Genomic DNA, 72089 nt, shown 5'->3' with positions numbered 1-72089 from the left:
TTTTAGCTGAGGACATGGCATGTACACACTGAACTAGCTGGAGAAGCTTGCATGCTCGGACACCCAGCAGAGAAGCCTTGCCGGGCTGGATGATCTCAAACCGCAAAGTGGCCTTGACGGCCCTGTTGGCTACCTGCAGGTGACAGGACCCTAGCGCCGTGATGGCATTCCCATTGTAGTCGAGCAACTGGCAGGCCGGTGGAAGAATGGTAGGCTGCCTCTGGATGCAAGGCAGATCTGCTTTGGATATCAGGTTAGCCGAAGCACCGGTGTGCAGCTTGAACCAGATTCTCCAATTGTTAACCTGTACTGTGGCACACCACTCATCTGCACAATCCATTTTGAGGATGGGCGTGTGTGTTGGTGAATGTGAGGAGGCCTTGTTATGCATGGTGATGATGCCCACTCGATATGGGGATTCGGGGCAGTCGTCCTCTGGATCGGTGATGGGACCTGGTTCCAAGTCCAGCAGCCCTTGCTGCACACTTCAAACTCGTTTTTGTTGGAACTGGTACCGCTGGCCCCCTGTCAGAGGTGCATATTCGTGCATAAGCCTACTCGTGCATAAGCCTACTCGTGACAATAAGCGATTTTAATTTTTTCATTCATTTCATTTCATTTTCATATCTACACAAAGCTGTATAATGGCCAAGCTTCTTGCCTCTCGCAGGACATTGCCGCTTTAAATGGGCGGTGCTGCAGTTGGGGCACATCATTAAATCGATGTTGTGATGCTCGGCGCGTCGTCGCGCCTGCGCAGTATGGTCAGCCGCCGCTTGCACATGCGCAGTGTAGTCTTCGGCCGCTTCGTTTTCGTGGGACCCCTGGAAAAGTGCGCAAAATGGCCGCCTTCATCGATGCTCAGGCCCCGCATTCGGGCGATGACCTGTACACTTTCAGCCTCGTGGGAGGCGAGTTGGTCCTGCTCTGCCGAATAGCGACTTTTCGCCATTTCGTGGACTTTGCATGTCTCGATGGCCACTGGCAGGGTCATATTTTTTATTTCTAGGAGCTACTCCCGCAGGGCGTCAGAATGGATGCCTAACACATTCTGATCCCTGATAAGGGAGTCAGCGGTGTCTCCGTAGTTGCAGGACTGCGCCAGAATGCGAAGCTGAGTAAGAAAAGACTGAAAAGGCTCTTCCTTACCCTGAAGGCGCTGCTGGAATACATAACACTCTAAGCTGCTTGTCGTAACCTCACAGTGACTGTTGAATCTGGCGAGGACGGTCTGGAACTTGGCCTTGTCCTCACCGTTGGCAACAATGAGCGAATTGAAGATTTGGATGGCCTGGTCCCCCGCAGTAGACAGCAGCAGGGCAATTTTTTGAGCATCGGAGGCACTTTTGAGGTCTGAGGCCTCAAGGTATAGGCTGATTTTCTGCTTGAAGACCCGTCAATTGGTGCCAAGGTTCCCGGAAATCCGTAGCTGCGGAGGTGCCTGGATCTTTTCCATGCCACTGGAAGGTAGTTGCTGGACTTCAGTGAATTTTCGAAGATAAATTACTTAGAGGCAGTCGCCACCTCTGGTATCATGTTGTGTTGTTCACCCTGGGGTAACACGGATTGCACACAATGCAATTTACTGATCAAGTATACAACAAATGGTTGGTTCAATATGAGATTTATTGAACTCTAGTAATGAAACACACAGCTGCCTGTGGGTTGACTCTCTGCTACCCTAAGTAAACTAGAGTTGACTATCTAGACCAGGCTAGCTCTGATCCACGTGTAGGAGGTGTTGAATGATTTATACACCCTGAATATTACTATAGCTATCACCAGTGGAAAGAGGCAGAGTGCTGATGCCTCGTGTGTTTTATAGGTGTAATCCCCCTCTGGTGTCCTGTCTTGTGATTGGTCGTGTTCTGTTCTGTATATAGATTAGCTCACCTGTGTGTCTGTCACTGCCTGCTTTTACCTCATGATGTGCATGGGTGCATATTTATAACTTTTAAAAAACTTAAAAAAAAAAAAAATTTAGAGTACCCAATTATTTTTTCCAATTAAGGGGCAATTTAGAGTGTTCAATCTACCTACCCTGCACATCTTTGGGTTGTGGGGGTGAAACCCACGCAGACATGGGGAGAATGTGCAAACTCCACACGGACAGTGACCCAGGGCCGGGATTCGAACCCGGGTCCTCAGCGCCGTAGGCAGCAATGCTAACCACTGTGCCACCGTGCTGCCCTTGGGTGCATATTTATGACAGATATAGTTGTTTTGTTACCTTAGCTATTTCAATTCTACTGTCCCATACTTTTGAGTTTTAATATGATGAAGTATGTTGTAGCACAAGAACTTGTGTATTGGGAAAATGTTCAGACATGCTCGTCCTTTGCTTGGCATACTTTAAAACAGGGTTTCAAATCCACTTTTGGTGAAAACTGAGCCTATCTGAGGAATTTCCTGTGAAAGTGTAAGCAATTTTACTCAAAGGAAAACTATAGGCATCTCCTTCCTTCAGGGCTGACATGTGAGCAGGGTTCAATTTCAACAATCTTTCACAGACTGAACGAGTATGTTTCTGGGGTCAGAGAGTTTTAACACTGTACTGGGAGATAATTTGGAAGGATTATACATATTTAGAATTTTTAAGATCGATTGGCTGGATTTTATGCCCTCCCCCGGCTGTGTTCTCAGTGGTGGGGGTATGCCTAGAATATGCTGGGTAGGTAGCGCACTGCCTTTTCACCCACCCCTGACCCAGTCCCCATTATATAAGGTTGTGGGTAAGGTGCCTACTAGCTGGCACCTCACCACCCCCCAGTCTACACTCCCACAGTCCTATTGATGCATTGATGCCCTGAAGTCCTGAAGTGGCTAATTAATGGCTACGTAAGGAACTCAATCCACTTTCAGTGTCATAATATCTTGAGCAATGGAAGGCGGGTGAGTGCAGAAGGCCGTTTAATTCACCAAAGTTGAAAAAAAAAGCAGGAAGGAAGAGGGATGCAACCTCATAAGATCATAACCCAACTTCGTGACTCTCTGTCCGGCCTTCACCACACTCCGCCACTCCCTCTCCCCACCCCCCACCCCCCCCCCCGCCCCCGTGCGGCCATTGTCCTTAAGCTCTCAGATCACTTCCTGCCCTAAAAGGTCCGATTTACCTGCCGCTTGTGCTTATGATACTTTATGGGACTGCTTGCAACCCTAGCAGTGCCCACTACTGAGCTTTGTGCTGCTGGGACTGCTAGAGTTGCTGGCAAATCTATGAGGCCGAAGTCCAACCCTCAGCTTGTTTAGGCTGTCAGCAGTGTGTTATCGCTATGGGACGGCCTTGTTTAAAGTCAGTCATTTTGCAATCGGCTTTTTTCCCGGGGTGGAGGGTTGCAATATACCCCACAACTCGACCCCTCTAGTAAAATTTATCCCCATGAATGAGAATGACCGTATTAATCTATTGCTCAAAATTAACATTAACAAAGCAAACATCGACAAAAAAAATACAAACAGTATAAAATTAACTTTCTCAGAAATCTGCAATGGGCAATAAAGTATTTTACATGATGGAAAGATGAGCAGCTGGATTCTCCGTTTCAGAGACAAAGGGCGGGATTCTCCCATTCCCGGCGGCATGGGGGGTCTCGGCGGGACGGAGTGACGTGATCCACTTCGGCGTCAGGCCGCCCTAAAGGTGTGGAATCCTCCGCACCTTTGGCGCTGCGGCAGCCGGGGCCGAAGGGACTCCACCGGCCCACGCAGGTCTGCGCATGCGCTGGTGCGTCAGCGGCTGCTGACGTCATCCCCACGCATGCGCAGGGGGGGGGGGGGGTTTCACCTTCTCACCGGCCATCGTGGAGGCCTACACGGCCGGCGCCTAGGAAAAGAGTCCCCCCACGGCACAGACCCGCCCGTGGATTGGTAGCCCCGATCGCGGGCCAGGCCACCGTGGAGGCACCCCCCGGGGCTAGATCGCCCCGCACCCCCCAGGACCCTGGAGCCCGCCCGCATCGCCATGTCCCACCAGTCAGGGACCGAGTCCAATTTATGCCGGCGAGACCTGCATAGAACGAGCGGGACTTTGGCCCATCGCGGGCCGGAGAATCGCCGGAGGGCCGCTGCGGCGCTGGAGAATTCGGCGGCCGACAGGGGCGGGATTCACACTGCCCCCTGGCGATTCTACAACATGGCGGGGGTCGGAGAATCCCGCCCGAAGTGTTCATACCGGGGCAGGATTTGTGGAGTTTTACGACAGCAAAGCTGACGCCACGTCTGGACCGATTCCACTACTCTTAAGGGGCTAGCATCGGTGCCACGTGGAATACAATCGATTCCAATGAGAAGCAGTGCCAGATTCGGCGAGTTCATGATTGACACTTAGGAAGCTGACAAGCTGCAGTCGCATAAACACACTTCACTCCCCACACACACCATCCCAGCCAACAAGATGGTGTAAGATGTGCAGCACCAAGGTTCACAGATGCTGAGCTGGAGACCCTCCAGGACGCGGTGGAGGAGACATAGGCACCCTGCACCCTGGCCAGGGAAGGAGGCTGCCAGCTGCCACCCTTTGCCATGCCTGGGCGCAGGAGGGCAGCCAGGTGGCGCAGTGGATAGCATTGATGCCTCACGGCGAGGTTCTAGGTTCGATCCCGGCTTTGGGTCACTATCCGCGTGGAATTTGCACATTTTCCCCGTGTTTGCCTGGATTTCACCCCCACAACCCAAAGATGTGCAGGGTAGGTGGATTGGCCACACTAAATTGCCCCTTAATTGGAAAAATAATGAATGAAATGAAAATGAAAATTGCCACGAGTAGGCTTCAATGAAGTTACTGTGAAAAGCCCCTAGTCGCCACATTCCGGCGCCTGTCCGGGGAGGCTGGTACGGGAATTGAACTGTGCTGCTGGCCTGCTTGGTCTGCTTTCAAAGCCAACGATTAGCCCTGTGAGCTAAACCAGCCCTTCGCTGGTTTTGGATACTCTAAAATTAAAAACAGAAAATGCCTGGGTGCAGGTGGCAGAGGCGATCAGCCCCACAAGCAACACCATCTGGACCAGCTGCAGTGCAGGAAGAAACTGCACAACCTCCTCAGACAGGCCAGGGTGAGCAGGCAGCTCTGTGCCCCTGGCACCAACCAATATCCCACACACCCGTGACCCCCCCCCCCCCCCCCCCAACCAAGAGAGCGGCCAAACCCCCATCCTGCACCTCATGCCGGCACCCATACCGAACGCCATGGCAAGGTGCCCTGACCACTGAGGCCACCAGTTACCCACCTGCGCTGCACACGTCGGACTGTCGTTTTCCCCTCCCCCTCCCCCCCCCGGGAAGGCCACCAATAATGGCAGCACAGTGGTTAGCCTCACAGCTCCAGGGACCCAGGTTCGATTCCCGGCTTGGGTCACTGTCTGTGCGGAGTCTGCATGTTCTCCCCGTGTCTGCGTGGGTTTCCTCCGGGTGCTCCGGTTTCCTCCCACAAGACCTGAAAGACGTGCTGTTAGGTGAATTGGACATTCTGAATTCTCCCTCAGTGCACCCGAACAGGCACCGGAATGTGGTGACTAGGGGCTTTTCACAGTAACTTCATTGCAGTGTTCATGTAAGCCCATTTGTGACATTAAAGATTATTATTATTAATTGCCAGGAGCGGGAGAAGACTGGAGGGCAGCCCATCACTGTTTCTGAGCAGAGGACCCTGTACCTGGTTGGTGGGTCAGAGGAAAGGGAGGTCGCCGCGTTGGAGGTCGGCCACAGGGAAGGAAGTGAGACCCCGCTGAGTTGTGGTTCCCCGTGACACATCTGTCACCACCCCCCAAACACCACGCCCACACCATCTTCACTCCCACATCACCCCCATCCTCATCCTCACCCCCACACCACCCTCATCCCCACACCCTCACCTCCCACTACCCTCATTCCCACCCTCACTCCCACACCACCCTCACCACCGCTCCGCTGTTCAATCATGGCTGATATTTTTCTCATCCCCATTCACCTGCCTTCTCCCAATAACCCCTGATCCCCTTATTAATCAAGAACCTATCTATCTCTGTCTTAAAGACACTTAATGATTTAATCTTCACAGCCTTCTGCGGCAATGAGTTCCACAGATTTACCACCCTCTGGCTGAAGAAACTCCTCCTTATCTCTGTTTTAAAGGATCATCCCTTTAGCCTGAGATTGTGTCCTCTGGTTCTAGTTTTTCCGACAAGTGGAAACATCCTCTTCACGTCCACTCTATCCAGGCCTTGCAGTATCCTGTAAGATTGAATAAGATTCCCCCCTCATCCTTCTAAACTCCAAGAAATACAGCGGCGTGCAGAGGGGGGGCGACGGATGCCCGGGGCCAACGCACCATCGCCACCCCCCTCTGCATGCCGCTGCCCCCTACCCCAACCCCCCCTCACCACCCCTACCCCCCTCCAATGCCGCTACCCCTCCAACGCCCCACCCCCTCACCACCCCTACACCCCTCCAACACCCCTACCCCCTCCAACGCCCCTACCACCACTCACCACCCCTACCCCCCTTCAACGCCCCTACCCCCCTCACCACCCCTACCCCCCTCACCACCCCTACCCCCTCCAACGCCCCTACCCCCCTCACCACTCCTACCCCCCTCCCCACCACTCCTACCCCCTCCAACGCTGCCCCCCCTCTCTCAATGCCGGTAACCCCACCTCCTCTCAACGGCGGTACCCCCCCTCCTCTCAACGCCGGTACCCCCCCCTCTCTCCTTTCAAAACGCCGGTACCCCCCCCTCTCCTCTCAATGCCGGTACCCCCCCCCTCTCCTCTCAATGCCGGTAACCCCCCCCTCTCCTCTCAACGCCGGTACCCCCCCCCCCCCCCCCCTCTCCTCTCAACGCCGGTACCCCCCTCTCCTCTCAATGCCGGTACCCCCCCCTCTCCTCTCAATGCCGGTAACCCCCCCCCCCCTCTCCTCTCAACGCCGGTAACCCCCCCCCCTCTCCTCTCAACGCCGGTACCCCCCCCCCCCCTCTCCTCTCAACGCCGGTACCCCCCCCCCCCCTCTCCTCTCAACGCCGGTACCCCCCCCTCTCCTCTCAATGCCGGTACCCCCCCCCTCTCCTCTCAACGCCGGTACCCCCCCCCCCTCTCCTCTCAACGCCGGTACTCCCCCCTCTCCTCTCAACGCCGGCACCCGTCCCCTCTCTCTCTCTCAGCGCGCCACTTCCGCAGTGGGTGAAACTGACGCGTATAGCGTCAGTCCGCTGCTGGCCCTTTCGGAAACGGAGATTTAGGGCCTAAAAGTAGGCTGCGACGTCGGAGTCACCGGCGCCGCTTTTGCCCACCGGAAATGGGCGTCACGTAGGTCCGCGGTGAATTTCGCCCCATGCCTGCCACTTTGGATTGCATTGGTCTGGTTAACACTCTTTCCAAATCACCCCCAGCTGAACATATGTATGCGACAAGAGAGAAAGTTTTGCAGAAAAGGCTCTACCTACTGAGGATCTTCAGGAAGCACTTCTACTTCCAACTCAACAAGGAGCAATGTATGTGTCAATGATTCACCACAGAGCTCTGTCATCTCCTTCAACACGACCTGCAGCTGCACAGCATGGTGAAGACAGCACTGTCATTGACTGCCAAGGCTGCTGTTGCCCTCAAACACTGCATTGTCTTCTGTCATACCAAAGAGATGGAAAATGAATGACTATATGGCTTTGCTCGGTAACAGATGCCCAGTGGTGTAGAGAGCAATTAACATCACACAACATGGCTTTTTGGACTTCACAGGGACAACAAGAGCTACCAGTCCATCAAGGTGCAGTTGATGTGCAATCATGCTCAAATATGGCATTCCATGTTGGTCAACAAGTTTTACTTGATAAGGACTATACTGCTGGGTTATGGAGAAAAATCTGGGGTGTGAAATAAAATTGCTCAGTTCTTTCAAAGAAATGGCACATGCATGATTGGCCAAATAGCCTCCTTTCTGTAGCATAGATTCTAGAATCATAGAGTCACAGAATTTACAGTGCAGGAGGAGACCATTCGGCCCATTGGATCCGCTCCGGCCCATAGAAAGAGCACTGCATTTAAGCCCACACTTCCAACCTATCCCCGTAATCCAGTAACCCCATGCAACCTTTGTGGACACTAAGGGCAATTTATCATGGCCAATCGACCTAACATGCACATCTTTGGACTTTGGGGGGAAAACGGAGCACCTGGGCGAAACCCACGAAGACACGGGGGGAACATGCAGGTTCTGCACAGACAGTGACCCAAGTCGGGAATCGGACCTGGGACCCTGGAGCTGTGAAGCAACTGTGCTAACCACTGTGCTACCGTGCTGCCCCCATTTAGAATTCTATGATTCTAAATTTCCTAATAGTCACACACCATTGCCAGAATATTATATCCTCCAAATATGAGGGATGACACGCAGAGGGGACACAGAATTGGCCGCTATGACAGTGACACCATGCCTGTTGCCTACACATCCCCACCTTCTGCCATTGCTGCGATTTTATCACCGGCAAGGGAGATATTGGGCAGCCGGCTGCTCACATTTGGACCAATTGAGGTCCTTGAGTTTTCAGTTAAGAAACACCTCAAGGCCTCCTCCTGCCACCACTGTGATTTTACTTGCGGTAGTGGAGGTCTGCGCCAATTGTGAAACCTTGGCCAGGCAAGGGAGAAGCCTCCTTTCTGGCCCACACATCAGATCCCCCACCACCCCCATCCCTCCAGGGAACTCTTCCCCCACCACTGTGTTTCACCTCCATCCACCTGAAAATCCCTTACTGGCTCCATTGCTCCATCCCTGCCTACGATCCAGTTGTGGCCTCCACTCCTGTCAAGACAAGGGCTGGTTATTGGGGGACGGCATGGCGGCAGAGTGGTTAGCACTGCTGCCTCACGGCGCCGAGAAACTGGGTTCGATCTCGGCCTCAGATCATTGCCCGAGTGGAGTTTTCACATTCTCCCCATGTCTGTATGGGTCTTGTGACATTATGATAAATGTACAGACCTGTAAGGGTTAATGATATGTCCAAAGCAACAACTAGAGGGAGCTAGATGCAGAACTATATAAAGTATTGATGCTAAGCCTTCTGGGAGAATGTTAAGGAGAAGGCTAGAAGACAGACTGTTAGAAAGATAGTGTGAGTGAGAACAGATCATAGTTATTGTATTAGTGTAGAGATTAGTAGGAGATGAAGGTAGATTGTATGTTTATTATCAACTGTTTAGGAGTAAGTGTCAAATCCAATTAAGTAGTGCAAATAAACATTTAACTTTGTTTAATATAAAAGCCAGTTGTGGTCTCTGTGAACACTACGCCAACCATCCTCGGATCAGAACCACAAAGAACACCACAGGTCTCACCCCCACAGCCTAAAGATGTGCAGCTTAGGTGGATTGGCCATGCTAAATTGCCCTTAATTGGAAAAAAAATAATTGGGTACTCTAAATTCATGAAAAAAAAAGCTGATCATTGGGTTGGTCGGTAGCTCTCAGAGGTAGGATGTCCTCCCTGATGCAAGCATCAAGCAAATCAGCAGCCCAACAGCTTTTAAATAGCTTTGGGATGACCTAGTTGATGGGGGAGGGGGGGTGCTTTATTTTGGAGTAAGAGGATGGGGTGCAGTTAAACTTCAGCCCACTGGTTCAAATAGTATTTCATCATTCATAATTGTGAAATCTGACTGGTTAAGGAGACACGCAGTTGTAAATACGTTCTGATGAAAGGCCATCTTAACCTAAAATGTTAACTCTGGGATGAATTTTCTCGCAAGGTGAGAAGTCCCACTGCCTGAAGCTGAAAGCAGCAACTAAACATGCGCTACTGGGTGGTGGAAGCACCTTTTTCTGGTAGAGGCTGCCCGCGGCCACTATCCAACTGGTAATATCCAATATCCCATCAAGACTCTTTTCACTGCCATTTTACCAGGCCAATCACTTTCTACAGAGACGCCAGATGAAAAATGAAAAAAAATGAAAATTGCTTATTGTCACGAGTAGGCTTCAATGAAGTTACTGTGAAAAGCCCCTAGTCGCCACATTCCAGTGCCTGTCCAGGGAGGCTGGTATGGGAATCGAACCGTGCTGCTGGCCTGCTTGGTCTGCTTTAAAAGCCAGTGATTTAGCCTTGTGAGCCGAACCAGCCCCTGGTTGATTGATTGGACTTTACTTAGCAAATTGAACCTTCTCATTCTTCTTCAACAGGGATGTAACATTTGCAACCCTCCAGTCCCCTGTCACCACTCCCATAACCAAGGAATTAACTCCCAAAACCGCTTCAAAAGTAATTCCTTGGCTCAAGAGCACTTTGGGTCATTCTGAGGTTTCATAGAAGTGGAAGTATTTCTTATTTTTTTGTATCTGGACTGGGTGATTCACTGATGTTGAATGATGCTGTTACACTCGCCAACTTCCTTCAATGTACTTTTATTCTCCTCTCCACAGCGAGTTGATAACATTCAGCCTCTATTTCTCTCTGTAAGTGCTGCCTGCCCTGCTGAGTATTCATTTTTCCATTCTGATGTCAAATTTCCAGCATTTTGCTTTTGAACTCAATTCCTTGTGCTGTTCACACAGTTCCAGTATTCCCTGTAGATGGCACTGTGTAGAAATGGCTCCCTCATGATCACAATCTAAAAGAAAAGGCTTATAAAAATGCAAAGAACAGTAGAGATCCTGTGGATGGGGAGTTAAATAAACAACAGCAAAGGGGTACAAAGAAAATGATGCGAATCACAGCAAGGAAACATGATTAACAAAACTTGGAAGGGACAATACTAAAGGAAGTTACAAATAATAATAATAACCTTTATTCGTGAAACAACTAGTTTTCTATTAACACTGCAATGAAGTTACTGTGAAAATCCCCAAGTCGCCATACATCGGCGCCTGTTTGGGTACATTGAGGGAGAATTCAGAATGTCCAATTCACCCAACAAGCACGTCTTTTGGGACTCGTGGGAGGAAACTGGAGCATCCGGAGGAAACCTACGCAGACTCAGGGAGAACGTGCAGACTCCGCACAGACAGTGACCCAAGCCGAGAATCAAATCCGGGTCCCTGGCACTGTGAAGCAACAGTGCTAACCACTGCGCTGCTGTACTGCCCTAACGTTGGGTGAAGGAAGATGACTAGGGACAAAGAGGGCCCCTTAAGACAGGTACAAGTGATACTGAAATTCTCCAAATGAGAATCAATTTTGTCCATGACAATGTTCTCTGGTAAACTTTCTACAGAGATGCTAAATTGATTGGACTGTACTTACCAAATTTAAACTTTTCATTTTTCTCCAACAGTGATGTAACATTTGCAACCGTCCAGTCCCCTGTCACCACTCCAATAACCAAGGAACATTACACTTCAGAAGTACTTCCTTGGCTGTAGAGCACTTCTGGTCATTCTGAGGTTTCATATAAGTGGAAGTATTTATATTTTCTGTATCTGGACTGGGTGATTCATTGGTCCTCCCCATCCCCCCCCCCCCTCCCCCAGCCTCCCATGAGAACACCATGGGGGAGAGCTCCGAGGATGCCATGATAGATGTGTCACAGCTGTCATCCCCATCCTCCATCAGCCCAGGGACATGCACTTCGGTGGGCAATGGTAGTGGTCAGGCCTCTGGGGCACATTCTGGTGAGCACCATATAGTTTCAGATGCACATCAGGTGGAGGGTGGAATGCCCAAGTGCAGTCGGAGGTCTGCTGGATCCCAGGACCCAGCTGTGTCTCAGTCAGATGCTGAGCCTCTGGAACAGGTTTACCCAGAGTTGATGCAGACATTGGGGTGTGGCCATGATATTCAGAGAGGGATGTCAGCAACACTCCAGCATGTCCATAGCCGATTGGAGGAGTCCCAGAGGCTACGGGTGCCATCAATGCGTGACACCTGAGCCTACATGGTGGCAGTGGAGAGCCTGGTGCACATCGCCAGCAGCATGAGTGTCCAAGGCATGCCTCAGTCAGTGACGGCCATGGCTCAGGGCCTCGACAGAATGTCCAACTCACTGGGGGATGTTTCCCAGTACCAGGCTGATCTTGATAAGGTTCTGCAGGACATGTCTCAGTCTCAGATGGGAATAGCCGAGGCACTGCAGAGCTTGTCCCAGTCGCAGATCGGCATTGCTGAGGCACTGTAGAGCATAGCCCAATCACTGAGGAACATCGCCAAGGGCACGACACCATGATGCAGATATTGGGGAGCCATCAGGGCTGGCAGAGCCAGATGACACAGGGGCAGCCAGGGCTCAGTCCAGCTTTCCCTCCTTCCCGAGCTGAACCCCACGACCCTGTGGACACTGACTGAGAGGAGGGGGAGCTGGTTGCCAACCCGGACGAGTCCTATGGAGTGGCAACGGTGCCACCAGCTCCCCAAGTTCAATCCTGCTGACAACGTTGCATCTCGCAGTCAGCACCCGGAACAGGATGACACTGCTGTGAATGTGCTACAGTCAAGTGCACCAGGGCCCTCCGGCCATGGTATGTGGAAAGCAGCAGGCTGCCTCCACCCCTGATGTGCATCATAGGGAAACACCTAGACGCAGCAGTAGAGCAAAGAAGGCATGTCGAGGATCACTGAGAGGGCACTGGGGGAGGGGATAAGGGGGTAGGTAATTAGGGGATGGGTAATGGGTGGAGGGTGAGGGGATGGTGGGGAGAGTGGGTTGGCACCATCGGGAGAGTGGGGCAATGGTGGACACTTATGTATGATTCATTAAAGAATCTTCACCACAACCAATATGACTCCTCTGGCACTTTCTTCCACAATGCGAGCCTACCCCCAAATCCTTGGCTCCAACCCAGACATGGGGTCCTGGAGCCCCCCTCTCCCCCCTCCCGGATACACCATATGCAAGTGAAGGGTGTGCGTGAGCACTCAGCAGACAGGCAGGGGTCAGATTATGGTGTAGAATGAGAAGCTCCAGCGCTCAACTCTCTGTGGGTTATCATCAACCTCCAGCCCTCGACAGTGACCCACTGACAGTGGCGACACAGTCCCAGTACCTTGGATTGGTGTAACACAAACCTTGGGAGGGTGGGAAATGGGGAAAGGGGGGATGGCGGGATGGGGAGGGGTTGCGATGGAAGACTAGGCCACGTCCTACATGAAGTGGGCAACAATGAGGGCTTCCCTGGCCCCCCAGGCTTTCCAGACCCTTGCAGCTGCTCACTGTCCTCCAGTCTCTGGCTGGTCCTCCGGTTTAATCCTGGAATCGTCCTCCAGCCCCTGCTGGTCTGGTGCCTTCTCCTTAGCCTCATCCTCATCCTTAGAGGTGACCAAATGTTCTTTCTCCCCCACCTCCTGCACATCGCGCTGCTGCAGTGCCAGTTTGTGGAGGACAAAAGACCACCACAAAGCGGGCGACCCTCGGGGTTGGGGGGGGGGGGGGATGTACTGCAGGGCACCACCGGAGCAGTCGAGGCATCAGAACTGCATTTTGAGCAGTGCAATGCTCTGCTCAATTATAGCCCGGGCGACCGCCTGGGCCTCGTCTTATTGGGTCTCCGCATCAGCCACCGGACTCCATACTGGCGTCATTAGCTTGGTCCTCAGCGGATACCTCTTATCCCTAAAGAGACAACCGGCCATCCTGGGGTGGTCCTTGAAGAAGCCGGAGATATCTGACTGCCCCAGGATGTAGCTGTAGTGCACACTCTCTGTGAAGTGTGCACACATGTGCATGATCTTAAGGTCGTGGTCACACACAAACTCAATATTCAGGGAGCAGAACCCCTTCCTGTCGACATGGGGCGCTCCCAGATGGTCCAGTGACTGCAAGGCGACATGGTGCAGTTTATCAGCCCCTGGACCTGTGGTATCCCGGCGATGGCGGAGAATCCTGCTGCCCGGGCACCTTGTTGGGCTTGGTATGTGTCAAAGTTTATATAATTTGCTGCCATGTCGGATGTATCAGTGGTCTGTAGCTTGTGAGATGCCACACAAGTCCCCCCTCAAGCGCTGGAATGATTCTGAGGCGTAAATGTTTCGGGTTGCGGTGACCATGACGGCTACCAGGGCAGGTGTCCTCTGTCGTGTTATGCACACTGAGATAACACGGGCTGCAACTTGATGCAGCTTTAACTGAAAGATACTCCAGACCTTGAAGTTAGTTCAATCTGATTTATTGAACCTGTCACACAGTTAGCACAGAGTTCGACTCTCTGCTAACCTAAGTGTGATTACTGTGTCTAACTGAACCAGACTAGCTCTTAGCCACGTGCTGGAGGTGTTATGTGATGTATACACACTGACTCACTCTGTAGATGTCCCCAGTGGAAAAGAGGTGGAGTGTCAGTGCCTTGTGTCTTTTATAGTGGGAAACCACCCCCAAGTGTTTTGCCTGCAGATTGGTTATGTCCTGTTCTCTGTGTTCATTAGCTGCCTGTCTGTATCTCATTATGTGCATGTCTGCATATCATGACATCCTCCTCCTCCACATGGCACCAAGTCCAAAAGGACATGGCAGAGGTGCTGCACTGTTTGCTTGCTGAGGCAGAGCCTCCTTCGGCATACGCCATCACTCATTTGCTCGAAAGACCTGCGATGCTTGTACATCCTGGACCATCGTCGGCCTCCCCCTCTGGGTTGCACCCTGACCTGATGGGCAGCCAAATCCTCAAGGTGTGGAGCGAGGCCCTGCACATGGACTGCTGCCGCGACTCTAAGTCGATGCTGCTGCCGCTGTCTCCAGCACCTGTGTGCCCAACCTGCCAGTAGAATCACTCGGGCAAGTTCTGCGGGTCCCAGAATATCATCCATACCGTTCAATATCTGTAAGGAATTTGGAGAGGGTGTGGAACTGACAAACAGCGGTGTCTTCCAGCCTCGGACCATCAATTTCCCCATTGATCCCCCCAACCCAGCACGCCCTACTCACGAACACCTGGCCGCAGAAGGGGCCCCTGCTCACCGGACCCCAGGCGCAGTACCCCAGACACCTGCACATAACTGGACCTGGACCAGGCACAGGTCCCCACTCTGTTGCACTCACCCATCCTCCAGCCATCGGACATGTCTCCGGGGCTGGGGCCCATCCTATGGGTGTTTAGATGTTGCCTCCTGCAGTGTTCAGGCACAGCGTTCAGGCATCGCGATCTGATTGGAATGCTCGGCCATAACTCCCAACTGCTATATGGCACGACCACCCATGTGTGAAGTGCTCACTTAACCATGATTGCCAATTCTCTATTAGCAATAGCGTTCAGCCAGAGGCCTTCGGGGTCAGTAGGGGTTATGGGTAGGGCAGATACGGGCTAGGATTGCCTACGGAACGGGCGCACACAATCCAGGGGTCGCCCCCCCCAGCAGAGAGCCCCCCTCCCCAGCTCCGATAACCCCAACCCTCCCCCCATGCAAGCCACCTCAATCGAGGCTGGACACCCCCCCCCCCCCCTTCCCGGTTGCACCCCCACCCACCTCTGAGCACAGGGGCAGCAAACCCAGTGCCCTCGGGCTCTTTGCCTCTGAGCGAAGATGGCTAATCACCTCCTTGGGTTCCCCGCAGGAGCCCATCCACCAGGTTCACTTTTTTAAAAAGGTGTACTAATCGGTGACCACTTGCTGGGGAGGCGGCGGATCACGGGAGGCCGTTGGATATGGCGTGTCTCCCACTAATTGTATGGAAATAGGGCTTAAGTGGTGATTATTAGTTTCTTGCCACACAATGGCGGGATCCCAATTTCGTCTACTGGTTGGTTGTATCGCAAACGGGTTGGTGCCCGGCATGGTTCTCGGTTTTGGCCTCTCCCGCTATTGACCGGCCTTGTCACGCTCTTACTTGAGCGCAACGAGGCCACTGAATTGTGCCCAGAATTTCTTTCTTAAATATCCACAGTAATTAATATCGAAAGGGACAGAATTAATTTTCAGTGGCAGAGCTTGTTTGGCAGAGATTGAGACCTCGAACCTCCATTACAATGTTAATTCCAAGTTAAACACTTGGAATTCACAAACCCCATATTTTCCTGGTGAGATTAAATAGCTGCCCATCATTTTTATTGCAAACTCCAATGACATTATTTGAGGTTAAGGTAAACTGTAATTATTTTTTTCTGCTCAAAGTTAGTTTGGTTTCTTTGCGCACGTTAGTTGGAAAAACAAAATAGGCCGGATCGTGCTTTTATCAAAGTTGCTGTGCCCCAAGTGAAATGTACACATTAGACAAAAAGATAAACAGGAATAATTAATTTCCAGTTACCTTTTTTTTCCACACACAGCCACAAGTCTAGAAAAAGTAGAAAATGAGTTATCAAGCAATCCTACTTGACATGTCCCTCAATTCAATTGATGTAATCTTTTAGAGATTTAAAAAAAAAGTCTGTATGTGTAATTTGGTATTCCAAACATAGGGAAATGTTTTCAGGGTTTTTCAAAGTTAGTGCATCCACATGTTAATATATTTGAGCATAAGAAATCAATTTCATAGATAGTAGCTGCAGGAACAACTAACTATGCAACAACATATGTACTATCTCCAGATCAATCTGAGGTAAATCTTTAGTTTTACAGATATGTGAAGCCAGCTGGCTCATGTTTCTTTCAGACTAAGGTAGCTCACTTCTTATTTATAGTGTAAATAGAGGAAATATGAAGGCCAACTATTATATTCACACAAATAGATCAACCTGATAATTTGCAATGTACGAGGTTGCAAGTGAGTTTTGAAAAATATCACGCCTCACGCATTCTCATTATATTTTCAGTTAAGTGCTAAAAATGAAATGTCACGTTTCTCTTTGAAGGAAAGTAAATGCAGCATGACAGAGTAATTCTGGTGAGATCACTGTGAGATTTTTCACAGTTATTGCTGTTCTGATGAAATATAAAAATATTAAGTTTGTAGTCTTCTCTTCGGCGATCACTCGCTAATGAGTAATGAGTCTGATTGCCCACCTAAGAAACTCCGTGCCATCGGTCATGGGTTCTGTGGGCCCTTGCATGGCTGCTGAGCCCTATCCTAGAGATACATCTTTGAGAGCACATTTGGCAGATGTTTCCGGAGGTGGGATTGGTCCTTGTTGTCAAGACCGCTGGCATTCCTTTCTGAGGCACTTTTTCTGGAAAACCTCCCACAGTCGGTTGTTCTCGAAGTAGGTTTCTTCTGAACAAGGGTCTCCCAGACCCATTCTTCTGTATGCTTCCACGGGATATTTTTAGGGAACCTTTTCTAGCCCCTTCCCCATTGGTGGTGAGCAGAGTGGATCCTGAAGGGGGCTGCTCAGTCGTGAAGAATGTTTCTGAAACGCTCTCCTGTTCCTGTTCCAAAAATGAAATGACTGAATTAAACTCCACCGCCTACGTGCCCGTCCAAAGCTAGAGTCTCCCAGATCTCACGGTCCTGTCCCCGACACCTCTCGCCGATCGCCACAGGGCTTCTTTGTGTGGGTGTGTGTTGGGTTCCTTTCAGTAGACACCTTGTGTGAGCCATCCATTGCTATGGAATGTCATTGTACATCAGCAGACACAAGTTCCTTGACAGATGTAGATCCAATTCCAAAGGCAAGGGAACCTTGATGACTGGGGATCTTTTAACTTCTGCAGCCTTCATCCATCATCGCAGCCATTGATATCATATGAGTATGTTCCACCTGGCCCATTGAGGGGTTGTTTTGGTTTGTGCTTTGCCTGGTTCCTTCCCACCAACCTTACCATCATGGGTGACCCTGCCAAGATTAACACTCCTGACGGCTTCGCTCTCGGGGGTCAATGGAACGCTCAAGCCGCTCCACCATGGCAAGCTGGCAATCCACGGAAAGGTTACGTTGGATTATGTGGTATAATAAATGGTTTTTAAGTTTTATTTTTCAGTGTACCATTCTAACATGCTCCCTTGTGGACACTTCCACTGGTCTTGTTCTCTTGAAGGTCTGAATGAGACTAGACACCAGTTGTGTGCCGCGTGTTTCATTGCAATTGTTCTTTCACACAGAATACTGCTATCTCAGTGCTACGCTATACAGATCTCCAGAACAGAACATTTAGAATCTCGTGGAATGGTTGAACTATTAATATTTTCCGTGATTCACGTAGAGCCATCTTGAATGGAGTTGTATTCTTGCAATTCTGCGCCTCTTGGAGCAATAAGCCAATTATTTTGCTGCAGTGACTATGAATTGAAAGCAGAAATTGGTGCACCTCCAATGATACTTGCTTTACAAAGCAGTGAAATACATCACAGACATTGATTTTCCTGTTGAAGAATAAAATTGAATCAGAAATTAATTTTATTATTGTAGCTCAATCACCGTGTCACTTTTAGCTGCAAGAAGATTATATGGAGGATTAAAATAAAAAGCACATTTTTTTTATCTCAGAGGTAACAGGTTTAATGAAGTACAGGTTATCATTCAGGTAACTGTGGTTGAACATAGGCCTTTATTGATTCTTTACAATCACCAATTTAGCTACTTTTTTCTTTAGAAGTTATAAAGTAAAATAAAATACTATTTAAATTATTCTTTCATGGGTATGGGCTTCAATGATGTGGCCAAAATGTATTCCCCCTCCTCCTTTAGGTACTATGCCCCCAGCAGCTGATGATGAGCATGGGTTTCCATTGGATTGGTCTATGAGCATGCTTGGCAAGGTATTGGAGTGGTTTGCCATTTCCCTCTACAAATGGTTGACCAGGAAACTCTCCACTTTTATGACCTGCCATCAGGCATTATGAAAGGAGTTAAAGACTGATATTTAACCTGTTTGGCCATCTTAATAATGCACCTTCTGTGGCCATCAAGTCCTGAAGTGGGACTTGAAACTGAAGCTTCTGGCCAGAGTTTGGGATGCTACCACTATGCAAAAAGACGTCATGACATTTGTTATTTGTCCCTAATTTCCCCTGTGTTGGTGATTGGCTTCTTCAACTGCTGTCGTCCATGCAATGTAGATACACCCTCAGTGCTGTGAGAAAGGGAGGTCAGAATTCTGACCCAGCAAAAGTGAAGGAACAGTGATATATTTCCAAGTCCAGATGGTGTTAGGCTTGGAGAGGAATTTGTAGTGGTGTTCGTTTGCATCTGCGACCCCTGTCCTACTAGGTGGTAGAGGCCATGGGTTTGAAAGACTCTGCCAAAGGGACCTGGATGAGTTGCCGCATTGCTTCTTGTAGATGGTACACACGGCTGCCACTGTTTATCGGCAATGGAGGGAGTGATTGTTCAAGTTGGTGGATCGGATACCAATCAAGCAGGCTGTTTTGCCCTGGGTGGTGTCAAGTTTCTTGAGTGTTGTTGGAGCTACACTCATCCAGACAAGTGGAGATTATTCTATCACATTCCTGATTTGTACCTTGTTGATGGTGGACAGGTATTGGGGAGTCAGGAGATGAGTTACTTGCTGCAAAATCCCCAACCTTTGACCTGTTCTTGTAGCCACAATATTAATATAGCTGGTCCAGTTCAGTTTCTGGTCAATGGTAACCCCTGGTGTGAGATATTCAGTAATGGTTATGCCATTGAATGTCAAAAGGAGATGGTTAGATTCTCTTTTGTTGGGAATGGTCTTTCCATGGCATTTATGCGACGTGCATGTTACTTGCCACTTGGCAGCCTGGATTTTGTTTAAATCTTGCTGCATATGTATATGGACTGGTTCTGTATCTGAGGAGTTGCGAATGCTGTTGACCGTCATGCAATCATCAGATATCATCCCCAACTTCTGGCATTATGATAGAGGGAATGTCATAGATGAAGCAGTTGAAGATGGTTGAACCTAGGACACTACCTATGGAAATCCTGCAGCGATGTCTCAGGACTGAGATGATTGATCTCCAACAACCATAACCATATTCCTTCGTGCCGGGTATGACTCCAACCAATAAAGAGTTTTTCCCCAATTCCAATTGACTCTGTCTTTGTTAGGACTATTTGTTGTCATACTCGGTCAAATACTGTCCTGATGTCAAGGGCGCAGTCACTCTCACCTCACCTTTTTAACTCAGCTCTCTTGTCCATGTTTGGACCAAAGTTGATCGAGGGCTTTGGCGGAATCCAAACTATTGGGCGGATTCTCTGTTGCCCAACTCCGACATCGTAATCCGGCAATTCTCCAGGTGTTTATATTGGGAAGGCCGTGCATTTTACGTGGCGCAGCTGCTAGCCCCTCACTGGTCAGAGGATCGGTGCTGGGGCCTCGCCGATTTTTCCATCGTAAAACTAGACACTTCCTTGGACATTGCCTCAAAATGAGAGAAACCAGCCCTATATGTTGGTGAATAGGTTATTGCTGAGTAAGTGTCAGTTAATAGGAATGTCGATGACACCTTCCATCACTTTGCTGATGATTGAGAGTAATTTAATCTGGCCGTAATTGGTTGGGTTCTACTTGGCCTGCTTTTTGCTGGTAGAGCATACCTTGGCAATTTTCCACTTTGCTGTATAATAATAATAATCGGTTATTGTCACAAGTAGGCTTCAATGAAGTTACTGTGAAAAGCCCCTAGTCACCTCATTCCGGCGACTGTTCGGGGAGGCCGGTACGGGAATTGAACCCGTGCTGCTGATCTTGTTCTGCATTATAAGCCAGCTGTTTAGCCACTGTGCCAAACCAGCCCCTATAGTTACCAGTTTTGTAGCTGTAATGGAACAGTTTGGCTAAGGGCACAGCTAGTTCTAAAGAACACATGTTCCGTACAGAATGTCACCATGGCCCAAAGCCTTACAGTATCTGGTGCCTTCAGCCGTTTCTTGATATCGCGTGAGCTGAATCAAATTGGCTGAAGATTGGCATCTGTGTTGCTAGGGAGCTCTGAAGGAGGCTGCGATGGATCATCCACTCAGCACTTCTGGCTCAAGGGGTTTCAAATACTTCAATCTTGCCTTTTGCACAGTTGTGCTGGGATCCCCCATCGTTGAGGTTGGGGAAAATTGTGGAGATTCCTCCTCCAATAAGTCACTTGATTGTTCACCACCATTCACGATTGGATGTGATGTGACTGCAGAACTCAGATCTGAGTTGTTGGTTGTGGAATCGTTTAGCTTTGTCTATCGCATACTGCGACCTCGCTATGGCACGCAAGTAATCCTGTTTTGTAGCTTCAGCAGATTGACGCCTCAGTTTTAGGAATGTCAAGTACTGCTCATGGCATGCCCTCCTGCATTGTTCATTGAACCAGAGTTGATTTCCAAGACTGATGGTAATGATAGATTGAAGGATACAAGGTTACAAATTGTGTTTGAACACAATTTTTCTGCCCACAGTGCCTCATGTAAGCCCAATTTTGAGTTGTTAGATCTGTTCAAAGTCTATGCCATTTAGCATGGTAGTAGTGCCACATAACACAATGAAGGGTTTCATTAATGTGAAGATGGGACTTCATCGAAACAAGGATTGTGTGGTGGTCACTCCTCCTGATACTGTCATATACAGATACATCAATGACAGGTAGATTGGTGAGGATGAGGTCAAGTATGTTTTTCTCTTTTGTTGGTTCCCACATTGAAGTTCCCCACACAGAGACATTTGATGCCCTTGCCACCCTCAGTGTTTCCTCAAAGTGTTGCTGAATATGTAGGAATTCCATGAGGGTGGTGGCAGTGAAAGGCGGTAATCAGCAGGATTGGCCCATGTTTGACCTGATGCCATGAAATGTCATTGGGTCCAGAGTCAATGTTGAGGGCTCCCATGGCAACTCCTTTCTGACCGTATACCACTATGCCGCAGCTTCTGGTGAGGTCCTAATGGTGGGAAAGTCCATACTCAGGAATGGTAATGATGCTGCCTGTATCGCTGTCTGTAACTATGTCACACATATGTCAACTGTTGCTTGACTAATCTGTGGAACAGCTCGTCCAATTTGCACTACCTGGGAGTGGCCAGGTAGTGCTAACCACTGTGCTTACCATGCCACCTCATCAGGCAGAGTTGCCAGAGACATTGGGCAGGCTGGACCAAAGGCTGGAAGAGTCCATCAGCATTCTGTCTACTGTCATGGCTTCAGTATGCGGGCACTTGGCTGCTCCTAAGAAAAGATGGTTGTTGAGGGCAATTTGTCATGGCCCGTCCACCTAACCTGCACGTCTTTGGACTGTGGGAGGAAACTGGAGCTCCCGGAGGAAACCCATGCAGACACAGGGAGAACGTGCAGACTCCGCACAGACAGTGACCCAGCGGGGAATCGAACCTGGGACCCTGGCGCTGTGAAGCGACAGTGCTATCCACTTGGGCTATCGTGCTGCCCACTTGAGTCTCTGAAAATCGTTGTACCCGAGTAGGATCCAATCCCCACCTGTTACTGGGCAGAATACAGTCTTTTGACCACCAGCTAATCAATCAAACTGAGCCCCATCCCATCTCTTGGGTGCCGGAAAGTTTAGGTCTTGAAGTACAAAGCTAGCAACACCGTATACTATGTTGAAACTTCTTGAATACCTCATTTTCTCTGCTGCTTGACTTAGAGATACATGTCCATTAAGCATCCATGGATCAAAAATAAATAAAGTGGAAACAAGGGAAACAACAGGAAGGACCTTTACACCACCAGATTGATAGCTTATAGTGATGCAGAGACGTTGTGGTGCCTCACTTGGCCTGGAATCTTGTGGCAATGAGTATGTCACGGGCCTGTCTGCCATTTGTTTATTCCGCTGAATCCTTAGCATCCACTCCCTTATCAGCAATATCGCCTTCCCCTTTCTCCTCATCAGGTGAGGCATCTGGCTCCTCCTCCTTCCCCTCTGCAAATTCCACCCCCTTTGCTGAGGGAGGTTATGCAGGATGCAGCAGTGCGTGATATAATAATCTATCATCTTTATTATTGTCATAAGTAGGTTTACATTAACACTGCAATGAAGTTTGTAAAATAATCCTGGACACTCTTTCTGGTGAGCACTCCAGCGCTTCATATGAACAGTCCAAGTGCGGAAACTCAATCTAGCAGTCCAATCGTCTGCTTGTCCTTGGTACATCAAGAAAGATATTGGCAGAGATTCTCCGAAATCCCGGTCAAGTGTTGACGCCAGCGTAATCATGGGAGTGCTGTACGCCAGCGCCAACGGGCCTCCTGGCCCAGCAATTCACCAGTATTCAGGGGGCTAGCATGGTGCTGGAGTGCTGCGAGCTGCTCCAGTGCCGAAAGGCAGCCCTGCACGGCTGGCTGGCGCGGGTCCGCACATGCACGTGACAGTGGTCTCTGCGCCGGCGCATGCGCGTGGTTTCCGTCTTCGCGCCAGTGCGGAGCAACATGTCGGGGACCCAACAGTGGGCCCGCACGAAAGGAAGTAGGCTCTCTCCAGATCGCGGCCGCCTGCCGATCGGAAGCCCGCGATCACAGGCCTGGACCCCGTGGAGGCCCCCCCTGGAGTCAGATCCGCCCGTCCCCCCACCAGGACATCCACCGTGGCCGCGGGTCCGAACTCCGGCTGGGTGGTACCAGGTTGGAACCACGCCGGGTGGACTCGGCGGGAGTTCGGCCGGTCGCCCGCGGAGAATCGCCGCGGGGGCCTATTTCAGCGGCCCCCGACTGGCGCTGCGGCGACCGCAAGGGCGCGATTTCCGCCGGTTTTCCGATCAGCGGCCGAGCGTCGGAGCAGTGTGGCACGAATTTCCCGCGCCCCCGGCGATTCTCCGACCCGGCGCGGGCTCGGAGAATCCCGCCCATTGTACCTTTTCATTGCTGTATTTTTTAGGTTCTGTACAATGTCATTAGCCAGGTCTTCTAAAGGGTTTACTCTGTCACCAAGAAGCAAACCCTACAGTTGATGAAGGGAAGACAAACACTTGTGGCCCCTGCAGGTTGTATAAATGGTGAGGGTTCCCTCAGTAACACACATCACAGACCAGCTGTACATTCAGAGAGTGAAAACATTTATAAATGTTACAGGCTGATCACGGGACCTCTCAATGCCACATGTGTGCTGTCAATTGCCCCTAGGAACTGTGGAGATCCAATGCTGGAAGCCCTAGCTATCTGGCTATCAGGACCTGTTGTGAATCTTGCAAATTCATTAGCTCTTTCCAACAGGGCTTTTGTGGCAATGGTTAGCACTGCTGCCTCACAGAGCCAGGGACCGGGTTCAATTCCAGCATTGGGTGACTGTCTGTGTGGGGTTTGTACATTCTTCCCCATGTCTGTGTGGAGAATCTGGGAGCTCCGGTTTTCTCCCACACTCCAAATATGTTGAGGTTAGGTGGATTGGCCATGATCAATTGCCCCTTAGTGTCCAATAGGTTAGACGGGTATAGTGTGGGAGCGTGGGCCTTGGTAGGGTGCTCTTTCAGAGGGTTGGTGCAGACTCAATGGGCTGAATGGCCTCCTGCACTGCAGTGATTCTATGACTGACTCCTTGATGTATATTTGAGAGGCAGACTGTGCTATTCCATAGATATCCCCAGTGCAGGGGCGGCATTCTCCCCTACCCGACGTGACGGAGGGTCCCGGAGTAGGGGAGTGGCGCCAACCACTCAGGGGTCGCGCCTCCCCAAAGGTGGGGAATTCTCCCCACCTTTGGGGGCCAGCCCCGCGCCGGAGCGGTTAGCACCAGAAGATCGGCGCAAAAAACCGGCGCCCCCGGCAGCGGGGCTGGCCGAAAGGCTTTTGCCGGTCCGCGCATGCGCCGGCAGTGACGTCAGCGGCAGCTGGCCGCTGACGTCACTGCCGGCGCATGCGCGATGCGGGGTTCTCTTCCGCTTCCGCCATGGCAGAGGCCGTGGCGGCGCGGAAGGAGAAAGAGAGCAGCCAGGGTACTGGCCCGCAGTCTGAGCGGGGGGCCCCGATCGCGGGCCAGGCCACCGTGGGGGCACCCCCCGAGGTTCGATCGCCCCCCACCCCCCCAGGACCCCGGGGGCCTGCTCGCGCCGCTGAGCCCGCCGTTCCAGAGGTGGTTTAATCCTCGGCGGCGGGAGAGGCCTCCCAGCGGCGGGACTTTGGCCCATCCGGGCCGGAGAATCGCCGCAGGGGCCTCTCCGATTGGCGGGGCGAGATTCCTGCCCCCGCCACTTCCCAGGTGGCGGAGAATCTCTGCCACGGTGGGGGTGGGATTTTAGGCGCCCCCAGGCGATTCTCCGACCCTGCTGGGGGTTGGAGAATTTCGCCCTTGGTCTGGAAAGAGCCACTTGCAAAGAAGTTCAATCTGGCAGTGAGTTACAGTGGTAGCAGCATTGGATTGCCACCCAATCCAGGTTGATGTGGGGTCTTCCTGGAGGAGCTGGTATATGTGAGTGACAGCAGCCCATGACTTCCTCAGCCACCCACAACATTGCCTCTCTTACATTTACAGGTAGGTTCACCTCCTGTGATATATTTGATTCTATGCCAATGTCCAATATCCCTGGTTGCCAGCATCCTGAGCTTGGCCTTTTTCTGCTACACCCCATTACCCTTCTGGCTGCTGCTCTGCCTGGGCCATCGTCCACAGCTGCACCAGAGCTGGCAAAAGTGTTAGGTTGACTTAAACCATAATCATGCCTGCTTGAGGTGAGCTGAACAAATTGCAGGGAACAAATTAGTCACCATATTTTTTGCGGTCCTCCTTCCTGCCCAATAGAAAGCCCTATACTTAGCAACAGGTACCTTCACCCATCCCAGCATGATCAGCAACATCCTGGTGGATCAATACCCACAGCACTTCCTGTTGATGCAGTCATGTGCATAGACCCTGGGGCAGTGAACCTGGAAATGGAAGCCATGACTGTGCGCCCTCCCTCAATCACTAGTGATCTTCCTTCCTTCACCCTTGAGCCTCAGTCCAACATAAGTTCGACCCACTTCCTTTTCAACCATGACCACCTATCAGGGAACTTCCTGCCCCCTTACCTTGATCCTATACTCATTACCCTCTGCATGCCTTCTCTTCCCTCTAAGCTCACATCCATGCCTTCCCTGACCCTTGAGCTCCCGCTCTACTCTATTTCACTCCCTCACCTAACTATGACTGTTCCCTCCGCTGCCAATATCCTCACTTTGACCCCCAGGACCCACAATTGACAGCAATGGTGACCCCGCCATTTCGGATTATCTCTAACCATCCCTGCCCAGAAAGCCCTTCTTCCACCAACAACAGGGCCAACACACCCAGGACACTGACCCTTCCCTCATCAGCACCTACTTGCACCCACACCTTCCCTCCCGGCTTCAGAGAGCCTCACTGCCTCGGACAGCACTGCCCCATGCCCTTTGGAATGCAACCACCCTCCCTCCCTGCCATGGACAACCCTGCCCAATAGCTTTTTGCCTGCTGCCACCCATTCTCAAACATGGCCTCTTACAGAACAGCACTCCCAAGAGAGGAGAAAGCAGCACCTCTTCATTCCAACTCCAGCTGAATCACTACCTCACATGCTGCCAGCCATTTAAATGCTGTTGTGAATCTGAAGGCTTGTATTTCTCACTGCACGTTCTCCCCGTATGTGTGTGGGTTTCCTCCGGTGCTTCGGTTTCCTCCCACAGTCCAAAGATCAGCAGGTTAGGTGGATTGACCATGCTAAATTGCCCTTAGTGTCTAAAAAGGTTGGGAGGGGTTGTTGGGTTACGGGGATAGGGTGGAAGTGAGGGTTTAAGTGGGTCGGTGCAGAATCGATGGGCCAAATGGCCTCCTTTTGCACTGTATGTTCTATGTTCTAATGTTCTAATCCACGGTGACACCCAAAAAGATGTTGGGTTACGGGTATAGGGTGGATATGTGGGTTTGAGTAGGGTGATCATTGCTCGGCACAACATCGAGGGCCGAAGGGCCTGTTCTGTGCTGTACTGTTCTATGTTCTGTCCTTACTTCTATCCGCAAGGGCAGATGGGGATCTCAATTTAGTGTTTCAGCATTTCAGCATTTCAGCATGAGGGTGGGTGGGGGGGGGGGGAGGGGGGGGCGCACTGCCGGAGCTCCCTGAGAATCCCGCCGCCAGAAAATTCTGGCAGTATCTTTAAAGTTTATATGGTTCTGTTCCTATCCTGCTCCTAAGACAGCCTCCCCGCCCACACTCCCCTCCCCACCCCCCTACATTTATATTAGCAAAACATGAATAATTAAAATTTGAAACTGGTACCTGTGTGATCCGTACAAAGTGACTTTATTTTCACAATGGAAGGAGAGAGCTGATAAAGCAAGCTGCCAGGGATTGAAGTTTGCATTCTAACGAATGTTCTCGTTCTACTTTTTATCTTATGTTATGTAAATACGTGTTAGTTATATTGTGCCGAATTATATAATGAAATTACTGGTGGGGAGCTTGAGAAAGAGACAAATAATTTAATCTCAGTTTCAATGATTAGATTTTCACTGGTGTGCAGGAGTTTTCCCTTATGAGTAACCACAATGAGACATACTGGAAGAAACAGGAACATTCTGGAAATATTCAACAGGTCAGGTAGCACTTTTAGAGAGGACATCTGTTAATATTTCATGACTGGACCCTTCAGCACAACTGGAGGATATTGCACACAGAAAGAATTTCAATATAAAAGGGCCATTGGAAAGGGGAGGAAAGATCAAACGGACAATACACCAATGCATAAGGACTGGCAAATGGATGCACATAATCCTGGCCATTTGTTCTTATGAAACTAGTCCACAACCTGCAAAGTGCTATTGTATTCACCTTATAAAGATCGGCTTTCTTGTAGTTGTGTGTCTTCCCTTGTGGTTTCTTTCTTCAGAAACCTATGTTTAAATTGGCTTCTTGAAACGCCTAATAACCCAGGAACACTTTGTAAGAAGGATGGGTTCTGAAGCTCAAATTCCCAGCAGCAAAAGAGCTGCTGCAACAGCGGAAGAGGCAACAGGGAATCTAAATGCTGGGATAGCCCCAAGAGGAGTCAAAAATGTGTTACAAGCCTTAGTTGAGATTGAAGCTGAAATAAAAAAGGACCAGTTTCAGAACAGGGATCCTGGGCAGCAAGAATGTTCAGGGACCCTCCACATGTCTCCCACAAGGAACTTTCCCCACCCCATTCAAATTAAACAGAAATGTGTGGTATAATGCATAAAGAAATCGATGCGAGAAAGTTTACAGGCGCGAATCTCCGAAATGCAGACTAAGGGCGCGATTCTCCGCTCCCCAGGAGAATCGCGGGAGGGCCGCTCTAGCACCCCCCGCAATTCTCCCACACCCCCCTCCCCATTTTTCACGGCGACCCGCGATTCTCCAAGCCTCCTGCCGTTCCCAACCTGGTCACGCCGGCGGCAACCACACCTGGTCGCTGTCGGCGTGAACATAGCGCAAAAGGTAAGTTTGGGGCCTGTGGGGGGGCGGAGAGGGGATCGAGCACCACGACCATGCATGGGAGGGGACTGGCCCGCGATCAGTGCCCACCGATCGTCGGACCTGCGTCTCTAAGAGACGCACTCTTTCCCCTCCGCCGTCCCGCAAGATCAAGCCGCCACGTCTTGCGGGGCAGCGGAGGGGAAGACGGCAACCGCGCATGTGCGGGTTGGATCCGGCCAACCTGCGCATGCGTGGCTAACGTCACTAAGACGCCGCCAGCCGCGCCATTATCGGCGCGCCGCCTTGACGCTAGCGTCAAGGCCCGGCGGCCGAGTTTCATGAAACGCCGCACCTAGCCCCCGGGGGGGGGGGGGGGGGGGGAGAATAGGGGGCGAGGAGCGGCCCATGATGTTACTTCTGCGGGCAACAGAAACACCCCCGTCAACACTGCCCGGCCCGCAGCGCCCTTTGCAAGGCCTGCGGCAAGAAGGGGCACTTCGCTGTGGTGTGCCAGATCCGCGCAGTCTCGCTACCGCCTTGACCCGCGCCACCATCTTCCCCTCCTCGAACCACACACGGCCAGTGGGCGCCGCCATCTTCCCCTCATCGGACCACGTGCGGCCCATGGGCGCTGCCATCTTTGTCAACCCCTGCCACGTGCGGCCAATGGCGCTGCCATCTTGTCCAACCCAAGATCATCAGGCGCCGCCATCTTGTCTCCCCCATGGCACATGGGTACCACCAACGTTCCAGGACCCGTGCCCCCCCCCCCGGTCACCCATCATTCGACACCAGCAACGACCAGCCGTGTCTCGCCTCAGTCACGATTGACCAGTCTCACCCGCACAATCTAGCCACCGCCTCGACAAGCGTGAAGATCGATGGGCACGAGACCTCTTGTATGCTGGACTCCGGGAGTACCGAAAGCTTCATCCATCCAGGTATGGTAAGGTGTTGCTCCCTCGTGGTACACCCCGCCAATCAGAGAATCTCCCTGGTCTCTGGGTCCCACTTCGTGGTGATCCGGGGGGTACTGTGTAGCCATGCTCATGGTGCAGGGCGTAGAATTCAGCGGCTTCCGTCTCTACGTCCTCCCCAACCTCTGCGCTGCTCTGCTATTCGGCCTGGACTTCCAGTGTAGCCTCCAGAGCCTAACACTGAAATTCGGCGGGCCCCTACCACCCCTTACTGTGTGCGGCCTCGCAACCCCAAAGGTTGACCCACCTTCCCTATTCGCAAACCTAACCCCGGATTGCAAACCCGTCGCCACCAGGAGCAGATGGTACAGCACCCAGGACAGGACCTTCATTAGGTCCGAGGTCCAGCGGCTGCTTCGGGAAGGCATCATCGAGGCCAGCAACAGTCCCTGGAGAGCCCAAGTGGTAATGGTGAAAACTGGGGAGAAACACCGAATGGTCGTGGACTACAGCCAGACCATCAATCAGTACATGCAGCTCGATGCATACCCCCTCCCACGCATATCTGACATGGTCAATCAGATTGCACAGTACCGGGTCTTCTCAACTGTAGACCTAAAATCCGTCTACCACCAGCTCCCCATCCGTAAGGCAGACCGCCCATACACTGCCTTCGAGGCAGATGGCCGCCTCTACCACTTTCTCAGAGTTCCCTTCGGCATCACCAATGGGGTCTCGGTCTTCCAAAGGCAGATGGACCGAATGGCCGACCGGTACGGACTGCGGGCCACTTTCCCGTACCTAGACAATGTCACCATCTGCGGCCACGATCAGCAGGACCACGATGCCATCCTTGCCAAATTTCTCCACACCACCTCTCTCCTAAACCTCACCTATAACCAGGAGAAGTGCATATTCAGCACAAACCGCTTAGCCATCCTCGGCTATGTGGTCCAGAATGGAGTACTGGGCTCCCACATGGAGTTCCCCCTTCCCCACTGCCCCAAGGCCCTTGAGCGGTGCCTGGTATTCTTTTCTGACTACGCCCAGTGGGTCCCAAACTATGCGGACAAGGCCCGCCCACTCATCCAATCCACCCTTTTTCCCCTGACGGCCGAGGCTCAACAGGCATTCAACCGTATTAGAGCTGACATCGCCAAGGCCGCGATGCACGCAGTCGACGAGACGTTACCCTTTCAAGTGGAGAGCAACACATCAGACATCGCTCTAGCCGACACGCTCAATCAGGCAGGCAGGCTCGTGGCATTCTTTTCACGAACCATTCATGCCTCCGAAATTCGGCACTCCTCCGTCAAAAAAGAGGCCCAAGCCATCGTTGAAGCTGTGCGGCATTGGGGGCATTACCTGGCCGGCAGGAGATTTACTCTCCTCACTGACCAACGGTCGGTAGCCTTTATGTTTAACAACACACAGCGGGGCAAGATCAAGAACGATAAAATCTTGAGGTGGAGGATTGAGCTCTCCACCTACAACTACGAGATTTTGTAACGCCCCGGTAAGGTCAATTAGCCCCCAGATGCCCTATCCCGAGGTACAAGTGCCAGCGCACAAGTAGGCCGACTCCGGACCCTGCCCGACAACCTCTGTCACCCGGGAGTCACACGGTTGTAACACTTCATAAAGGCCCGAAATCTGCCCTACTCCGACGAGGAGGTCAGGGCAATCACCAGAGACTGCCAGGTCTGTGCGGAGTGCAAACCGCACTTCTACCAGCCGGACCGCGCGCGCCTGGTGAAGGCCTCCCGCCCCTTTGAACGCCTCAGCATGGCTTACAAAGGGCCACTCCCCTCCACCGACCGTAACACGTACTTCCTCAGTGTGGTCGATGAGTACTCCAGATTCCCTTTCACCATCCCATGCTCCGACATGACGTCTGCCACCATCATAAAAGCCCTCAACACAATCTTCGCTCTGTTCGGCTTCCCCGCCTACATCCACAGTGACAGGGGGTCCTCATTCATGAGTGATGAGCTGCGTCAGTTCCTGCTCAGTAGGGGTATCGCCTCCAGCAGGTCAACCAGCTATAACCCCCAGGGAAACAGGCAGGTGGAGAGGGAGAACGGGATGGTCTGGAAGGCCGTCCAGCTGGCCCTACGGTCCAGAAATCTCCCAGCCTCCCGCAGGCAGGAGGTCCTCCCCGATGCACTGCACTACATTCGGTCGCTCCAATGCACTGTGACTCATGACACACCCCATGAACGTCTCTTTGCCTTCCCCAGGAAGTCCACATCCGGGGTGTCGCTCCCGACTTGGCTCGCAGGTCCAGGACCCGTACTCTTCCGTAAGCACGTACGACTCCACAAGGCAGACCCGTTGGTTGAAAGGGTGCAGTTACTCCACACTAACCCGCAGTCCGCCTTTGTGGCGTACCCCGACGGCCGCCAGGATACTGTCTCCCTCAGGGACCTGGCACCAGCAGGTTCCACACACACACACACCTCCGGCCCGGCGCCACCCTCCCCCCCCCCCCCCCCCAGGACCATCCGTCCTTTCCCTGCCCACGCCCGAGGATGAAGAGAGTATTTTGACACGCTCCTGGAGCCACCGAGGATCAGACCTCCACTGGAATCGCCGCCACCACTGCGTTTATCCCAACGTCACATCAAGGCCCCAGACCGGCTCAACCTGTAATTGGTTCTGGACTGTTAAAGGACCTTGTACTGGACTTCAAAAAAATTTTTTTGCCTCTGTATATTAGCTTGCTCTGTATATAGTTCTCTACATATAGTATATACTTCACACCCCGGATGTGGACTTCCTCGCCGGACTCAATTTTAACAGGGGGTGAATGTGGTGATCACCACTGTTGTGTATATTAGGAGATTTGTGGTAAGACCCTGTACTACAGGTACGGGAGTAGTGCCTACCTGCTGGCTCCGCCCAGTAGGCAGAGTATAAATATGTGTGCTCCCTGTACAGCCGCCATTTCGCCAGCTGCTGTAGGAGGCCACACATCTTAGAGTAATAAAGTTGTATTCAACTCTCGTCTCTGTGCAATTGATTGTGCATCATTCATAGTAAATTTCAGTCCTGCAAATTCATAGAAACCCAAAGGAGATTGAAAAGCACATTTCTTTTTTTTTATAAATGTTTTTTATTGGATTTTTGTACAGAGTATATTTTGCCGTTATGTACACAGGATATGATATTTCTACATATATGTAAGTAGGCATCCGTTTGTGCCGGCGAGGCACTTCCGGAGGGCAAACTTCGAGTGGGTCTGGTGCCGGTGTTGCCCCTTGCATCTCCCGGTCGGATTTCGCCGCCGTTGTCTTCTCGTGCACGCTGCTGCTTCTTCCGGCCCTCCCGTCCTCCACCTGTGTTCTCCTTTTTCTCTGTTCCTGTGGATGTCAGGTTGGTTAACGTTTCCCTGCCTCCTCCCCACCCACCCCCCCCCCCCCCCACCTCCCTGGCTCTCCTCTATTGTTCCCTGTCTCTTCCCTCCTCCCCCACCCCTGCGGTTCGCCTTTCCTTTCCTCCTCCTCCCCCACCCCTGCGGTTCGCCTTTCCTTCCTCTTAGCTTGAGCTTCCCCCCCCCTCCCCCCCCTCCCGGTCTATCTCTCCCTCTCATGCTTTGGCTGTTTTCCCTTGGTTCCTGGTTATTCTTCTCCTTGTTTGTTGGCCACAAACAAGTCCCGGAACAATGGGTGAATGGCTCCCACGTCTGACCCTCAGAGGGCGAATTGAATTTTCTCCATTTGGAGCGATTCCGAGAGGTCGGACAGCCAGTCTGCAGCTCTGGACGGTGCTGCTAACCGCCGGCCGAACAGGATTCTATGGCGGGTGATCAGGGAGGCAAAGGCAAGGGCATCCGCCCTCCTCCCCAGGAATAGATCTGGCTGGTCTGAAAGCCCGAAGACCGCCACTTTCGGGCATGGCTCCACCCTCACCCCCACCACTTTGGACATAGCCTCGAAGAAGGCAGTCCAGAACTCCACAAGTCTGGGGCAAGACCAGAACATGTGGGCGTGGTTGGCCGGGCCTCTTTGGCACCGTTCACATCTGTCCTCCACCTCCGGGAAGTACCTACTCATATGGGTTCTTGTTAAGTGGGCTCTATGTACCACTTTTAGTTGCGTCAGGCTGAGCCTTGCGCAGGTGGAGGTGGAGTTGACCCTATGCAGTGCTTCACTCCTGAATCCCCCCCCTATCTCGATCCCCAGGTCCTCCTCCCATTTCCTTCTTGTTGCATCCAGTACGGTGACGGCCGCTTCTACCAGTCGGTCGCATGCCGCTACAGTTTCCTCTCTCTTATTTGCTTGCGTCCAGTAACTCTTCCAGTAATGTCTGTCATGGCGGTTGTGGGTAAGTCCTTGTCTCCTTTCGTAGGAAGTTTGTGAGCTGCAGGTACCTTAGCTCGTTCCCCCTGGCCAGCTGGAATTTCTCCGTCAGTTCGTCCAGTGTTGCAACCCTGCCGTCTGAGTACAGGTCCCTGACTGTCAGTGTCTCCTCGTCCTGTCTCCGCCTTTTGAAGGTGGCGTCAGTCAGTGCTGGTGTGAACCTATGGTTGTTGCAGATGGGAGCTTTGTCTGACATTTTGGTCAGGCCAAATTGCTGCCGTAGCTGGTTCCAGGACTGGAGGGTGACTATCACCACCGGGCTGCTGGAGTGTTTTTTGGGTGGGGATGGGAGTGCTGCCGAGGCGAGGGCCCGGAGGGAAGTCCCCTTACAGGAGGCCTTCTCCGCGCGCACCCACTTGGCTTCTGGCTCCTTGATCCATCCCCTTATTCGCTCAGCAGTCGCCGCCCAGTGGTAGAATTGTAGGTTTGGGAGGGCTAGCACCCCCTTGGATTTTGTTTTTTGTAAGACCTTCTTTGTGATCCTAGCATTCTTCCCCCCCCCCCCCCCCCCCCCCCCCCCCCCCCGCCCCATACGAATGCCATGATTAGTTTGTCTGCTGCTTGAAAAAAGGCCTTGGGGATGTAGATCGGGGTGGCTCTGAATAGGAAGAGGTGCCTGGGAAGCACGTTCATTTTGATCGTCTGTACTCTCCCCGCAAGATAGAGTGGGAGTGTGTTCCATCTTTGCAGGTCCTTTTTTACTTCCTCCTTTAGACTGGTGAAGTTCCATTTGTGGATCTCTTTCTAGTCGTGGGCTATTTGGATCCCCAGGTAGTGGAATTTGAGTCGGGTTTGTTTAAACGGCAGTTCCGTTAGTGCTGCCCCACCTACATGTGGGTGTATCCGGGAGATCTCGCTTTTGCTCATGTTGAGTTTGTAGCCCGAGAAGGCACCAACTTTTTCAGGAGCGCAATTATTCCGTCCATGCTGCTTTGTGGGTCCGAAATGTAGCGGAGCAGGTGATCTGCATAGAGTGAGACTCTGTGCTCTCTGCCACCCCTTTGGATCCCCCTCCAGCTTTTTGCTGCTCTGAGTGCAATTGCTAGTGGCTCGATCGCTAAGGCGAACAGCAGCAGGGACAGTGGGCATCCTTGTCTGGTGCCCCTGTGCAGCTGGAAGTATCAGGAGTTGGTGTTGTTTGTCTGTACCTCGCCATGGGGGCGTTGTATAGGAGTTTTATCCAGGAGGTGAATCCTGTTCCAAGCCGAACTGCTCCAGTACCTCTATGAGGTATTTCCATTCGACTCTGTCGAAGGCCTTTTCTGCATCTAGGGAGACAATCACCTCTGGTGTTCTCTCCCTGGAGGGGATCATTATCATCTCCTGATGTTGGAAGTAAGCTGTCTACTACAAAGTCCGTCTGGTCTTCTGCAACCACCTCTGGCACGCAGTCTTCGAGCCTTTTGGCTAGAACCTTGGCCAGTATTTTGGCATCTGCGTTCAGCAGCGAGATGGGTCTGTATGACCCACATTCCGTTGGGCTTTATCTTTCTCAGATATCAGCGAGATTGAGGCCTGTGCTAGCGTGGGTGGCAGTGTGCCCCTAGCTAGCGAGTCTGTGAACACCTCCCGAAGGTGCGGGGCCACTGCTGTCGCAAATTATTTGTAGAAGTCCACTGGGAATCCGTCTGGCCCCAGTGCCTTCCCCACATGCATGGAGCTTATGCTGTCCATTATCTCTCCCAGTGCTAGTGGTGCTTCCAGGCCCAATTTTCTGCTCTCCCCCACGACTGTTATGTCCAGTCCATCAAGGAACCGTTTCATCAAGGCCTCCACCGTTGGGGGCTCTGAGGTGTGCAGCCCTTGGAAAAAGGCCCTGAATGCCTTGTTGATCTTTTCTGGCTCTGTAATGCGCCTCCAGTATCCCTGAGTTGCGCAATTTCTCTGGTGGCTGCCTGCTTTCTCAGCTGGTGTGCCAGCAGGTGGCTGGCTTTGTCTCCGTGTTTGTATAGGGTCCCACGTGCTTGGTGGAGTTGAAGCACTGCTTTCCTGGTGGAGAGCAGATCAATGTTCCTTTGTAACTCTTCCCTCTCCGCCAGGAGCTCTACGATCGGGACCTCGGAGTATTTGCGGTCTACCTCCAGTATGGAGTCGAGCAGCTGCTGCCTCACCGCCCTTTCCTCCCTATCTCTTTGCGCTTTGAAAGCGATGATTTCCCCTCTTAGTACGGCCTTTAGCGCTTCCCAGAACGTAGAGGGCGAGACCTCTCCATTCTGATTGTTCTCCGTGTACTCTGCTGTGGCTCACGATATCTTTTCGTTGAAGGCTTTGTCAGCTAGTAGGGCAACGTCCAACCTCCATGTGGGGTGTTGGGCCCTGCCTGTTTCCAGCCGCACGTCCATGTAGTGTGGAGCGTGGTCTGACATCACAATTGCACTTTGTTCAGCCCCGGAAGCACCGTTTTCCCCACCACAAAGAAGTCAATTCTGGTGTATACGTTGTGTACTGAGGAGAAGAAGGAAAACGCCTTCTCCCCTGGGTGGGTGAACCTCCAGGGGTCCACCGCTCCCATCTGTTCCATCTGTTCCTTTGCCATGTTTGCGGTTTTCCCCGTCTTGGGGTTCGATCTGTCAGTCATTGGGTCCTGTACACAGTTGAAGTCCCCCCTCGTGATTAGCCGGTGCATTGCTAAGTCAGGGATTTCTGCCATGGTCTTTTGATGAAGCTCGGGTCATCCTAGTTGGGCGTGTACACGTTAACTAGTACTACCGATGCCCCATCCAGGGTCCCGCTAACCATGACGTACCGTACCCCTGAGTCCGTAACCGTCTTTGTCGCCCTAAACATCGTCCATTTGCTGATCAGTATTGCCATCCCCCTGGCCCTCATCCCATAACAGGAATGGTAGGTCTGCCCCACCCAGCCCTTTCTTACCCGCAGTCGGTCCTGCTCTCTCAGGTGCGTCTCTTGAAGGAAGATTATGTCTGCCTTCATGTTTCTTAGCTGGTTGAGGACTCTGGATCTTTTCACTGGGCCATTGAGTCCCCTACGTTCCAGGTGACTATCCTGGTGGGGTGCTTCTGCCCCTCGCTCCTGTGGGATTGACCATATTCATCTGGTGGACGCGCCCCTGCCCTTCAGGGTACCCCGTTGTTCGGGGGCCGTCCAGGATGGTCGCTGTCACTGCTCTCTCCATGCGGTCGGGCCCCTGCGCTCTGGGGCTTCCCTCCGTCCAGGGCGCCCCCGCCATGGTTGCCCGCTGTCCGGCCGCCACGCGGGTAGCCCCCTTCACTCAAGGGGTTTCCCTTCGTCCAGAGGCCATACTGGGTGGATGCTTGTAGCGATTCCGAGCCCTTGGTTGCGGCACTCTGTAGCCCTACTGCTGTTCCTTTTCTAGCCTTGTTTGTCCCTCCGCCCCTGTGTTCCGCCTCCCCCCCCCGTGCCCCCCCCAGTCCCTCCCTTTCCTCCGCCTTTCTCCCCCTCTCCCGTATATCCCTCCTTTGTCCCTCTTTCCCCTGCTCCTGTCCCCATTTGCCCTTCCGCCTCTGTTGAGTGATCCTACCCGCCCTCTGCCTGGCGCCGTCCCCCGGTTGGGGGCACACTGCGGCCCTGCTTTTTTGCCTGTCCCAAGTGATAGCTTTCTTGCTAGTGCGGCAACCTCCCCTTTAGGGAGTTACTGTCTCACTTCTCCCCTGCCCAGCCTCTGTGTTTTTTTCACCCACTCTTCCCCTGCCCGACCCTGCGTTCCCCCTGTTTGCTCACCCTTCTCTGTTACTCTCATACCCTTGTGCTGGGGCCTGGTTTCCCATCTTTGTCGGTTTGTTGGGTAGCGGTTTGCTTTTTGTTCAGGGTGCACTTGCCATGTTGGGGGTGAGGTGGGGGGCCTGCCATTGCCTCACCCCCCCTCCACGTTGGCGTATTGTTCCCCCTTACCAGGGGCCCCATGTTTCTACCCTCGCTGTTGGTTTTCCAGCCCATCTTCGATAGATTTGTTTGCGTCGGCAGGGGCTGTGAAGAAATACTCTCTTTCTTGGTATGTGATCCAGAGTTTCGCTGGGTACAGCATACCAAATCGCACCTTGTTCCTGTGAAGGGCTGCTTTAGCTTTGTTTTGCTCAAGGGCAGCACGCTAGCATTGTGGATAGCACAATTGCTTCACAGCTCCAGGGTCCCAGGTTCGATTCCGGCTTGGGTCACTGTCTGTGCAGAGTCTGTACATCCTCCCCGCATGTGCGTAGGTTTCCTCCGGGTGCTCCGGGTTCCTCCCACAGTCCACAAATGTATAGGTTAGGTGGATTGGCCATGATAAAATGCCCTTAGAGTCCAAAATTGCCCTTAGTGTTGTGTGGGGTTACTGGGTTATGAGGATAGGGTGGAGGTGTTGACCTTTGGTAAGGTGCTCTTTCCAAGAGCCGGTGCAGACCCGATGGGCCTCCTTCTGCACTGTACATTCTATGATATTGAAATCGGCCCGTCTCCTGGCTAGGTCTGCCCCAATGTCCTCGTACACTCTAATGAGGTGTCCTTCCCATCTGCAGGTTCTGTTTTGCCTGGCCCAGCGCAGGATTGTTTCCCTGTCTTTCTACCGGTGCAGTTTGGATTGATGCACTATCAATTGTGATGAGACGAGAGTAGAGAGTAATTGAGGCTTTATTATGCAGAGATGTGGAGCTTCCCGCAGCTGCTGCCGAAATGGCTGCAGCTCGGAGAGCCCACATATTTATACTCCGCCTACTAGGCGGAGCCAGCAGGCAGGAATCTACCCCCGTACCTGTAGTACAGGGGTCTTACCGTAATACCCTTGTATGTGGTATACACAATACAACAGTGGTGACTACCACATGGTTATACTGCCCTCGGGTGATACCCCGCCCTGGGTTTCGGGCGCAGCGACCGGTGCACTCTGTCCATTTTTGTTGGGGAAAGTAGTTTCCCTCCCCACTAAGTTGCCCATCATTTCAGCCACGTAGGCCATGGGGTTTCTACCCTTGATCCCCTCTGGTACACCCACTATCCTGACAGTTTGTCTTCTTGAGCAGTTTTCCTGGTCGTCCACCCTGCCCTTCAGGCTCCCCTGCGTTGTGCCCAGTCCATGGATACATTGCTGGTCACGATGGCCCTGATACATGCATGGATACAGACTGACCCCTGTTATCCAAGGTTCATCATAGCGTGTTGTATGGGGCCCAGCATCACTTCCTTCCCAGTGAACTGAAGGATTTTACCTCGAAGATTGCTGAGTTCAGCATGGAGGACAGTATACTCCTTTGGGGATGCCGTGGTATTTCTGCCCAAAGAACAAGACCCCATCCTGGCAGACTTCCATAACGTGTCTAAGATGAGGATGCTCGCTTGATGTTGTGTGATGGTCAGGATTGGACGCGGAGATTGAGCAGCTTGCCCATCAGCGCGGAGTGTACCAGGAGCAACAGAAGCTCCCACCTGCAACACTGCTTCATCTTTGGGAGTGGCTGGGTCGACCGTGGGTATTTCTCCATGCCGATTTTTCCGGCTGTTTTCTGGGTTCCATTTTCCTCCTCCTCATTGACATGCACTGTAAATGGCTGGACATCCACAGGATGTCATCAATGACTTTGATAGCAACAATCGAGAAGCTCAGGCTCTCTTTTAGAATGCACAGCATCCCGGAGGTACTGGTCTCTGACAACAGAACACCGTTTACGAGTGCAGAGTTTGAAAAATTCATGCGGATGAATGGAGTGCACCACGTAAGTATTGCCTCATATCACCCTGCTTCAAATGGTTTAGCTGAATGAGTGGTCCAAAGGTTCAAGCGTGGCATGAGCAAGCAGAGCTCCAGGTCTCTTGACACACATTTGGCACGCTTCCTTTTCTATTACTACTCCACTCCAAATGCCGCCACTAGCTTGGCACCAGCGGAACTTCTCATGGGATGTTGGCTCCGAACTCGCGTCAGCTTGACGTTGTCAGATATCGGCGAAAAGATGCAGCTGGAGCATTGCCCTGTCGCGTGTGCCTCACCTAGACGATTCATATCAGGTAACTTGGCCCACACGCTCAATTCTGGAGACGGCGCTAAGTGGGTTCCTGGCACTATCATTTGACAGACCTGGCCAGTGTCATACGGTTCGTGTGCAGAACCGGGAATCGAATTGGCATCTCGATCATCTCTGTTGTAGATGCCTTGTAATTGGCGATCTCCTTTTGGATGAACCAGGACAACCCCAGGCCGCCCCGGCGGTTCCACAAGCATCGTCCCACAGAGGACTTGATACCGAGATGCAGAATTCAGAAGATTCTGACTCCGCAATGGAGGTCCAGTCATCAGATGTTTTTGACAACCAACCGGCGACAGTGATGCCGCCACGACGTTCGATGAGAAAGTGTTGGTAGCCTGCCCTGGCGACGCGCAAGAGGCGGCGATGGGCTAAGCAGTGTAGAGCTCTTCAATCTCCTTTGTCAGATGTGTTTTCGGACTTTGGGGAGGAATGTTTGAACCACACAACAGGACCCAGCTGATTAGGCTCCCCATGCGTCTCATGGAGAACGAGCTTCCATGTTCCATTGGTGGGTGAGAGAGGAAAGCAGAGTATTTAAACCCGGCCCAAGTGTGAACTGGACGCAGTAGTCCCTGTGTACATAGTTTGTTCATACTTCTGTAAATAAACCTCTTATTCCCAATGCTTCCTGCATGGCTGTTTATGTGAACTCAACAAAAGAAAAGCAAACAATTTAATTTCTCTGGCATCTTATCACAAAAACTAACTTTGAAGGAGTTTATTTTATTCACTAGGCATACACAGTAGGATATTTTACACACACAAAACCCCACATACAACAGTAACATGGCCAGTTTGTTGGTTTGTTGGCCCACATTAGTGTGGGCGGCATGGCAGCACAGTGGTTAGCACTGTTGCTTCAGAGCGCCAGGGTCCCAGGTTTGATTCCTGGCTTGGTTCACTGTGCGGAATCTGCACATTCTCCCCGTGTCTGCGTGGGTTTTCTCCGGGTGCACCAGTTTCTTCCCACAAGCCCCGAAAGACGTGCTGTTAGGCAATTTTGCCATTCTGAATTCTCCCTCAGTGTACCCGAACAGGCACCGGAGTGTGGCGATTTTCACAATAACTTCATTGCAGTGCAGGAAAATCCCTTGCCCTTATATAGCGAGAGTCATTGGGAACTTTAGCATTTGCCTGATGTGACAACTGGGCCATGATTTAACATATCAGAAAGATGGCAGCCCAAATGAGGTTCTATCCTCCAAACTGTGAAGTGAGTCTTGAACCCACATCCTGCTGATTCATAGGTGAGAATGCTGGCAACTGAATGAAGTCGATACAATCTGCCAATTTAAAAGAGTTTTTTTTAAAATTAAGTAAATGCAGTTTTTGAATCTTTGAGTCCTGTTTTATTCTGATACTGTCCTCTATGCACTAATCAAATATGATAGTCATAGCTAGCAACAAACTCACATGAAGAATTCACCCACAGACTTACAGCTGATTGTCCATGAATTCCAATATTTCTGCTGACCTTGGGGTTTTCACAAAATGAGCTCCTGTGGGGATGGGTGTGATGGAGGGAGGGGTAGGGGTGGTTGTGGTTTGAGCAGGAAGGAACTTATTTGATATATGCCTATAAATTGTGGTCAACCAGGATAGTTCAGACCCTGACTCAAATTCCAGCTCAGCAATAGGGGCAGCACGGTAGCATGGTGGTTAGCATAAATGCTTCACAGCTCCAGGGTCCCAGGTTCAATTCCCGGTGGGTCACTGTCTGTGCGGAGTCTGCACGTCCTCCCCGTGTCTGCGTGGGTTTCCTCCGGGTGCTCCGGTTTCCTCCCACAGTCCAAAGATGTGCGGGTTAGGTGGATTGGCCATGCTAAATTGCCCTTAGTGTCCTAAAAATAGGGGGGGTTACTGGTATAGGGTGGATACGTTGGCTTGAGTGGGGTGATCATTGCTCGGCACAACATTGAGGGCCAAAGGGCCTGTTCTGTGCTGTACTGTTCTATGTTCTATGTTCTAACTTGCCCTCAGGGGAATTACTGGAGGGAAATTACTGGAGCGAATTCTTTGAGACAGGATCCACTCCCATTTGGAAGCAAGTGAACGTATTAGCGAGAGGCTGCACAGTTTTGTGAAGGGAAGATCGTGTCTCACTAACTTGATAGAATTTTTTGAGGTGGTCACAAAGATGATTGATGCAGGTAGGGCAGTGAATGTTATCTATAAGGACTTCAGTAAGGCCTTTGACAAGGTCGCTCATGGCAGATTGGTACACGGGATCAGAGGTGAGCTGGCAAGACGGATACAGAACTGGCTAGGTCATAAAAGGCAGAGAGTAGCAATGGAAGGGTGCTTTTCTGATTGGAGGGCTGTTACCAGTGGTGTTCAGTGCTGGGGCCTTTACTGTTTGTAGTATATATAAATGATTTGGAGGAAAATGTAACTGGTCTGATTAGTAAGTTTGCGGACGACACAAAGGTTGGTGGAATTGCGGATAGCGATGAGGACTGTCAGAGGATACAGCAGGATTTAGATTGTTTGGAAACTTGGGCAGGGAGGTGGCAGGAAGGTGGGAGGTTTAATCCAGACAAATGTGAGGTAATGCATTTTGGAAAGTCTAATACAGGTAGGGAATATGCAGTGAATGGTCGAACCCTCAAGAGTATTGATAGTCAGAGGGATCTAGGTGTACAGGTCCATAGGTCACTGAAAGAGGCAACAAAGGTGGAGAAGGTAATCATGAAGGCATATGGCATGCTTGCCATCATTGGCCGGGGCATTGAGTATAAGAATTGGGAGGGGGTGTGTAGGGAACTAGCTGGTGCCAGGTCCCTGAGGGAGACAGTATCTTGGCGGCCGTCAGGGTACACTACGTAGGCATACTGTGGGTTGGCGTGAAGTAGCTGTACCCTCTCAACCAACAGCTCTGTCTTGTGGAGTCGTACGCGTTTATGGAGGAGTACGGGTTGTGGAGCTACAAGCCAAGTCGGGAGCGTCACGCTGGGGGTGGACTTCCTAGGGAAGTCAAAGAGACGTTCATGGGGTGTTTCATTAGTCACGGTGCACAGGAGCGACCGAATGGAGTGCAGGGTGTCGGGAAGGACCTACTGCCAGTGGGAGGCTGGGAGATTTCTGGACCGTAGGGTCAGCTGGATGGCCCTCCAGACCGTCCCATTCTCCCTTTCCACCTGTCTGTTTCCCTGGGGGTTACACTAAGATTTTTGGCCTCCTACAGCAGCTGGCGAAGTGGCTGCTGTACTGGGACCACACATATTTATACTCTGCCTGCTGGGCGGAGCCAGCAGGCAGGGAACTACCCCTGTACCTGTAGTACAGGGCCTTACCACAAAACACCTACACCGACATCCCCTATATACAATATATACATCAGTGGTAACTATCACATTCTCTTTGTTAGCTTGCCCTTGGACCTGGCAAAGCTAGCCATTGACATGGCCAGGCAGTGAGCAGTTGAGGGGGTTGTTCAGACCAACACTGTCCGTCACTCTTCTGTGGCTATGTTTGCGTCCAGGTGTCCCTGGCAAGGGAGCATGCGGTGTTTATTTGAGGCCATCCATGGCTGGTGGATGCTGCAGGGCCTGGAATGCATTCTCAGACCCAGGAATGTTATTTGAATTTAATACGTTTCTGTTACATTCTTTGTTACTTCAGGGGCTGTTAATTTGTTAATTCATTATTAATTTGTTTATTTTACTTTTATTCAAAAGAGTATGAATGCTGGAAGCTTGTTGATTCAATGTTGATGTGCTCTATCTAGGAAAATTATCAGGTTTTCCTACGAATGCATCGGGTGAGAATGGTATCCAGAGCTGAGCAGTCACTCCCTCTGTACCTAAATCCAAAATTGTTCCCATTTAATCAAAGAGTGAGATCTTTAATTTGCCACCTGGGGTAAACTGTACGTAAGTGGCTGTGTAGGTGTACACTGTATAAGTTATCATACACACCAAACAGAATGAAAGACTTGCATTTATATCGCACTTTTCATCACCATCAGATATCTCAAAGTGTTAACAGCCAATGAAATAAAGTTGGAGGACTGGGCTGATATTCAGGTCTGTGCACCAGATATTAATATGCCCCGACAATATCAAAGATTGCTTTATTACTATTAATAATAATACTCTGCAGTAAAGACTTTAAACTCCTAACGTTCCTTCTAGATTTGTCAACATTGGTTCAATAATTTTGACGACTGGCAACAGATTGCAAACTCATTTAAACACACAGAGTTGCGCCTACTTTCGAGTGCACAATGGCATGCATACAAATAGTCAGATTTCTTAACCCTAACTGGGGAATAATATATTAGTTTACAGCTGGGCAAAAGTCCTGAGAGGAAAACAAGCGAGCGTTCACAAGCAAGCTGGGCACACACACAACCACACACACTGGTTAAAGTGACAGCAAGTGGGCCGAGGCAGTGAGCAATCCAGTGCAGTCCTCATCCAGGTCCGCGCGTCCCAGTCGGCGACACATGGTCGGAGCCTTGACCAATCAGGGAGGTGGGCGCCGCCGTAAGTGGGCGGGGCTCTGATCGCCACGCCCAATGGATTCGACTTGTGGTGCTGACGTTGCATGGCGGCGCCGTCCGCGGCCAATGATCCGCTGGGTGACAGTCAGCTGAAAGAAAAATTGCTACAATTGATCATCTTATTTCAGCCCATGCGAGAGTGTAACTACCTGTTCCATTGTGATCATTGCTAAACAGAGACCTGTTTCAATCGGTGAGTGAGTTCATTCTGCAACCAGGCAGAGCAATTGGGTTGTATTGAAATTGACAGAACAGCACTGGGATCGCGCCTTCTGTTTTCAGTTTGTTAATTTCTTAACAGTTTCACTGTTTCTTTGTCTTTTAAAATGTAATCTAATCCACTCCCCTGGCTCTGACAGTAGGTTTAGTTACAATATCTGTTCACTGGCAGAGGCTGCTGTTTCGAAAGCTCAGGACAATTGGTTGTCGCCCCTGTCCAATCCATAACCACTGCTTGGCGGTGTGACATTTTAACAGTGGGTTCTATTGTGAGGTGGCAGGTACCTGCTAAACAGGAAAAGTTTGAGACATCCATACGTGCTGCTCGAAATCGTACTTTTTTTTTGTTTACGGCTCCTTTTTAAAGAGAAAGTGGATGGAAATTCCGAACTAACTTTGTGCCAGCCTCTGTGAAATTGAAACTCAAACAAAAGCGAAAATGCTGGAGACACTCGGCAGTTCTGGTAGCATCTGTGGAGGGAGGAAGTGAGTTGAATCTAGGTGTGCAAGTTGTTTTTCCTATATTGGAAACGTTAGTAACAGGCTAAAGCAGAGTACGATTCTTTAAATACACTTAAAACTTAGTGATACTAGATCCCCATTAAGTTATTTGCTAAAGTTAATGCAGTTTTATTACCGCATACACCCTTGGGATAATCGAAACGTTAGCAACCCAAATGGTACTTGTATTTTTCAAGGGGTGCACTGCAATTATTGGGCTTCCATAGGATGGTGCTAAACCTATCTATTGTGGGTCGCACGGTAGCACAGTAGTTAAAGCCGTTGCTTCACAGCTCCAAGGTCCCAGGTTCAACTCCCGGCTTGAGTCACTGTGCGGAGTCTGCATGTTATCCCTGCGTCTGTGTGGGTTTCCTCCAACAGTCCAAAGATGTGCAAGTTAGTTGGATTGGCCATGCTAAATTGCCCTTAGTGTCCAAAAAAGGTTAGGTGGGGTTACTGGGATATGGTGGAGGTGTGGGCCTAAGTGGGGTGCTCTTTCCAAGGGCTGGCGCAGACTCAATGGGCCACATGGTCTCCTTCTGCACTGTAATTTCTATATTTAGTAAGCATTTTAAATGTGGTTTGTATTCTAGGGAGAGCCTGGCTTCAGCTAACAGTTGTTGCACACGGAGAATAATGTCCTATCCTATGAACTATATCTGACAAATAGAACATAGAACATAGAACAGTACAGCACAGAACAGGCCCTTCGGCCCTCTGTTGTGCCGAGCAATGATCACCCTACTTAAACCCATGTAACCCGTAACCCAACAATCCCCCCATTAACCTTACACTACGGGCAATTTAGCATGGCCAATCCACCTAACCCGCACATCTTTGGACTGTGGGAGGAAACCGGAGCACCCGGAGGAAACCCACGCACACACGGGGAGGACGTGCAGACTCCACACAGACAGTGACCCAGCCGGGAATCGAACCTGGGACCCTGGAGCTGTGAAGCATTGATGCTAACCACCATGCTACCGTGAGGCCCAATAATAAATAATATTAATAAAATTGGCATTTGTTTAAATAGAGGGGCTGTTGCTGTTAAGCAAGTGTTGTTACTTTCTGGAAAGGCTTGCAGTTGTCCAGGCTTGAAAGGCTGCTCTGTTGTCCATAGAGGTAACAAGAAAAAAAGACTTGTCCTTATCACTTTTTGGACCCGAGGATGGATACAATCGCTTTATAGCCAGTGAAGTAGATTCTTGAAGTGTGGTGACTGCCGTAATATAGGAAACATGGCACAGCAGACTCCCACAGACAACAATCTGATAATGACCAGATAATCGATTTTAGTGATGGCAATTGAGGATAAATATTGGCCAGGTCACCACAGATGATTTCTCTCCCCTTCTTTAAAATAGTGTCAGGAGATGTTTTCCATGTACCTGAGAAAGCAGATGGGGCCTCAGTTTAGGATCTCCTCTGAAAGACAGCACTTCCAACAGTGCAGCACTCCCTCAGCATTGCACTGGGGTGTTAGCCTTGATTTTTGTGCTCATGTCCTGGAGTGTGACGTGTACCAAAAACCTCTGACTCGGTGGTGAGAATGTTACCAGCTGAGCCAATAAGTTTGTGTTGCGCCATCTTAAATGTTTAATCAATTATTTTCTTACCAATGTTATTAATATTGTCATGGTAGACAGGCTCACCCTTGTCATTATCATCAACCAGTTTTTATTTTCAGACCTGCTTATGTCCTATTAATATCTCAACACTTGCGTTAACCAAAATGAGGTAAATGTGTGCCATTAAGGCATCTATTGTGTAATATGGTAAAAGGCAACTGATCATGGCTTCATGAAATCAAGCCAGACCAATATTTTCTGTTGGGATGGTGGAGGGTTTTTTCAACATTTTGATTAGTTTATAGAATATGTGAATTCTGCAAACCTTTGAAGTTCTGTTTGTAATGGTACATTCTAAACAAATGCCTACGGCCTTTGACTTTCCTCAATTACATGTGTTAGGGAGGATTGTGCCATTAAAAGACATTCTACTTTTTCTTGAGTTGCAAGGCCTAAAGGCAGGCTCTTAGTGATTATTTGCTGAACCAGAGCACATGCTGACCTTTTCTTTAAAACTGTGGGTGGGATGACGAGGCGGATCCCAAGTCTACATCAGTCAGAATGCAAATTAAAGGCAGTGTGATGGGGTTAACCTAATCCACATGGTCTCTATCTAGCAAAATAAGATAACTAACCACATCAGAGGTGCCCCACCCCATCAAAGGATATAATCTCATAATATTTGCATTGTCATATCAACCTTGCTGTTTACTGTAAATTTGCCTTTCCCATCTGTTGCTTTAATTCTGTCTGAAAAGTTCTCAACCATTTGCTAGCACCTTGGGATTTTAGCAACCCGAATATTAGATCAAATATAACAAGGTAATTTTTTGATTGATTGTTTCCAAACAGTGGACCGGAATGATACAAAAAGACAAGGTAGCAGGGGCATGCTTACTTGCATATTTCAGCAAGAGTAAGCAAATAAGATGATGTTTCTGTCTCTGAGGGGTTCAGGACGCACCTGAAGCAACATTTTCTGCAAGTTTCTCATGAGGCTGCAATAGTCAGAGCAGCAACAGAATTAATTTTGCTGGGAATGCTGATGGCAGGTGGGATGTAGAACCACAAATGCACTTCGCAAGCGCTGCTCCAAATGGATTAGGTGGGATTACCGGGGTACGGGGATAGGCTGGAGGTGTGGGCTTAAGTAGGGAGCGCTTTCCAAGGGCCGGTGCAGGCTCGATGGGTCGAATGGCTTCCGTCTGCACTGTAAATGTTATGATTCTATGCATCATTTTAGCCATCTGTAAAAGTTTGGTGAGCATAAAATAAAATTGTGACTGTCAAGCAGTGGGTGTGTCCAGCTGCTTGTCTGTTGACGCTGATATCATAGAAACAGCTTGCAATTTGGATGGGGCGGCCCCACAGAACTGGGAGTCAAGGCTATTCCAGATGGCGCTTCTTAGAGGTTCTGTAATACGGTCAGAGCATTATTTGTTGATTAAATTAAAATACAGTTTGAACCTGTGGTAGGCTACATTAGGGGTATCGTGGTACCTAGGTGGGATGTACCTTATACTGTAGTATGAGTGGTAGAACCTGCCTGCTGCTTCCGCCCAGCAGGCGGAGCATAAGAGTCTGTGTTTCACCCACAGCAGTCATTCTGTACCGGAGCTGCTGGGGTAACTACTTGTTCATTAAAGCCTTCAATTGGACTACAATCTCACTTCAGTAGTGATTGATCGTGCATCAAAACCTACTGAATTTATCTTAACCTTTTTAGTTAATATTAAAACTAATTTTAAACTGAGACAACAACCCCACCAGAACCAGCTACAGTTTTAAGAAGGTATTGCCGCCTTGTGATGACTACAGCCAACTGTTACTGTATGTGGTATACACAACTGCCATGTTTTGATAATGTCAGTACGTTAGCTGGTTTGTAATTGAATTGCTCGTGATCTAGAGCATGACTGTAAAGCTTGTCAGTGATTCAAAACAAACTACCTTTCTATGTCCCAGTAAATTCAAATAAGCCACAATTACATTTTTCTTCCTGTAACGAGGTGCTAAAAATGAATGTCAGCTGGGTTCAGCAGATTGTGGTTTCAAGTCTGATATCAGGACATGGCACAGAATCAAGGCATTATGAGGGTCTATTGCATTGTCAGATGAGCATTAACCAATACCTGCTTGTATTTCCTTTACCTTTTTGGTGTCAGTACGTATATAGGCCAGGCTTTTGTGATCAGTGTCAAAGGGATAGAACTCACTGCTGACCTTGCAAAATAACGACCGCGATTCTCCGCAACCACGATGGGTTTTTCACGGCGGCCCGCGATTCTCCGACCCGGATGGGCCGAGCGGCCTGCCGTTCCCGACCTGTTCACGACGGCGGCAACCACACCTGGTCGCTGCCGTCATGAACATGGCGCGCCAGGTAAGTGTGGGGCCTGGGGGGGACGGATCAGGGATCGAGCACCACGACCGTGCTCGGGAGAGGACTGGCCCGCGATCGGTGCCCACCGATCGTCGGGCTGGCGTCTCAAGGGGACGCACTCTTTCCCCTCCGCCGCCCCGCAAGATCAAGCCGCCACGTCTTGTGGGGTGGCTGAGAGGAAAGATGGCAACCGCGCATGCGTGGGTTTGAGCTGTCCAACCCACGCATGCGTGGCTGACGTCATTAGGCGCCGCCGCTGCGTCATTCTTGGCGCGCCGGGCCTTGAAGCCAGGGACAAGGCCCGGCGGCCGAGTTTCCCGGTACAGTTCGCCTATCCCCCCGGGTAGGGGAGAATAGAGGGCCGGAAGAGGCTTCCGACGCCATCGTGAACCTCTCCAGGTTTCACGACGGTGTCGGGCCGTGCGGAGAATTCCGCCCAACAGCTCTATTCTGATGTGGCTTTAAATTTGGTGCCATCTCTGGCATCCAGCAACAGTGATACTCCAATCAGGTTGAAGAACTTTCACAGTCTGCAAAATTGGGCTTATAATTCACACTTGAATCATTAGAACATAGAACAGTACAGCACAGAACAGGCCCTTCGGCCCTCGATGTTGTGCCGAGCAATGATCACCCTACTCAAACCCACGTATCCACCCTATACCCGTAACCCAACAACCCCCCCCCCCCCCTTAACCTTACTTTTTTAGGACACTACGGGCAATTTAACATGGCCAATCCACCTAACCCGCACATCTTTGGACTGTGGGAGGAAACCGGAGCACCCGGAGGAAACCCACGCACACACGGGTGACCCAGCCGGGAATCGAACCTGGGACTCTGGAGCTGTGAAGCATTTATGCTAACCACCATGCTACCGTGCTGCCCATTGTAGAGAAAAAAGCCAAAATAAAGATTTAGACATAGACATTGCTTTAAGTTCTGAACTGAAATATTGCATGATTTTTAATTTTTGGTTTAATTGGTCTTCTGCGCAAATGAGATGGCGTGCTTGTAAGATCAGGGCCGAAGAGGTTGTTTAGCAGTTTAGAAATGCAGTAACTTCTGCTAAAACATTTCTAATGATTTTTACAATGGGAATAATGAAAAATTGAACTTCATTCACTGGTTCTATGTTGATTGCATCTGTGAAGACATCATGCCACACACCCCTGTGGAAGTACAGGGTGTCACTGACAGTGACTTCTAAACTTCCACATGAGCAGATGTCAGATATTGCTGTTTGTTGGATGCCGTAATGCAGTACACGCCGAGAATCTTGCCATTGTTACAAATCCAAATTCCAGTCCTATATAAAGGGGGAATTTATTTTTTTCAGATAAAGACTGAATATGTTAGCAAGATTTGTAGCTTGGCATTTGCTAATCTTGTTACTCTAGTATAGTCAGCCAGAAATTCACAATGTCATGTTATCACTCATAAAAGGTGCAAGATAAAATTTGTAAATTGGAGGGTTATTCTGTGGATGAATTCGCTCTTTTATACTGAAACCCCCCAAAAACGCAGAATTGGGACTTGCTTGAGGTTATATTAATGTGCACTTACTGAAGTGCTGTGTAATATGGGATGTATAATTGACGAGATTGAACTTGTTTCATGGTTAATTGTCCATTTGCTATCCTGCTTCAATCATTAATTTTCTGATAACATGCTGCCAGATTGATAGGCATTTTATCCCTATTATAACTGTCCAATTAAGCAGGTCAGGTCACAGAAACTATTATTGGAGCTGGATATAAAATGATTAACTGTTCTGAAAAGAATGACTTTGAATTTGGCACCCGAATGATTAGGCCTGTATAAAAGTGAAAAATGCAGGAATATCTCCAATATGCAAAACACGTCATTAGAGTACAGATATCAGAATGTGGTAACAAAGTAAAATATTAACTTGTACTGGTCCATGTCCAACATTCAAACAACATTACTGAATGTTCTTGGCTTGATGTAACTGAAGGTAACACACCAGAACATTGTCAGATTTTATCCCCAGCCAGGAACATTTGATAACATGGAAACTTGCCAGAATTTCTAAGTAAATGTTTTAAATTATTACTCTGTCTTTCAGCAATTTCTGCAAAATCATAGAATTTACAATGCAGAAGGAGGCTATTCGGCCCATCGAGTCTGCACCGGCTCTTGGAAAGAGCACCCCACCCAAGCCCACACCCCCACCCTATCCCCATAACCCAGTAACCCCAACCAACATTAAGAGCAATTTTGGACACTAAGGGCAATTTAGCATGGCCAATCCGCCTAACCTGCACACCTTTGGACTGTGGGAGGAAACCGGAGCACACGGAGGAAACCCACGCACACACGGGGAGAACGTGCAGACTTAGCACAGACAGTGACCCAAGCCGGGAATCGAACCTGGGACCCTGGAGCTGTGAAGCAATTGTGCTAACCACTATGCCACCGTGCTGCCCTATAAATAGCGATATTCCTTTTGAGAGCAATGTCGATCAGGACTCTGGGCAATGCTAACTACTATTATTTCGGCCCGCTCCGCCTTCTCCCTATATTGATATGAACTCCCCTCTCACCATTGCCTTCAATGCCTCCCATACCGTGCCGAAACCTCCTTCGTATCATTTATCCCTACATACCCCCGAATGGCCTCCCTCACCCGCTCACACACCTCTTCCTCCGCCAACAGCTTCACATGTAACCTCCACTAGTTATTAAAGATTGCAAATTTAAAAAAAATGATCTGGATGAGCCACCTGAATTTGATTGATTCAATTATTGATATTTATTGTCACATGTACCGAAGTTCAGTGAAAGTATTTTTCTGAGGCCAAGGAAACGTACACGTACGTACATAGTGGACAAAAGAATAATTGACAGAGTATATTGACAGTGTCGAGATTGGCCGATCAGAGCGTGCATCACATCACATTCCCGTACCAGCCTCCCCGGACAGGCGCCGGAATGTGGCGACTAGGGGCTTTTCACAGTAACTTAATTGAAGCCTACTCGTGACAATAAGCGATTTTCATTTTTCACATCTCAATTGTTTAAGCATCTTTATGCCTGCAAGAAGACATGTTACTGAGCCGCAGGGTAGCATTGTGGTTAGCACAATTGATTCACAGCTCCAGGTTCAATTCCCAGCTTGGGTCACTGTCTGTGCGGAGTCTGCACGTTCTCCCCGTGTGTGCGTGGGTTTCCTCCGGGCGCTCCGGTTTCCTCCCACAGTCCAAAGATGTGTAGGTTAGGTGGATTGGCCGTGCTAAATTGCCCTTCGTGTCAAAAATTGCCCTTAGTGTTGGGTGGGGTTACTGGGTTATGGGGATAGGGTGGAGGTGTGGGCTTGGGTAGGGTGCTCTTTCCAAGAGCCGGTACAGACTTGATGGGCCAAATGGCCTCCTTCTGCTCTGTAAATTCTATGAAATGTTGCACTTTAAACTTTTGTCAAATAACATGCTGAATTGAGACAAAAGTTATTCGGAGGTTTATCGCATCCATGTAATTTTTAAACATTCAGCTCCATGATAACAGATCTCAGTGAGTCAGAGGGTGCAATGTTTCGAGGAAAATCTGATTGGGAAAATATTTGAGGAAGTCGGTATTTACAATATTCAGGGCTGATTATTCAAATTCTCACTCTGCTACAACTGAAACTAATGTTTTTTTATCTAAATTTTAGAGCACCCAATTATTTTTTTTTCCAATTAAGGAGTAATTTAGCATGGCCAGATCCACCGAACTGCTCATTTTCTGGGTTATGGGGATGAAACCCACGCAGACACGGGGAGAATGTGCAAACTCCACACGGAGAATGACACGGCCGGGATTCGAACTCGGGTCCTCAGCTCCATAGTCTTAGTGCTAACCACTACTCCACATGTCGCCTTCTGAAACCAATATTAAAAGAAAACTTTGTGGGCATTGATAATGGCCCATAACATCAAATCTCTAGGGCAACGTACTCTGTAGGTACCCTAAAGATGAGCTGGGACCCACTCGGCTCTCTGCATAAGAATTTCCAGACAGTTGTCTGGGGAGTTCAAAATTCTGATGGGCGTTTACCCTGCATTGGGAACCATCCAAACTCTTATTTTAAATCAAGTCTTCAGGTGGTTTCAACTATCTTACAGGAATAGTCACCCAGGAAAAGTTAGAATTAAAATCACCTTTACCTCCTGACTAACTAGAGCAGACACTAATGCCCCCCCACCGCACCCCTCAATCCTCCCAAGTACACCCTACCAAAGATCTTTTCCCCAGAGTGCCTTTCTTGCAACTGGTCTGACTACCCTAATACCCATTGACCACCCGCCCCCATGCTACCCACTTACCAGGTGCCGTAAAAAGGGGGCATGGATACACTGTCCCTGACTCTTCTCCGCTCAACTTCAGGACACAGGAAGCCATTGCACTGGCGTTTCCTCACCCAGCCTGAGTCAGAAGGTCGGGTGAGAAAGCTTCAGTCTAAGTAAATAGGAGTGGAGAGGCAATCTGACTGCGGGGGACACTCCACGGAAGGTCTGGCCTAATACTTGGCATTTCAAGAACTTGGCTGTAATTTGCACTTGTTTTTCCAAACAGCGCATTGTTGCAAAAGAGACAGCAACTCCAGGAATGGAATTCCGCAATACTTAAATACCCTTTAACTAGTGAGTACTGGGAAATTGGGACTGTGTTTCTGTTGTGAAATTTTGCTTGATACATAGACAGTTCTCACTGGGCTCTGCTCAGTATTCACAAACTGGAGACTATTGATCATCTGTTCAAAGTGAGGTACTTAGATAACCTTTGAGCAAAGAAAGCAGAGGAGATGGAATTAGTTTACTGCTCCTTCACACCCCCCCCCCCCCCCCCCCCCCCCCCCCGCATTTTCATAAAGTTTGCTTCAGGAAATTCGGTGGAGCGGTATGTAAAGGAAAGAGGTACAGTCTATGTTGGGATTTGCGAGGCAGTAATGACCAAAGGATTGCAATAATTTCTATATTTGTGGTTATATACTCTTGCGCCCGAAGTGGTTATTATGATCTTTTAAAATAGTCAGATAAAAATAGGGCTCGATCTTACAAAAATGTTTTCTAAGTGTAATTTGTGGCGGGTTTTGCTGGGAGTTTCACCCCGGCTCTGTCAGCAAGTACCTCACCACTATCTAACCACGCTTGGGGCGGGATATCCAGGCTGCTGATGCCAGCGCATGGTTTTCCTGGCAACAAGGGGTGCAGTCAACGGGAAATCTTGCTACAATGGCGGGACAGGTAGATCTGGCCTCCTCCGCCACCGAAAAACATGTGGCGGTTGGTGGGTAAATCCCGCCCTTAGTCATTTTTTTGGGCCCTGCAGGGTTTCTCCATGGTCAAGCCCACACTTAGAACTACTTTCATCACTTGGAAGCTGAACTCGCTGGCCAGACCAGTTCCTCCGGGATCGCGCCACCATTTTGAAAGGGTGGCCCGATGTCTTTGTGAGCTTGTGGGTCTTCCACACCCCCCAACCATGGACAATGCCACCCTTCACACACATGGGCACTACCCCACATCCCCCCAAATGATGGCACACTCCTGAGAGACCTCCCTTTTCAGGCCTTTCCACAACTCCTTGAGAGTCTCCTTCACTTTCCAGGATCCCCACCCTTTCCACACCCCCAACAATTTGGCGGCACCCTCTTACCCGCCCTGGAATCCCCATTCTTCATACGCTCCCTCCCCGCTCCTATCATGATGGGCATGTCCCCCTCAGGCCCTGACCCATGGCAGTGTCACCCTGGAACGGCTACCCTGGCAGTGCTCCTACTGGCTTTGCAGTGCCTGGGAACCTTGGCAGTGGCAGGGTTGCAGTGCCAAGATGCCCGTGTTAAAAGGGGAAGGTCAGGGGGCCACCGCGCCATGTCCCTGACCACCCAGAGGCCTCCAAATGTTATTCCACACAAATGTGGACCAGTTTTGAACGGCACTTGGCTGGAAACTTCCTGGGGAGGCTGGCAGATGCCGGGAGCCTAGTAGATCCCGGGTCAGCATGCCTTAGCGGGATCAACCTGCCCATTGTTGTGAGGATCCTGATCACAATGCCTCGCAAGACCTGGGTGGATCTCTCGAGGCATACGAGCTGTTGGGAAGCCCTGGGTCGGCCTCTTCCAGCATCCACAGCGCAACACGGCCGATAGATCGCACCCAGTTTTTGAATACACATACTTATGTGCACATTTTTTGTAAAAAAATAGAATAACTTAGATGGTCTGGTGGTGGAGGCATGGGCAATTTTAAATACATAAAATCAGTACTGCTTTGTCCTACATTGCTTACATCTGGTGTACTTTATATGTGACTATATTTACTAGTTGAAAGCTATAAGCTATCTTCTATTCATATCTACTGTATTTACTCCTATTCAATTAATAATATATTTATTGCAGCTTAACTGTTTCTTAATAGAATGTGCCAAATTAGTGTTAAGTATTTTTAAGTATCCTTTTATTTACTCATTATTTACAAACGATAAAATGTAGCTTGAAACGATTAAAAACTAGTGCAAGTCACACAATTGTGTCTTCTAATGTCTTTGAAGGGCATATTGCAAATCACCATGGTTTTTCCTGACAAATTATAAAGTTTATTTATCACTTTCACGTATCTATTCTGCTTCGGTCATATCAACATCACAGATTAATATCCACATTCTGTAATCTTTTACAAATGTACTTGACAATGTGATAATGGCCAGATAATCTGTTTTTGTGCTGTTGATTTGAGGGAAAGATATCAGTCTGGACATGGGGGATAATCCCCCTGCTCTTCTTTGGAATTGTACCATGGGGCCTTTGACATTGAATTGAACAGGCAAGTGGGAACTTGGTTTAATATGTCAACTGACAGATGGCACCTTTGACAGTGCCGTGCTTGCCCCTACTGCACTGGAGTGTCAGCCTTAATGTTTTAAAAATGCGTTCAAAGCCTGGGGTGAGTCTTGAACCTAGAACCTTGTGTTCCGAGGCGAGTGTGCTGCCAGCTGAGCCACAGCTTGGCAGCATTTGCTCCTTTTATTTGTTATTGTTGCAGGAATAAACAGGCTCGTTGAGATAATAAATATTTATTAAAAAATTCTAAGGAGACACGGCATCCTGCTAAATGATTCAAACCTGTGTGGTTCAGTCAATCTATTGCATTTGATACTATTTTGATCGATATTGGTAAAGTAACTCAAAATGCTTTATCCTGCTACAAATGTAATTTTACTACATCAGGTTATTGTAATCACAACTGACCAGCTTCTTTTATTTGTTTAGACAGCTGGCGGGATGACTTCGACAGAAGCTAACACCGCTGACCTGTTGGCACTCAGTACCCCAGCCTCTCCTGCTATGAAAAACAGGAAATATTCTCCCATTATTTTAGAAGAGCAAGAAAGGAATACATTTGATGTGAAGAAGGTTGCAGCGAAAAGGCTGAAGAAGTGTTGTTCTTGCACCCCAACAAAAGCAAAAGACTTCGTTGTTGACTTCTTTCCTGCCATAAGATGGTTTCCAAAGTACAAATGGAAAGAATGGATTTTAGGAGATATTATGTCCGGGCTGATAGTGGGCATCCTGCTTGTTCCTCAGTCAATAGCCTATTCTTTGCTCGCAGGGCAGGAACCGATATATGGGCTATATACCTCATTTTTTGCCTGCATCATCTACTTCCTGATGGGAACATCAAAGCATATTTCAGTTGGTATCTTTGGTGTGCTCTGCTTAATGATTGGCCAGGTGGTGGATCGAGAGTTGCAGTTTGCTGGGTTTGACATCTATGATGATAGTAATAGCACTGGCCAAGCAGAAATGTTCAATCAGTCTGCAGGTGCGTGTGGCAGAAGTTGTTTTGCCATTCGCGTTGGCTCAACATTGACTTTTATGGCTGGGGTCTATCAGGTAAGGTGATCACTTAGCCAACCATTTTAAACCCTACATCGCAATGATCAAGTTATAGAACATAGAACATTACAGCACAGAACAGGCCCTTCGGCCCTCGATGTTGTGCCGAGCAATGATCACCCTACTCAAACCCACGTATCCACCCGTAACCCAACAACCCCCCCCCCTAACCTTACTTTAATTAGGACACTACGGGCAATTTAGCATGGCCAATCCACCTAACCCGCACATCTTTGGACTGTGGGAGGAAACCGGAGCACCCGGAGGAAACCCACGCACACACGGGGAGGACATGCAGACTCCGCACAGACAGTGACCCAGCCGGGAATCGAACCTGGGACCCTGGAGCTGTGAAGCATTTATGCTAACCACCATGCTACCGTGCTACCCAATGGGCCTGGAAGTTCCTCTTTGAGGGCAATCTGAGTGTTTAAATACACCCATTGCTGATTATCCAGTTACACTTGAATTTTCGGCAAATCTCGATAGAATACAATTGATCTTAAAAGGGCTCTAAATCAACATGACAAAATCAGGATCACATGAAAGCATTGAATTCGTGGTGTGTGAACATTAAAAATGTCAACTCATTAGCCTTCATTCAGGAAAATCAGGCACAGCATATTTAAAAATGAGCAATCATGGCCGCTTTTCCATTGTTAATTTATATATACATATTTTAATGTATTTTCTGACACCAGTAAGTGGGAAATAAGGTGCAGCTCCTCATGAGGGTAAATGAAAACAAATGCTCAAAAATTATAATAAAACGCCAAATAAAGCCCCTTTCCAGCTGCAGCAGAAAATCTGGCCGTAATTTGAAGGGACTCTGAGCAAGTGTGACTGCGGGAAGTAATGTATGAGGCTCTGTGATGTATGAGGCAGTGTTGTTTTGGGAGTAGGCCAATTTTAGCACCAGACGGGGACATGGTTAGGCAGAATTGATTGGATAGCCATCAAGGATCAAAGAATACGTTGGTGCATCATTGTACTTGTAATCCTAAACCATGTGACTGGTTGGTGTCCAAGGTGCATGTATCTCTGGGTGATATTATGGTGGAAATTCAGCATTGAAATTCAAGAAAATTATTAAACTAAGAAAGCACAATAGGAAGGTTCTTCCTGACAGTGACCCGCAAAGTTTGCATGTGTTTTAGAAAACAAATTGCTCAAATTCATGAAGGCCTGAATCCTCAGGTCTTAATCCAAAGAGTGCATAAATTGATTGTAATCGTCCAAAAATGCATAGATCCTTAAAAGGTTCCAGCGAATTGGGGAAAATAGCAAATGTAATAATGCCTCTATTTAAGAAAGGAAAATATCATTCAAACCTTGGAGACAAGATTTTTGAACTACAGGGGAGTCGAGGGTTATTCGGGGCAATGGAAAGGTAGGAATCAATAGAGAAAATGCTCGAAAAGCTCAACAGGTCTGGCAGCAGATGTGGAGAGAGAAACAGAGATAACATTCCGAGTCCAATAGGATATTGCTTCAACACTCGACTAGAAATGTGGAGCTGAGACCAAAATCAAACCTGTCACGATCTAAGTGAATAATGGAGCTGGTTCAAGGTGCCATATGGCCTACCTCTGTTCCTGTGCACCATGTTATTTTGTTCACTCACTTACTTCATGATGGTGTGTACCTTGCCTGCTGCATGCCCTCCAGTATGTTTACCAATTTCAGATGAGATCTAACAAATCAAATTTTTTTCATATTACGAGGACAAAGCTGCCACTTAAAATGCGCAACCCTGAATTCATTTTAAAGTTTATGAGTAAAATGCTTCTAGAAATTAAAGCTGAAGATAATGAAAAACATTTTGATTATCGACATGCAGATTTCCCATAATATTACTTGCATCGAGTCAGCAGATGTGCTGTTTTATAACAGAAGGGGTGATTATAACACAGGCAAAAACATTGTTGCTTGGCAATGACTCCAGAAGTCAAATTCCCTATTTACTACATGCTGTTCTTGGTACATTTAGCACTGTGTTCCATAGTTCTGTCCTCCTTATTCTTTGAAAACTGTAAATGAACAACTTTCTGTTATGTTTTAATTATTTTGTACCTAAATTTTATCCCTTATCAGTTTTAGTGGTTAGTATGCACAGTCAAGTGGGCCTGTTTTGTGTTTGGCATTTGGCATTTATTGCTGGGTAGGGGTTTGGGGAGTGGAGCTCAGCTATGCAATAGTCGTTGCACCCTTTGGAAGCACTGAGAAATGATTCTGGGCTCAGGGCAGCACGGTGGCGCAGTAGTTAACACTGGGACTACGGCACTGAGGACCTGGGTTCGAATCCCAGCTCTGGGTCACTGTCAGTGTGGAGTTTGCACTTTCTCCCCGTGTCTGCGTGGGTTTCACCCCCACAACCCAAAAGATGTGCAGGTTAGGTGGATTGGCCACGCTAAATGACCCCTTAATTGGAAAAAAGTAATAATTGGGTACTTTGAATTTATTTTAAAAAATAAATGATTCTGGGCTTTGTTATCGCTCAAGGATGGCCCAGAGATATGGGGCGGGATTCTCCCATCCGAAGGCAGTGTGTTGACGCCGTCGTAAAAACTAGAGAGTTGAACGACGGCGTCATCAGTGTAGCGATCCTCTGCCCTACAGGAGGCCATCACGGCACTGGGGCAACCCACGCCGCTCCAGCTTCCAAGACCGGCGTCAAATGGGCGCTGCGGGTATGCGCATGCGCATTACGACTGGCGCGCATGCGCGCTAGCCTCCTTCTCCATGCTGGCCCCGCGCAACATGGCGTAGGGCGACAGGGGCAGGCGCGGAGCAAAAGAGACCCCACCACGAGAGGCCAGCCCACCGATCGGTAGGCGCCGAGCGCGGGCCAGGCCACGGTGGAGACCGCCCCTGGCCTCAGACATCCCCCCCACACCAGGCAGCCCCTGACAGGATGGACACCGAGGTCCTGTCAGGTAAGACCAGATGTGAAAGGCGCCGGCAGGACTCGGGCTTTTCTGGGCAGCCACTCGGACCATCGCGTGCGGAAAATCACCGCATAGCATGGTGCCGCGTAGAGCGGTCACCGACAGCGCCAATGGCGCCGATTCTCCGGTCACCGGAGAATTGATGGACTGGCGTCGGGCGGCGTTGCACGAATCGCACCCGGCCCGGCGATTCTCCCACCCGGCATGGGCTGAGAAACCCCCGCCCATGGCATCATTGGGGAGTGGTCCTAGGTTTTTTTCTCAGTGGGTTGAGAAGGCTAGCATTTGACAGCATAAGCAGACCATTTGGTCTGGCATCACTATGGAGGGCGAAACTGAGATTTGGAAGAGCGAGGGAGTGAAATATGGGGATTATTTCCTATTGAGAAACATGTACATTTATGTTGCACTCTTCATTACCACTGGCGATCTCAAAGTACTTTACAGTCAGTGAAGTACTTTTGAAGTGAATTCAGTGTTTTAATGGAATAAACATGGGTAGCACAGTGGCTAGCACTGTGGCCTCACAGCGCCAGGGTCCAAGGTTCGATTCCCCGCTGGGTCACTGTCTGTGCGGAGTCTGCATGTTCTCTCCGTACCTGCGTGGGATTCTTCTGGTGCTCTGGTTTCCTCCCAAAGTCCAAAGACGTGCGGGTTAGGTGGATTGGCCTTGCCCTTAGTGTCTAATAAGGTTAGATGGGGTTATTGGTTACGGGGATAAGGTGGAAGTGAGAGCTTAAGTGGGTCTGTGCAGCCTCGATGGGCCGAATGGCCTCGTTCTTCACAGTATGTTCTAACAGATGGCAGCCAATTTTTGCACAGCTATCTCGCACTTACAGCAATGTGACAATAACCCTAACCCTAATAATCTGTTTCTGTGATGTTCATGAAGGAATAACTTGCACTGGAGGTAACCTCCCTGTTCTTCCACCTGACACGATAAACATGGCCTGGGTTTAAGGGACTGCAGCAGTTTAAAAAGAAAGCTTACACCATCACCTTCTCGTAGGGCAACTAGGGATGGGCAATAAATGTTGCCTTGCCAGCAATGTCCACATCCCTTAAATAAATAAATAACTCATCCGAAAAATTGAATTCTCAGAAGTTCTGCACTCTCTCCATCCTGCACCGGAATGTATTACAATCCCAGACCAGACCCCAACTGTGGCTAGGCTACTGGACCAAAAGCTCAATATTTTATTTTGCTTTTGTAAGACTGTGTGGAAAGAATACTTGGTTTCAGGAGTGATTGCACAAAGAATTAGGGATTTGGAATTTTAAAAATAAAACTTTATTCTTAATACAATATTAAACTCTTTAACAACACAACAAAAAATAGCTTAAAATTACCCCTTAAACAATATTACTCCGTATAGTAAATGCAATACCCTTCATTATTATCTCTATTCCCAATTAAGCAACAAGAAAGGGAAAAAAACATACAGCTCTCAATCCATCCCAATGGCAGAGTTATACTTGCTTTCCAGAATAGATCTGGCTCCTGTTCGAACCCCTGCAGACTGGCTGGATATCTTCAAAAAGCTATTTCAACTGGTTTGTTTCAGTATTCCCCTTGTCCATAGCCAAGTCTGCTCTGCTTTAAATACTATTACTCTTTTTTTAAACCATCCTACTGTGAGAGCGAAAATTTTTACTTGTGGTCTAAAGGGTTAGTCGGGTTAGAACTCAACTCAAAAAGCGTTCTCAAAATGTCTGAATAGCTTTGCTCGACCCAGCAATGGCATCATCTCCCCAGGTTGAAAACACATTAACTTCCCAGGGACTCGCCCTAGTCAATCAACAGTGCACTAGCCCAGGCCTTTCACTCGGGTCAATTTCACCTCTGGCTCCTAAATGTTTTCTGTTGTTGCAAAACAAGATTATTTTTTTTTTTAAATGACACTGCAATCAAGCACACTCTTAACCCAGGCTGTTAATGCTTAAATTGCCAAATGGTGATAATCCAATATATCTAAAATCCTGCATTTGTCACATGTCGACCTTGATTTTTGTGCCCAAGCCCTGGGGTGCAACCTAAACACAGACCCTTGTGGCAATGAGGGAAAATGTTACCAGCTGGGCCATGGCTGACACATCCTAATCTGCAATTCTGCTCGTTGCTGGCTTTAAACTTTAAAATTCTAGTTGTGTACTTTTTTTTTCAATCCATTTTTGGAATGTAAGCATTGTTGATGGGTTGCCTTTGATACAAGTGAATGGCCTGCTAGGGCATTTAAGAATCAACCATGTTAGTGTGCAACTGTGCAGGACTGTAGTCACATAGTCCAAACCAGGTAAGGACTGCCTCAATGCAGGATATCGAAAAATTTGATTGCATTTAATTCCACTTATCATTTTTTTCTTAATATATCTCATGATTTGTAGAAAAAGCAACTCTGACATTGTTTTCTTGTGTGAGTTAAAACTCAGTTCAAGACAAACAGTGCACAATAAGTAGCACAGTGGGTAGCGTTGTTGCTTCACAGCTCCAGGGTCCCAGGTTTGATTCCCGGCTTGGGTCACTGTCTGTGTGGAGTCTGCACATTCTCACTGTGTCTGCGTGGGTTTCCTCAGGGTGCTCCGATTTCTTCCCACAACCCAAAGATGTGCAGGCTAGGTGGATTGGCCATGCTAAATTGCCCTTAGTATCCAAAAGGTGGTGTGACTGGGTTACGGGGATGGGTGAAGGTGTGGGCTTAGGCAAGGACTGGTGCAGACTCTTTCCAAGGACTGGTGCAGACTCAATTGGCCAAATGGTCTCCTTTTGCACTGTAAATTCTATTATTCTATAAACGTGTGCAGAATAAAGGGGTTAAATGTCAACTGCCGTGTGAACATAGTCACTGAATTCTTTCTATCACTCTGACTTGTTTTACTTACACTGGTTTTCTTGAAATTGTTTTCAGGTGGCTATGGGCATCTTCCAAGTGGGCTTTATATCGGTGTACCTGTCTGACTCCTTACTTAGTGGATTTGCCACTGGAGCATCGTTCACCATTCTTACCTCACAAGTTAAGTATCTTCTTGGGATCAGCATTCCCCGTGCCCATGGTCCTGGCTCACTTGTGCAAACCTGGGTGCACATTTTTAAAAACATCCATACTACTAACATCTGTGATCTAGTAACCAGCCTGGTGTGCCTTCTGATTCTAGTGCCTTTAAAAGAAATAAATGAATGTTACAAATCAAAGTTGAAAGCACCAATTCCAGGCGAGCTTCTGGTTGTAGTTTTTGCTACCTTGGTCTCTCATTATGGGCATTTGAATGCAAAGTTTAATTCTACCATTGCTGGAAACATTCCCACTGGATTTATGGCTCCCACCTCTCCAGACTGGAGCTTGATACCTCGAGTTGCTGCAGATGCCCTTCCGATTGCGATCATTGGTTTTGCAATTACGGTTTCTCTTTCAGAAATGTTTGCTAAGAAGCACGGGTATACGGTGAGGGCCAATCAAGAAATGTTTGCTATTGGTACCTGTAACATTATTCCGGCATTTTTCCATTGCTTCACAACCAGTGCTGCCCTCGCCAAAACCCTTGTGAAAGAGTCCACGGGTTGCAGGACGCAATTCTCGAGTATAGTGACTGCTTTAGTGCTTCTCCTTGTGCTTCTTGTGATTGCACCACTTTTCTACTCCCTTCAAAAATGTGTCTTGGGTGTCATAACAATTGTGAATCTCCGTGGTGCTTTAAGAAAATTTTTGGAGTTGCCCAAAATGTGGAAGGTGAGCAAGGTGGACACTGTCATATGGTTTGTCACAATGTTATCATCAGCCTTAATCAGCACAGAGTTAGGACTGCTGATTGGAGTTAGCTTTTCTGTGATCTGTGTCATTGCGCGGACACAAATGCCAAGAGCCACTATGCTCGGCCATCTGGAAGGAACAGAAATTTACGAAGACTTGGGAAGATATAAAAATCTTCAAAATTTGTCTGGTGTCAAAATATTTAGATTTGAGGCTCCGTTGTACTATGCAAACAAAGAGTCCTTCAAGGCATCACTCTACAAACAGGTAGGAGTTAACCCAACTCTAGTAATCATGGCAAAGAAAAAAGCAGAAAGGAAATTAATTCGGGAAATGAAACAAAAAGTGACAGTGAATGCATGTGCTTCCATGAAGATTGAGGCCACGGTGCAGCTTTCCAAACAAGAGTTTGAATTCCATACAGTTATCATTGATTTCTCAGTTATCCAGTTCCTGGATACAGCAGGTATAGCAACAGTGAAGGAAGTCTATAAAGATTATAAACAGATTGGAATCCAAATTCTTCTGTCAAACTGTAATGCGTTGGTTATTGATAGTCTTCGCAATGGAGGTTATTTTGAAAATGACAGCATCCACACATTGGTGTTTTACAGTGTTCATGACGCTGTCATGTTTGCTTCAAATGTACAACAAAAGAATGGTGACTGGGAAGGAAGTAACCTCTGTTAATATTCAACTGTGAATGAATCCAGGAAAACTGCTCAGCATTGTGAGCTTCAGAAACTTGAACATGTTGTTTCAAAGCAAATTGAGATATCTTCTTCCGCCGGAATTCTCCGGCCCTTCACTGATGGAGGGATTCTCTGTCCCTGCTGGTAGTGCAGTCCCGCCCGCGGGTTTCCTGGTAGCATGGGGTGGCTTTGATGGGAATTCTCAATGAAAGCAGCGGAAGAAGAGAATCTTGTTGCTCGTGAACGGTGCACCGCCTCCCGCTGCCGAGAAACACGCAATTGGGATGCAGGAGTATCCCGTGCCCCTCATTTTGACTTGATTAATTATTTTACATGCGTCTGCAGAATGTTTGTTTCTACATGTGATTCTGTATATTTCTGATCTTGGTGCTTATTATGAGATGGGATTAGAGTATGTGGAGATTTATAAGCAACAGTATTTAATATTTGTTTAAATTAACTTCATTAGGACTTCATTTTTTTTAAGGAGTGGCTTCTGGTTCTTAAACACTTACTATTGGTGAAGTTTAATTTTTGAACAAGTTGTTATCAACATTTTTCTGGAGGTCGTTGAAGTTGGAGACATGAGTTTTGAGAAAGATAATGTGAGAAAAAATCTTTCATGATGCAATAAATAGATCTGCCCTTTTCAGCTGGTTAATGGTAGAGTACTAATTAAGTTGTATTTTGTTTTTTAACTGAAATGAGCTTTTGCCTTCATCATTCCCAAAATGTTTGACTCGGGGGCAGAGTTTAAATTTTACATAGTTTTTAGGGAATCTCGGTTTTGTTCTTATTAATAGTGAATTCTGGGTGCTGAAACAAATGTAATACAACTACTTACCATGCATCAACTGGAAAACTGGGTCACGCTCCCCGGGATGATGCATGATATGCTGTGGCATCTCTGTGCTGGCATAGATCAAAGACAGCAGTCATTCTGGTGATGTTTGTTTTTTTTTAAAGTAATAGGAAAGGGAAATTTATCAATTTGTAATTTATTCTGAGCTTTTCTTTCATATTTCGTTCCTGATCTCTTCATCTCCCTCCCAAAAAGGTGCTGAGTCTTAGTGAGGTATTTTTTATTTTCCCGCCCATGCCTCCATTTTGTTTCCTTTTGTGTGGTTGAAGTATTTGCTTGATATTGACTATGGAACAGAGCAAAGCTGAGCTTGATTTCCAATTGATTGTCACACATACATTCTGCCATAAAGCAATCGATTGAAGGAGGCCTTACCGATTTGATGTCATCCCGCCTCCCCAGCCCAGGAATGCTGAGACCAAATGATTTGCCTTGGCACAGCTGACCAAGAGCCAAACACTGCACATTCTGGTCTAAATAATGCCTTAGCAACTCGATGTTTTACAGGTCTAATCCGTGGAATGACTACACTAGCAATTTATTCTGTTTTTTTTTGTAAAGTTAAACCAAGAAGGACATCATCTTTTAACTTTGGAAACCTACTTTATATACTTTAACTAAATTAGGTCTATCATGATCCTAGCACTAAGAATATGTCTATGATTAAAATGTTTAGTCCTTGAGCACTGGCTAACTAATTCTCCAGGTTAACTTGAAAAAACGGTTACTCAATATTCCCTATAATATAAAGGACAATGCTTAATAACCTATGTATTTTGTTCGTACTCCAACTTGCAAATCATTACTTTGCATTTAAAAAATTACTACATTATTTTACTACATTATTTTAATTGTAAGATTTCCCCTCATTTCTGTTGGGTTCTTAATTAAAATTCAAGTTTAATCTATTGATTTATTTTAAAAATGTGTATAAACCCACTAACAATGTGAAGCTGTAGTTCAATTTGCAATTGCAGTATTCTTTATGCAGTGCACCTTGAACAATAACTAATTCTGCACTAATGATGAGCTTTATGAAGGAGAAACAAGCTGCTTGCTAAATCCACTGAAATATGTTCATTGTAAAGCAATGTGGAAATGCCAGACAGCCAAGCTGGTCAATCAAACATAAAATGGCACTGACAGTACAGGAGGCTATCCATTCCTTGAAATAATGGACTCAAATACTAGTTCACAGCATAGAAACTCATGGTAAGGCTTTCTGTACCAGTATCTGAAATCTACATCTTTTATCAAGTGTAGAGAGCCTTTGATATTGTACATTATGACTATATAGAGATCATAAATTTGCAGAACTGCTTATTTTTATTGGAGGTAGTCGGAGTTCAGGGCCATAATTCTACACAATATCTTAATTTTATTGGGGGTGGTGTGAGTTCAGATAACATTATCCTACATTATAATTGCACTTATAACAGTTGAAATTTTTTTGTACAAGGATAAGAGCTTTAAAATTGTTTTTCAATTAGAATTGCTGAGTGCGTATGTTTAACATTTTTCCTTCCTGATGTCTTTCTGCAAAGTTCTAAAACAAATATAAAATTTTGGATTTGCGAAGATATTTGAAAAACATTAATCCTTTTTAGTAATTGCCTTTGTTAAAGTAAAACACTGACAAAATGAAGTTATTCACTGTTTCAAAATAGTCGACAGTCTGATTTTGGAATCAATTTTAGATTTTTACGTAACTTTGTTTCAAGTGTTCGACAGAAGTGGACAAAAAACAAGATGTCCATTTGTTCTGTTTTACAGTCTAGTCGTTATTTTTTATTATCTATTTCAATAAATATATGGTTTATGAGCAGAAGTTATCTGCACAATTAAGGTAACCAATTGTGACTCTGAATTTTTAAATTATGCAACATGATCTATTTAAAGTACTAATTTAAAAATAGCATAAATCTCTTCTATATTTACACCTAAACTGATCATGAATATTTCCGTCCATCTAATTGTTTGTTTTTGCATTTAATTCCTTATTGCAAATTGCTCATTTAGAAGTATGATCGTAATTATGAACACTTCCAGTTTTAGACTTTTAATGTCATGCAGGCCGTTAGCCGCATCTTTTCTTGTTTACTTTTGGCAACTTCCCTCAACTCCCGATTTGACTTGCCTGCTTGAGAGAGTTGGCAGACTGCGACAGTCAAATTTGTGGACATCTTTACAAATAATCAGAGGTGTGCATTACAAGGCAGGATTGATTTCCTTTATGTTCCTATTTTTTCCCTTTCTGTTCCACCATGATGATTTTCATCACCTTGAGGCTACATACATTCTCATTATAATGATTTACGGCCTTATTTTTATTTTGAATATGAAAAAATTAAAGCTACATTATCCACTTGGTAACTTTAAATGTTTAGGTCAAGGTACAACATAACACAGTTTATGGGAAGAAATGACACAAACAGCTTATCTGTGCTATATGATGAAATCATTTAGCAATCCCACTTAGAATTCAGTAGCTCAGTTGGCTAGATAGCTGGCTCATGATGCAGAGCGAGGCCAACAGGGTGAGTTCAATTCCCGTACCAGTGGGTTATTTACGAAGGCTCCGCCTTCTCAACCTTACCCCTCGCCTTGGGTGTTGTGATCCTCAGGTTAAATCACCACCAAGTCAGCTCTCCCTCCTCAAAGGGGAAGGGAGCCTATGGTCATCTGGGACTATGGCGTCTTTACTTTTCTTTAGACCCTTGGTACCTGTATATTTAAGTTTTGAGGTTCAACATCCAAATGTGATTGTGGAGCAAGCAGAGAAGTGGAATATATGACAGTTACATTGCCAGATGCATGCTTTATAATGTTTATTTTTTTAAAGATTGTATTGTATATTTAGAGGAAAACATTTCTACACACCTGATGCTGCTTTTTCTATTTGTGATTCAATTAAGTTCAGAGATTCCAAAGAAATATAAAATACCAGTCATTTAGATTGCCAACATCAGTAGCTTCTCAGGCAAAAATATTATTCTGCAGACTGTACAAACACATGGAGAAACTCCAAATTGTAAAGTATTCTGGAAACAATCTTGAGTCATTGCTGCATTTTACATATTTACACAATGAATGCAATTAAACCAAGAGCTATATTTTACCCACTTTCATTTACATCTACAGCCAATTTTGATTGTTACTAGCCAACATTTAATTCAATGTGAGAAATATTTTGGTTGATATTTAATTATTCAACAACTTGCCTTTGTATAGCCTCCTGAATGGAATAAAATGTGCCACGATGCTCCACAGGAGTGCAATCAAACTATAGCAAGCCAAAATTCAAATGAGAGGTTCGATTACATCACGATTGAAAGCAGGGTCAAAGGATTGGATCTTAAGGAGCATGTTAAAGGAGGAGTGAAAGTTCAAGGTGCTTAGGGAGGGAAATCCAGAGCTTAAGGCCTAGACAGCTGACAACAGAGCCGCCAATGGTAAGACAAAAGAAGGTGGCAATGCACAAGAGGGATTGAAGGAGTGCAGTAACTTTGTAAACTATTGTCTGTCTATTCAAGTTTGATACCCATAATATCGATCAATATAAATGTTTCCAATGATGCAATGGGTGGGATTCCCTGACCTCCCAGCTGTGTGTTTCTCGCGGCAGGAAGCATCGTGCCATTCGCCGGTGCCGGGATTATCTGCTCTTGCCTCTGTCAGTGGGAATTCCTATCGTAGCCCCACCAAGTCATGGGGAAATCCACGGGTGGAGGTCTTCTGCTAGTAGGGCCCGAGAATCCCGCTGTCAGCAAACGGCCGTAGAATTCCGGCCAATATTTTCATATTGCCTGCAGCCTGATTGCCTATTGTGTGTCTCCTGAATGAAGAGGACAAAGCCTCATGATATTGCAGAACTTCCGGTATTGTAGTAATCGATTGTTACCTTCAATACCAACTGCTTTCCTCCCCCCGGGAGAAAGAAGATGGGCGAGATCTTTCAACTCTTCACGCCAGCGGGATCTTCCGGTCCTGCCGATGGCGCACCCCAGGCCGCATGTTTCCGGCGGTGTCGGGTGTAATCAATGGGAAATCCCATTGACAGTGGTAAGACCAGAACAACTGGCTGCCTCGCACCACCAGGAAACACGCCACGGGGAGAGCAGAGAATGCTGCCAGACATTTGTGTGTGCATAGTGCTAAAGTATCAATGTTATAATGTACTGTATTGTTACTGTGAATTCTACTTAAAGCAATGCACAATTTGGAATATTTATTTTTTAATAGGGAAATCACAATTTCAAAGCTTTTCCTAAATTGGCTAAAGATTATAATTTGAAATGTTGGAGATAAATTTTCAAAGGCGCATCTACTGTCTCCAAAACTTTTTTTTTCCCCTCAATGGTGTCATACACACCTGTTGCCAATGATTATGGGATATATTTTTCACAGCTAATTTTGATAATTCATGGAATATGTTTTCCAAATTAATAACCAAATGAATAATTGAAGTCCCATTGACAGTGGTGGGACCAGAAGGTCCTGTCACCGACTAACGGCGGGCTGCCTCCCGCCACCAAGAAACATGCACCGGGAGGCCAGAGCATTTTGCCCCTATCGTTAGCATCAATCACCCTGCTAGTTCAGATTGCCAGCCATGGTATGGTATAATAGTCTTGTTTACTTTGGCTTACCGCAGTTACTTGCTTTGCTAAGAAACAACATGTCTTCTCCGATTGTCAGCTAAACATTGGTATTCTTTTTAACGCCAGTCAGTTCCATTACTTTGTGTTTGGTGTATTGTGTTAAGCTGCGTAACAAACTCATTAAGACAGTTTCCAGCTTCTATGGGGGTTTATTTTTAATCTAGCTTTTTAGATGTACAGGAACAGCCTAGGCCTTTTATCAATGTCTTTATTATTCAATGTCTAATGTCGATCCATCTGAAGATATGCCTGAAACTGAATTAGTATGCCTAAAAATAATACAGAATATAGCCAAAGGTTTGACACACACTATAAAAAAAAAATCAAAACAACTGGATTTTAAGTGGGGACTGTATAATCATGGCTTGGTTTCAAACCTTTAAATGTTTATTTGTGACATCCCTTTGGAATGACGCCGTCCTTAAAATGTATTTCTGACATGTTTATAAGTTCAGAGTCTTATGTTTATATAAAATTATAACATGTTTTGCATATAGAATAGTCCTGTAGTACTGATGGTTTCAATACAAATTGAATGAAGTTGCATGGAAAGTTGGTCATAACTTTTGTTGTTTTTTAAAAAATACATTGCAATTGAAACCTTGTGGCTTAATTTTAAACACAGCACTACATTGGTGTGTATATTATCAACAGGAAGGTGTAATTAATTTTCAGTTAAAAGTTAAAACATTTTTTTGTATTCACAGGCATCAGACTGAAATTTGGCAAGCCAAGGTTTGTCCAAGTACAAAGTTCTAGTTGCCTCATCTCCTGCTTAAAAATTCTGAAGAATTTCTGTCAGATAATATATTGAACTTTAGCATTAAGCACAATATAAGTTAAATGTTTACAATCGGTTTTCAATCTACCAGTAAATTTCTTATGACGTTGTGCAAGGCAGAGTGAATTTAACTGGGAACTCTCATAGTTCCTCTCTGCTTTTAATTTCAAATTGGATCACGACTGACAAAAGTGTGACTGCTCACAATGGGCGGAGCCTTCCTGGTCCAGTGGGGGATATGCTTGAAGGCATTCCTGCCTCTGGGTGGTCATACCAAAGACGGGTCATCACCAGCAATGGCTACACACACATCAGCAGCAGATAACCAATTTAACTGTCCATTTGAGGACTGATTTGGTTCGGTAAAGGGATCTCCTGGAGGGAGCCTTGCAGTAGCTGGCCCGATGGCCATGCGAGGTCTTCTGTTGTGACCCCATTCACACCTCCACTCTCAGGAGCCACAGTTATCGGCAGGCCACAGTTGTGGCCACTAAACATATTCTGGTGCAGCTTCCCCGCCAGAGGGGTGGCCCAGCAGCTATGGTCACTATTTATTATATGCAGTTGAATACCTCTTCAGAACACACCTCAAGATGGTGGAGCCCTTGTGAACATCCATCATACAGTGGGGTTGCCATCTTCCCAAGCTTGAAGGTCCCTTGGCCTGAAGCCTGGGGAACTGGCCAACCATTGTTAATTATGCCTCGGACCTAAAGACGACCATTAATTGACCACCTCCAGAAACATCTCCCAGGTAGACGCCCAGACGATAAGTACAGGTTTGGGTTCTGGACATGGTCCTGTTCCTCCCTTTCTTTTTAAACGGCACAAGACACAGCCCAATGTTAGTCTGGTCCAATCAAAAGAAAGAGCAATCTTGCATTGCTGCATGCTTGTATTCAATCATACAATCAAAGCCATTGTAAATAAGACATTTTTTTTATTGTCAAAATGATCTGTCTTAGCAATTTAATATTTTGTAAAGAATATTTGATAGAGGATTGTTAATTATTTGTAAATGCATCTATATTATTAGTTTGATTGCATTCCATTGACCTAATTAAATAAAAGATGTACTATGGTGCTGATTTGCTTTCTTCTTTACAGTTAATAGTTTAACAACTTAGAAATGTCTGTTATTTTTGATAATGGCCATGTGCTGAAAATTATTCTGACTTCGGGATATTGGGTCTGTTGATAAGTGGAATAGAACTGCTGTGAGGTTCGTGGCCAATTTAAGAAAGCACTCCCTTCTCTTCATTTCCCACATCAATCACCTTTTAGATTACCTGGAAGACACTGTCAGATTAAGGCTAGCTTTGTCCTTATAGGCTAGTTATAATTCAAGGAAATGGAATAATACGACTCAAACCTATTGCCCAATAGACCTTGGCAGACTTCCAGCTATCAAATTGATCCCTGCCTGATTTGGATAAAGGTCCGAGAGGGGAAAGGTCAATTTCTGCTCCCTGAAATTTCCTTCTTTCAGAAGTGATGAGTTTGCATTTTTGGAGTGGCCCTTTTATGAGTTTTTAATTGGGGGATGGTGTTTATACTGAGTAAGAAATTTTTTAATTGTAGCACATTATAACAAGCATTTCCATGTGACTTAATTATCTTTCAGTTGAACTTATTGAACTCGTATAACCATTTTATATGGTAAAATTAAAGATTTAAAATCTCTATGAAATGACCCTCTGTGACATTGACTCCTATGCTTCAGGTAGTGTAAAAGTGAGAATTTATTGGGCCGGATTTACATGGATGAGGTAGATAGGTTGAGTCAGGAAACCTCTGCAGACATGTGGGGCGAATCGCACCCCGACACTGGCGCCGATCGAACCTGCTCTGAGCCGGTGGGACCTCGGCGTTGAAGGGTTGGGTGGCGGCCTGTTGGGGGGAGGTGGGGTCTGACACCGGCGGGGGCCTCCAATGTGGCCTGGCTGGCCTCTGTGGCTGGGGGCCTCCTTTCCTACGGGCCGGCCTCTGTAAAC

General features: G+C 48.1%; 1 protein-coding gene across 3 annotated transcripts; it reads left to right on the top strand.

Moving 5' to 3' along the window:
* The first annotated feature begins 43845 nt into the window (after positions 1-43845).
* On the top strand, positions 43846-71181 carry slc26a2 (solute carrier family 26 member 2). 3 transcript variants are annotated; one of them, XM_038795557.1, is made up of 3 exons: positions 43846-44027; positions 55783-56402; positions 62260-71181. In XM_038795557.1, the coding sequence occupies exons 2-3, from the start codon at positions 55791-55793 to the stop codon at positions 63787-63789; spliced, it is 2142 nt and encodes a 713-aa protein (XP_038651485.1). In that variant the 5' UTR covers positions 43846-44027; positions 55783-55790; the 3' UTR covers positions 63790-71181. The 3 variants fall into 3 exon arrangements, with proteins under 3 accessions (XP_038651485.1, XP_038651483.1, XP_038651486.1); XM_038795555.1 differs by having other exon boundaries at positions 43847-44027; positions 55779-56402; XM_038795558.1 differs by lacking the exon at positions 43846-44027 and adding an exon at positions 44332-44539 and having other exon boundaries at positions 55779-56402.
* The last annotated feature ends 908 nt before the right edge of the window (positions 71182-72089 follow it).

The sequence above is a fragment of the Scyliorhinus canicula genome, chromosome 4 (assembly GCF_902713615.1).
Source record: "Scyliorhinus canicula chromosome 4, sScyCan1.1, whole genome shotgun sequence".
Classification (NCBI taxonomy): domain Eukaryota; kingdom Metazoa; phylum Chordata; class Chondrichthyes; order Carcharhiniformes; family Scyliorhinidae; genus Scyliorhinus; species Scyliorhinus canicula.
Note: the sequence above shows the minus strand (reverse complement) of the source record. Positions and strands in the feature narration are given on the sequence as shown.

Excerpts from the sequence above, each read along its gene's own strand:
- slc26a2 (XM_038795557.1), top strand. The coding sequence starts at position 55,791 with ATGACTTCGACAGAAGCTAACACCGCTGACCTGTTGGCACTCAGTACC. Across the intron at positions 56,403-62,259 it reads TTATGGCTGGGGTCTATCAG|GTGGCTATGGGCATCTTCCA; the intron begins GTAAGGTGATCA and ends AATTGTTTTCAG.